The 72,089-nt window shown below is 42.8% G+C and overlaps 2 protein-coding genes across 3 annotated transcripts in view; one reads left to right on the top strand and one right to left on the bottom strand.

Annotated features, from left to right (window-relative positions):
• Nucleotides 1-6,215, top strand: part of SAMD13 (sterile alpha motif domain containing 13) — a 25,473-nt gene extending 19,258 nt beyond the window's left edge. The window contains exon 4 of one of the 2 annotated variants that reach the window (XM_007068729.4): nt 5,065-6,215. In XM_007068729.4, coding sequence (XP_007068791.2) covers nt 5,065-5,208 — 144 coding nt within the window. In that variant the 3' untranslated portion in view covers nt 5,209-6,215. The remainder of the gene's footprint in view (nt 1-5,064) is intronic. The other variant, XM_027830899.3, reaches the window with a different exon arrangement.
• Nucleotides 6,216-19,546: 13,331 nt separating this feature from the next.
• LOC102932244 (uricase) lies at nt 19,547-57,367 on the bottom strand. The gene is made up of 8 exons (XM_007068767.4): nt 57,286-57,367; nt 37,560-37,778; nt 36,202-36,318; nt 34,337-34,415; nt 24,201-24,387; nt 23,461-23,584; nt 22,972-23,055; nt 19,547-21,469 (listed from the first exon to the last, which is right to left on the bottom strand). The coding sequence occupies exons 1-8, from the start codon at nt 57,313-57,315 to the stop codon at nt 21,389-21,391; spliced, it is 921 nt and encodes a 306-aa protein (XP_007068829.2). The 5' UTR covers nt 57,316-57,367; the 3' UTR covers nt 19,547-21,388.
• Nucleotides 57,368-72,089: the final 14,722 nt, after the last annotated feature.

Here is a 72,089-nt window from a genome sequence, read left to right as displayed (position 1 = left end):
GAGATGGCTCTAAACTTCTGTCTCCCACCCCATCCATCCATCCATCACCTCCATAAAGCATTTCAAACGTTGCAGCTCTAAACTCTTCCTCTCGCAGACAAGAAGCCTATCAGAATTCTGTTCTAGCCTTCTTTATTTGGCATAGAGCCACCCAGTGCTAAAATGAAATGCAGGCTTTCCAAAAAAAAAAAAAAAAAAAAAAGTGGCATTCAAAAAGGAATAAAATTAGCTTCTTGCTACTGAGTTAATCTAGCTGACCTTAAAGCCTGAGAAATGAAATCCCAACTGATTATGATTTATGAGTGCAGCCGGTGGCTAAATTTAGTCTCATTCTTGGGGGGGGAAAAAAGCCTTGTTTTGGGTAATTCTCTGGAAGGGCTCGAGGAGCCTCTTTCTACAGCTGCAGCTAACTGTTCAGCATATTTTACATTTAAAGATGAGTAACCAGACAGACAACAGATTTGACTGAGTCTATTACTTCTCTAACACCATCAAGAACATCACCTGGGACTCCTTTCCACCACCCCAGGAAGGTTGGTTTTACAATTAAGAAAGAGACAGTCTGAGAAGTCAGGGGCTCTGGCTTTTCTTCCTCTGAAAGACGTGCCTGGGTGAGTTCAGTCAAGAATCTTACTCTCTCTCTGCCTTAGTTGCCTTGTCAATAATGCAGCAGTAATAACTGCCAACTTTCCTGCACTCTTGTGAGGCCAACTCTCACTAATATCTGCAGAGCTTCTGAGATCACCTGATGGAAGGCAGCATAGAAGTGCTAAGTGCTATTTTTGTTATGATGAAGGTAGGACCGCTGTGGTGCTTTTGGGAGGAAAGCTGCTAGTTCATAAGGTTCCATTTGTCTGTGTGTGTTTCTGTTAATTGTTGGATCTCTAAGGCTCCTCAGATCTTTATCATCAGGAACCCAGCTATGGCAACACAGAGGGATCACTAACTCTGCTGGCATTGGCTGCTGCCCCCTGGCTATCCTCTGTGAGATTGCACCAGGAGTGAATGCTATTTCAGCACTTTCCACCCTTACTTATGTACTCGCCTGAGGGCAGGAATGGGCAGGCATGCATACGGTGACCAGATATCCCTATTTTATAGGGACAGTCCCAATATTTGGGGCTTTGTATTATATAGGCACCTATTACCCACCACCGCCAGTCCCGATTTTTCACACTTGCTATCTGGTCACCCTAGGCATGCATATAATGCGTCTCTCTCCCTTCATCCCGAGCCACACACATTTGAAGGGGGAAAGTGACTGTGTGTGTGGAGGGAAGTGTCCCACATAACCCCTTGCCTTACCTTTGCCATGGAAGATGGTTCTCCACTGAACTGCTTCCATTAAGTAGAGGGAACACATGGGCCATTCTTTTGTATACTGGTTAGCTACAACATATGTATTAGGGAATTGTTGGAAAATATGATCGCTTTCTTTGTTCTCAAATCCCACCTTTTGCATAATTGTAACTGAGTCCACACTTTTTTGTAATGAGATGTATAATACATCTCATCCATAAAATACACTGATAAATGGCTCCAAGCTGCTTTAAAACCTGAACATGTCTTACAGATGAGGAAAAAGATCTGAGGAAGAGCTCTGTGAAGCTCAAACGCCTGTCCCTTCCACCAACAGAAGTTGGTCCAATAAAAGATATTACCTCACCCCCCTTGTCTTTCTCAGATGAGGAAAAAGACATTTTTAAAAAACTGTATATTGTGAATGCTAGTGTAAGTGGTTGATTATAAGGTGATTATACTTCTGCTGATATTATTAAATCTTAATATCTCTCTGATTTCAGTGGATGTAAGTCGATTTCAGTGGAAGAAATTACTATTAAAACAGTGAAAATAGCAAATTAGCAGGGAAAGGGTTACTGTAACTATGAGGGAGTTGGAGATAGAGGGGAATTAGAGAAGTAGGAAGATGCAAAATACCAAGACAGAAAATATGAGCCATAAACATTCTGAACAATTGGCTCAAAGAGCAAGACACTAAAATAGACTGAAACACATCGCAAGGCGGAATTCGAAGAGCTTTGCTAGGATGCCTGCGTTGCTTCAGCAGATGAAAACACAAGTCCTGACAATGCAACTGGTGTGTATGGGTGACTTGATGCATGTAACCCTTTGCCATGTGTTATGACTTTGTATATTTAACAGATAAAGCAAAACTTTCAGTGCCAGCTACCAAAAACAATAATAATATTCATGGCTGTCATGTAGCCAGAGGATTATATTTCAATAATGCTAAATTTGGCCTTTCATAACCACTATCACAGCACCTTAAGCAATGAGATTGCAGTATGCAAATGAACTAAAGTCCTCAGCATGGTGGTTAGCTGATTTATCCCTGATGTCACAATCCCCCCTCCAACAAAGGCCTCTTCATAGCTATCTTGAAAGCAGACTGTTGGTTGGAAAATAGCTAGTTTTCCATGTCTCTCTCTAATGAAGATACCTTAACAAAAACATGGAGGAGCACAGAGAGACATTTTGTAAATCATTTTAATATAAACATGTTTTCCTTTTAAAAATTTGTGATATTACTCAACCATATTAAACTTGAAGGACAGAGAGAGTGCCAAGAGGAATTTCACTGGATTGCCAATGGTTGCTGAAGACAGAGACTGAATTTTGCTGCTAAGAACATCTTGACAAGATGGTGAATTATTATGACATTCTAGGTATTCAAAGAAATGCCTCTGCAGATGACATTAAAAAGGCATACCGAAAACTGGCATTGAAGGTGCACCCTGATAAAAACCCAGAGAACAGAGAGGCAGCAGAGAGGAAATTCATAGAAGTCTCTAAGGCATATGAGGTTTTATCTGATGCCAAAAAACGGGATGTCTATGACATGTCTAGTGAAGAAGGTATAAGTGGAAAAGACAGAAGAGGTAGAGGTGAAGGTGGAGAAAAGGTTAGAGGTAGAGAGAAAGGCAGGGGTGGGAGTCACTTTCATTCTCAATTCCCATTCAGTAGCCCACACACAGATGTGTTGAAAGGAATGGACTCCTTTACAGTGAAACTCTGGGATGATCTACTTGATGGAATTTCTGGCATTCGGCGAGGACTCCATGGAAGACGAAGCAGAAGTGGTGAAGGATACTCTGTCTCTATTGCTGGAGTGTCTCCTATTTCAGGGACTGGATTTACTTCATTTGGTTCCCAGCGAGTTGGGGGCTGCTCTTCATCCTCCATCACATCACTGAACAACAGTGGGAAAGGCAACTTCAAATCAGTCATAACGACCAGCAAAATAGTTAACGGCATCAAAATCACTACAAAGAGGATTGTGGTGAATGGAGAAGAAAGAGTAGAAACCATTATTGACCATTAAAATTCTCAACAATTGGTAAGAGGCAGCTACTGTACTTGGATAATGAGTTGTTGAAAACACACATTTGTCAGAAATATTAAATTATGATGAACTTCATTTGAGGGATTAACCAGAGTAGTGAGGGTGCGGGGGAAGTTTCAACCAAAATCTATTTTTGGTTTGCTGCGTCCTAATTGAAAATATTTATAAACAGTTCTTCCAAAGTTATGTGTGGGTGCCATAGACTTGTCGGTTAATTCTCGGGCTATCATTAATGCATATATTTTGTCTATAAAATTGTTGTGAATTCTCTGTGCACTTTGCATTTAATAATAGTTATCCAAAGTGAAGAATGATCAGAGTTCAGGTCAATCAATACTTCCACTAGCATGAATCTTATGTTTTTCCTTTTTGTTTGAATTGTGAACCCAATGGTTAATTTGCTCTGAAGTTAACATTCTCAGGACAAACTTCGTTCATTTCAATTAGTAAGGAAAAATGTAGCACTGGAAGATGTAAATGCAAAACAACATTGCATTTCTGGATTGTTTTCTTGCTTCACCTAAATGCTGGCAGCTTAGTACATTTTGATAACTAGCTATGTATATTATAGGCAAATAGCAATGATTAGGGGGAGCGAACTGGGTCTAAGTTATTTCCTAACACATTCTAAATCAGTAAATGCTGTTGTTTTTGTGGAAAAAAGAACATAAAACAGTGTAGGCAAACTGTGTAAAGCTATAAACTTCTCTGGGACTTGCTGACCTCAGAAAGCACTCCAGCTACACCATGTGATGCGAGAAAAGTATTGCTCATTACGCTGCTTTGATGCATGTATAGAGCCTTATAACTGTAGTTTGCATTCTGTGGATGTACCATTGCAGTCAGTGCTTAATTGTAATGAAAGAGGTGCTAGGGCTCAAGCAATTTATTTATATTCATAACTGATGCAGCAAGCCCAGAGGTGCTGGGCCTATGAACTGCAACGCCAAGAGGTTCCACGGCTCAGCCCTGGCAAGACCTGGCACAAATTAAGCCCTGACTGCAGTACTGTGAGGGGAGGGATGGTCTTGTGATGAAAGCACAGGACGGGGACTCAAGGGATGTGGATTCCATTCCTGCCTCTGACCTTAGAGAAGTCACTTAGAGGCACATTTTTAAAAGTGGCCTCAGATTTTGGGGTGGGATTTTCAAAAGCACCAGAGTGACATACACTCTAAATAGACAGGGCAGCCAAATCAAGGGAGAAAGGAAATATTATTACCGTCTTTTAAAAGGCAGGGAAGATCAAGAGACTTGCCAAAGATCACACAAAACAATCTATGGCAGAGCTGAGACTTGAACTCAGATCTTCTGCACCGCAGGTCACTGTGTTAGCCACAAGACCACCCTTCCTGCTGTACCTAATAATTAAAACATTTTCCTGCATCTGTGAATTTGAAACAAATAACTGGGAAAAATTTCAAATGCGGATGCTTCTAGTTAGACACCTGAATAAATAGCGTGATTTCTAGAGGTGCTGAAGTCAATAGCTGCTGCAGGGGGTGAGCACTTTTGAAAATCAGCCCATTGGCAGATGTCATCATTTGTTTACAGATGTTTACAGTTTATGAAAAAATAGAGCATAGTATTTCTGTTTTTCATGAATGATCCTCTTTAGTATACTCCTGTCTGTTGAGAATAGTTTTGTAATCTTTTAGATGTGTACGTTACCCTTAATTACGCATTAATTCTTTTTCTAGGAAATTGACGGCAAATCATTGCTACTGATGACAAGAAATGATGTATTGACTGGACTTGCGTTAAAACTGGGGCCAGCTCTGAAAATCTATGAATATCACGTAAAACCTCTACAGACACAACATCTAAAGAACAATTCTTTATAGCGAATGGTCTAATTGGGGTCCTGTTGTGCCTCGAATAACAATAAATAAACAATTTGGTTTCATATGATGGAACTTTGTAAAGAGAGAATATATGTCTTAAGAATTTAAACCAAATGGAAAATGATATATATCCTATTGGATAGATTTGGCAATATACTGTACTATGACTGAAGTGAGAGGGATGCTGTGGATTTTCACATGGTACATAATGATTTTCTCTTGCAGCTCCCTAAACAGAATACATTGAGATGATTAAATCAGATTCTGAACAAAAAGTGAAGAAAGGGAGTTCTTCGTTTCTAAGCCAAACAACAGGTTAATCTTCAAGAATTACTTAAAGTACTATTAAAAGTTTACATATATTTGGGGAGAGGAAGCAGAAGTAGATTCTGATTTATGTCAAATATCTACTGAAGTTACTGCTCCTTGTAACTTGTGTGATTGGATTGGGATTTGCCAACTCACCCCTTTCTGCAAAGGGTCCTATTTTTGACCTTATTAAGGTTTATTTGTGGTATATTGCAATGTTTAAAGCTGTATGTACAATTAACATAGCACCTTTTATAGCAGAAGGCCTTCCTAAGAGGTGAAGCTTGGTTGTGTATTTTGGTGGTGGTCATATTTTCAGCTTGTTTTCACCCAGTTTTATTCGCAGTTCTAAGTAAGGTATACTTGTTTTTAAACAGCGTGTGTTGCTTTGTAAAACAAAAACAAAAGTTCATTTTATTATTTTAATTTATAAAAATTTCTTACAAATTTTGAAGAACATTGTATAGAGTAGATTTTTGCAGTTTTTTTTAAAAAAAATATTGTATTTAATGGTGTTGCAATGAATAATTTTGATGTTTTACTTGATTTATGGTTTAAATATTTGTTTCCAAAAATGTGAAAGAGGTTGTCTTGTTACCATAGATCTCTGTTAAAAGAGAGTCTCATTCAATCTGTTTGTACTAGTTCCCAATTTAATTGGCTACTGGCTACCCCAATAAAGCATTGCTTATGTTTTGATTCTGTTTATTTCAAAGCTATTATTCTCACTATGTTTTCTTAGTTGTGGTATAGGAGGGATCCTATTTCTTTTTCTCAATCCAGCCAACAGTGGAGGGGTCAGGAAACTTCTTACTGTTCAGTGTTGTTGTATTTATTTAACATTTAATGCTTTCTTATCTGTCCATCCATACTTCTGGATCAGATGTGCAGCTGGTGTAAACTGGCATAGCTCCATTGACATCTAAGTAATCAGACACAGAGATATTCCTTCTTACCGTCTGAGGATAAAATACTTACATAGGTAACCATTTCCTTCTGTTTTGATGTTCTCAGTGAGGATTTATGAAAAGTGGAGCTCAATACACAAGGGACGCTTAGGATCTTTTGCTTTTCCACATTGGGATTGTCTTTAAGAGGAAGGGAAAGTGAACTGAGATTAAGGGGGAAAGATGACGCATATGTACCACAGGTTTTTAAAATCACTTGCCTATGTATTAATGGATCTGATTCTCTTTCCTCTCACTGACATGATTATCTATTGATTAACGGTGTAGAGAGGTCAATTTCAAAGTTCTCACAAAGGTCCTTTTTTCCACTTAACTTCTCTTAAACCCAGTTTATGCAGTGCAAATACTTCATGCTGGCCTTCCGCAGAGGGTGAATTTCACCCTGAGCTCCCACGACCATTCTAAATGCCTTCCAAAACCATGAGACAGCTCCCATCCCTGCTACAAAGAGTTCTCGGAGCATCTCATAAAATCTAGGACACTCCCTAAACACACAGTGTGAGATACAGCACATACGAGGTGCAGTAGAGGGGGTAGAGCAAGGAGAAGACGCTAATGGCAGTGTGGTGGGAAACAAGTAGGAGTTATGTGGTGGGAGGAGATTGTGAGGAAGACATTGCATGGCTGGGAAGAAGGTGAGAGGGACTGGAGGAGGAAGGAGATACCTGTCAGCCAAGTTGGAGGAAGGCTGGGGCGCAGGAGAGAAGGGATAGAATTCAGTGAAAATCAGCAGGAAACAGATGTTCATAATTCAGCAAGGATGGTGCCCCAGACCTAGACCACTGGTAAGGCCAGGAAGAGGTGTGGAATGGTCACTGCTTTGACTCCTGGGGAGTTACTCCTGATTTACACCAATAAAAATGAAAGGGAAATCAGGCCCTGCATATTTAGTTATATCTGAGCTGTTGACTAAGCTCATATGATGATGTGCGTAACTGCGTGGCTTGCAACCCCTGACTGTATTACATTTATATTTGGATCTTGAGACTCTGTGAGAATGTATTGTATGAACCAAGCTTCTAAACTAACAGATCACTTTCTATCCCTCATCCTGTATTCACTGCAGAGACTGGGGTATGGAAGCAGGGAAGTACTTACTCCTGTTTGTGCATCACAATGTATATTCTGATTATTATTATGATTTGTATTCTGGTAGCACATAGAGACCCCAATCAGGATCAGGGTCCCATTTGGGAAGGCTTGGTACAAACAGATAAGGAGACATAGCCCCTGCCCTGAGGAGTTTACAGGCACAAATGAATCAGTTTGGTAAAAACTGTAGGTGGGGAAGGAAGGAGGGAAAGGATGACACATTAAGTTGTTAGGATAACAAGATATCTTAATTAATTCTGTGGTGATAGGCTTGCGTGGTGTGAAACTACACTGTCTTCAGTAGTGTACACTGGGGGCCCAATCCTGCCATGGACGATGCACCCAAACTCAATGAGACATTTGAGTTATATAGGTTGGAATATAGGAACTGGCATGCTGGATCAGAACAGCAGTCCATCTAGTTCCATGGTTCTCAACCTGTGGTCCGCGGACCACTGGGGGTCCATAGACTATGCCTAAGATTTTCCAAAGGAGTCCGCACCTCCATTTGAAAAAAATTTTAAGGGTCCATAAATGAGAAAAGGTTGAAAACCACTGACCTAGTCCAATATCCTGTGTCTGACAACAGCCATTGTCTTATGCTTTGTAAGAAAGAATAAAAACTGCCATAATGGACAACTGTGCACTAACATTTCCATGAGTTCATGTGAGGCTGGGCCCTAAGTCTTTTTAATTTGTGTTTTGTGATATTACTTTTTGGATCATTTACTAATCTACAGAATGTGCTTAAGTTGTTGTAAACTAGATTTGTCTGTTGAGAATCATTAATAGAATAGCAAATGTAATACTGTATGCTAAATGGATTAATTAATCATTGATTATAATTACATGTGCTGAATCGATTGGATACTCCACTCACTGCCATCAGGATTGGTTTGATGAGAACAACAAGGAAATCCTATCACTTATTCATCAGAAGAGAAGCACATTTTGCACTTAGCAAAATGAACCCTCTAATGAGCAAAAACAAGAGACTTATCGGCTTAAAGCTGTAGTTCAAAAGAGGCTGCATAACATCAAGAATCAGTGCTGGCAAGCAAAGGCCATGGAGATCCAGAGCTTTGCTGATGAACATGACATGAGAAGCTTTTTTCAAGCAAGGAAAGCCACCTACAGGCCAAGCTCAAGCAGCACAACCCCTCTGCAATCTCACGACAGCTCCACCCTTCTTAGGGACAATGTAGCCCTCAAGGAGCATCGGAAGGAGCACTTCAAGACTCTACTGAACTGTGAATCTGAAGTCTCAGCTGCCACCATCGAGACCATTCCTCAACACCCAGTAATAGGACCTCTTGCCAATCCCCCATCTTCTGAGGACGTTTAGCGTGCCGTCACTCAGACTAGAAATAACAAGGTGCCAGGCCCAGATGGCATCCCTGTGGAGGTCTTCAAAGCTGATGGAATAGCACTTGTTGAAAGACTTCATCAACAACTTCTTAGAATTTGGGTTAATGAGGAAATTCTACCCAACCTGAAGAATGCCAATATTGTGACCATTTTTAAGAAAGGGGACAAGTCAATGTGTGGGAATTACCAAGACATTGCCCTCCTCTTCATTGCCAGGAAGATCCTTGCTCACAGAGCAAGAAAACAACACCAGCCATTGTTTATTGCATTTATTGACCTAACTAGGGCCTTTGATTCCATCAGTAATGAAGAGTTATGGAAGGTGCTGTCTAGGTTTGGTTGTCCATTGAAGTTCATTCGCATTCTCAGGCTACTTCATGATGGGATGACTGCCACTGTCCTCTGTAATGGGTAAGAGATGGACCCATTCACCATCCGTACTGGTGTCAAGCAGGGCTGTGTTATTGCCCCAACCCTTTTTTCCATCTATCTTGCTGTGATCTTGATTCTTATTCATGACTGTGGCCAGCTCTTCAACCTGCAGCAACTTCATTCTAAAACTAAGGTAACCAGGACTGGTATTACCAACCTTCAGTATGTTGACGACTGTGCTATACTGACATGCACCAAGGATGACTTGCAATCCACCCTAGATCTTTTCTTAGGCACCAATCATAGCCTGGGACTTTCCCTCAACTTTGGGAATAGTAGGGTGCTCCACCAGCCTGCCCCAGCACAAGCTGCCCCCCTTCTCCCACAAATCATCATTGCTGATGAACTCCTGGAAAACGTTGAACATTTCCCTTGCCTTGGTAGCCACCTCTCCCAGAGAGCCAGTCTTGATGTGGAAATGGAACACAGGATCCCTTGTGCCACCGCATCCTTCAGAAAGTTGCTTCGTTGTGTCTTTATTGACAGAGATCTGCTGATGGAAACTAAGATCTTGGTCTATAATGCAGTAGATATCCCCACTCTTCTTTATGGGTGTGAGACGTGGGTGACGTACCAAAGCCATCTTAAGCATCTAGAGTGGTACCACCGGCACCGCCTTACCAAGGTTCTCCGTATCAGATGGGAAGATCATTGCACCAATGACAGCGCTCTCTCTGCAGCTAACATCACCAGTGTTGAGGCAAAGATTATGAAACATCAACTTCACTGGGCTGGCCATTGTGTACGGATGGCTGATATTCATCTTCCGAAGCAAGTCTTCTTTTCTCAACTTAGTCATGGTAAGAGGCCCCGCAGGGGACAGAGGAGACACTACAAGGATCCTGAAAGTATATCTTAAGAAGGGAAGCATTGACCCCATAAATTGGGAAGAGCTGGCTGACCATAAACTGCAGTGGCATTGCATAATACATCAAGCCTCAGCCCGTTTTGAAGAGGATTGCCTTGCTCAAGAGGCTGAGAAATGGCAGAGGAGAAAGGAAAGCGTATAGCATCCCAGCCAGAAGTTGTGCTCTCTCCAAGCAACCATCTATCACATACGTGGAAAAACTTGTGGAGCACAGATTGGACTCCTCAGCCATCTTAAGTCTCATCAATGACATTTTCCCCCCCAGCAGACATGATCCTCGTATCAAGGGATAGCCAGCGATGATATATAATTACATTAATCATGATTTTATATCTATATAAATCAGTGATTGATGTAATTCTGTTCTACACATATAAAAAGACTCATGCATGTTTGTTACTAAAATTAAGTGTTCACTCCAAAGTGTGAGGTGAAAATGTCCACAATGCAATGATGTTGGCCTGTTCAAAATTGCTTTGCAGTTGTCCTTGCCATGTTTTAGTGAGAAAATAACCCTTTGTCTTTGTCAGGCCTTTCAAGGGCCAGCTGAAATGACTTGGATTCAAAACCAGATGCATTTAATTTCTGTTCCTCTTTTAATAAGCGCTGCTAACTGTCTCATACAAGCCGGAGCCTAATGGAAAGCATGGGAGAAGATTTAGCGGGAGAATATACAGTATAGAAGCAAGTTTGCTACTGTCCATGGTTTTTACGGTGTTTGTCTCTTCCTGTTAGCGTTGGAGTTTTTTGTGCTATCACAGTTTTTACACAACAGTCCATTCTGTGTTTATTTTGTTAAATTCTTGTTAGTGCCTCTGAAAAAAATCTATTTAACAACAGATTGGGCGTGTTTTGAAAGAGGAAGCCAAAGCCAGATGTTTTTCAGCTAACCACCCCTCCTTTTCCCCTCACCAAACTGTAACTGATGTAACGTACAGGAAGATACTGTCAAATGGACAATTCACCTCTCTGTAGCTACAGACACACTTAGACCATTTAATCTTGGGGAAAGAGGGGTGTATGTACAGTACATACTCTGTGTGTATATGTAGATAGATGCTGTATAGTATACCACACAAATATTGACTGAAATTTAGATTCACGTTAGAAAACTATTGCCCCACAATTTAAAAAGGCAACCAGCAGTGGGATATAATGTGAAAAGCTGCCAGCTAATAACCCATTTGGGGTCACTCTATCAACCCAATCTGAATAATGGGAATGGATTGATTTGGTAAGTTGCTCTTCTTTCCTGTTGGGAATGGCTGCATTTTATTTAGTATGCTAATCGAAAATGTCATTTAAAAATGTTTTGCTTAAGCCCTTATAATTAGGAACATTGTGTGAGGGAAACTTTGCGCTATTCTTTAGGCTCCCAGCTGCATGTTCACACTTACCCCCAAAATAATGCTACCTCCTAAAAAGAAAAGGAGGACTTGTGGCACCTTTAGAGACTAACAGATTTATTTGAGCATAAGCTTTCGTGAGCTACAGCTCACTTCATCGCCACAACAGTGGTTCCTCCTAAAAAGAGTAAACCTTGTGGACGGGGACATGACTATAAACTCCAAGCATCTGCAAAGCCCAAGGGTAACATCACTAAGGCCTTAAGCAGCCCTTGATGTCTCTGTGTGACTTTCATTGCTACTGAAGAATGGGGCTAAGACCTCTAGTGAGTTTGTCTGTGAGCACCAGTAGGAATGCTTAGTGGAATTGTAGCACTGATATGCATAGTTATGATATGAACGAACCATCTGTTAGATCATAGAATTATAGGGTTAGAAAGGAACTGCAAGGGTCATCTAGTCTAAGCTCCAACCAAGATGCAGGATTTGTTGTGTCTAAACAGTCCAAGACAGATGGCTGTGCAGCCTCCTTCAGAAAACCTCCAGTGAAGGAGCTTCCACACCCTCCCGAGGCATCTGTTCCGTTGCCCTACTGTTCTTACAGTTAGGAATTTTTTCCTGAGATTTAATCTAAATCTGCTATGCTGTAGTTTGAAGCCATTGCCTCTTGTCCTGCCTGCTGTGGCAAGAGAGAACAACTTTTCTCCATCTTTTTTTATGGCAGCTATCATGTTGCCCCTTAATCTCCTCTTTTCCAAACTAAACATACCCTGTTCCTTCAGTCTGTGCTCATATGGCTCGCATTCCATCCTTTTGATCATCTTTGTCCCTCACCTCTGGATCCTTTCCAGTTTTTCTATATCTTTTCTATACATTGGTGACCAAAATTGGACACAGTACTACAGGTGAGGCCTAACCAACGCAGAGTAGAGCTGTACTATCACCTCCCATGACTTCCATACTATGCCTCTGTTAATGCAACCTAAAATTGCATTTACTTTTTTTTCCCAATAGCATCGCATTGCTGACTCATTTTGAGGCTGTGATCCACCACAACTCTCAGATCCTTCTCAGAAGTGCTGCTGCCAAGCCAGTTGTCCCCTATTCTGTAATTGTGCATTTGGTTTTTCTTCCCTAAATGTGTAGCACCTTACATTTGTCTTTGTAGAATTTATTTTGTTGTCTACAGCCCAGTACTCAAGGTTCCTCTGAATTTTAGCTCTATTCTCCAAAGTGTTGGCAACTCCCTCCCCCCCCAGCTTTGTGTCATCTGCAGATTTAATCAGTATGCTCTCTATTCCTACATCCAGGTCATGAACAACAATGTTGAACAACACCGGACCCAGAACAGATCCCCAGAACAGATCCCCACTTGAGACCTCCCTCCAATCTGACATCATTTCATTAATAAAAAGAATGAGGAGTACTTGTGGCACCTTAGAGACTGACAAATTTATTTGAGCATAAGCTTTCGTGGGCTAAAACCCACTTCATCGGATGCATGCAGTAGAAAATACAGTAGGAAGAGATATATACACAGAGAACATGAAAAAATGGGTGCTCTCTGTGTGTGTGTGTGTGTGTGTGTGTGTGTGTGTGTGTGTGTATCTTCCTACCTTATTTTCCACTGCATGCACCCGATGAAGTGGGTTTTAGCCCACGAAAGCTTGTGCTCACATAAATTTGTTAATCTCTAAGGTGCCACTAGTACTCCTTGTTCTTTTTGCTGACACAGACTAACACGGCTACCACTCTGAAACCATTCCATTAATAGTTACTCTGTGTTTGGGGTTGTTTAACCAATTATATATCCACTTAATGGTAGTTCTGTTGAGCCCGCATTTCTCCAGCCTACTTATCAGAATGTCATGTTGGGACTGTGTCAAAAGCCTTGCTGAAGTCCAGGTACATTATAAAATAAAATCTTACCTGCTAGCAAGGCAACCGCAAACATGCTGGCATTGGCATTCCTATATTCATCTCATTGCATCCCTCATTTCGAATGGCTTGCATCTAGTATTTGTATGTGGTTTTCTTCTATATTAACTCTATGTGCTATTCCCTAAGCTGAGGATGTCTGATTCTGTGCAATGGTTAAAGTGGATCAGAGTGGGAGGGAGAGCTGATCAATTTGGTGACTGTCATGATGGGTCTCAGAATCATGTGCTGATGCAGCGTTGTGTCCTCTCATGGTGCTGGATTCCCACAGGAGGAAGAGAATGGAGATGAGAGAAACGTATCTGAGTTAATGTCTCCAAGCAGAGCCAGAGTCAGTGAAAACAAAGGGTGCAGGGGTGAATGTGTGCATAGTGCCTGAGCTGCTCAGGGACACATCCCTGCTACTCGTGGTCCCCATTTCCATAAATATGCTGCCATTTAAACATGACCAAGGTTGGAAGTTGGTACTGATGTACAATCAATAGAAATGGGGCTCTGGGATTCCCTCACCTGGACATTCTGGAAATATCTGAAACAATTTCCTGTCGTTTAGAAGATTTTAAGACATTGCAGAAGCACCAAAGCAATTAAGGCCCAAACTCTCTAACATTTCCCATCAGACATGCACATTAAAACAGAGAAAACCATGCGAAGTGCCAGCATTTTGATGTGGGAAACTCCTCCCCTATATGTAAGAATACTGGGCTCATCTGCCACCCACGCTCAGCTTTCTGAAGCCCTTTTGAGTCCCTGAAATATAAATCAAACACTGGTATTCACTTTGGTAACAGCTCTACATTCCAAAAACGTTTCTCCCCTCACTGTGTCTCTTGGATTCTCTGTCCTTCTCTTTCCTTCCCTAATTCTCGTCCCTTTTTTCCTTTCCCGCCGCTTTCTTCTATAGTCTTTCACTTTTCTCTCTGGACTGGGGGAACTCACCAGAAGAGTTGGCCGAACTTGTATCAGTGCCCGTATTGGAGGGTGTAGAACTGCCAGGTGTGGCAAAGGTGCTGGCTGCTAGGGTGTTCTGTTAGCTCTGGGGCTGGTCATCCAAGTCGAAGTGGAAGCCAAGAGCACTTTTTTTCATCTGTGCTTGGTGGGGCAAATGTGAACATCTCTCACTGACCTTGCCATCTTTCCCATGCTTTTCTCACGTGATTATCTTGCTGCAATGCGCTCGACAAGGGGCTGCACGGTGAGTGACTCAGAAACAGAAGCAAGAGCAGCTGCATGCTTACAGTGCTGCCAGCTCTCATGATTTTTCACCTATGACATGATTTTGGCTGGGGCTGGAGCCAGTCTGGTGATAACAGATGCTCCAGCCCTCTAGTAAATTTGAGCCCTCTGATTGCCTGCCTGCCTGCCCGCCCACTGTGGGTGAGCAGCTACAGGAAGAGTTCTCTCTCCCCCAGCAACCCCAAGCGATCCTCACAGGAAGGGAGGAGGGAACTAGAGGGCCAGTAGCTCAGCCTGGCTCCACTCAATCCACCCCCTCTCCTCCTGTGAGCAATGGTAATGGGGTGGTGCCTCTGCTCCTCCTGTCTCCCTTCCTGCAGCGCCCAGCCTGGGATGGGCCAGAGGGGGTGAACAGCCCCTGGGGCTGACCCCCCCAGCCTGGGAAAAAGGAGAGGGAACCCCACTCAGCTCCTCCCAGCCTGGGAGGGGGGTAAGAACCCCCAGGGGGAACAAAGGGGAGCTGAATTTATGAGGGTGGGGACAGGGGATGAGTAGATGTGGCGGTGAGAACTCCTGAAGAAGGGATCATCTTACCCAATAAATTGGGGAGAGTGGGCAACAGTAATTATCTCACACACACACTGGGGATGGCCATGCGGATTTCAAAAATCAAAGGACAGACCAAAAAAACCACAGAATATCTTTTTTTCAATATCTGGTTATTTTGGGAGTCCAACTCATGAGTTTTGATCTCTGGAGGTTGTCAATGCTGAGCTTAGGAAGTGGTGTTTTACATTAAGAACATATGATGTTGGTGCAGCAGAGGGAAGTTGGAAACCTTTCCCTCGTTCTTTTTGTCTCTTAAAAATGTAAGATGGATTCCTGTGGATGAGAGTGAATGGGTTGTAAAAGGAGCTTGTACATTTCAGCAACTGTGGGGTTGGCAGAGTAAAGATGTGTGTGGATGGGGTGTACTCAGGCATTGCTGAAAGAGGGCAGAGTTAAGGATGCACGAGCAGCCTGAACTGTGCATTTCCTGGTTTTCAGACATTTGAGTTTTGCTCAGCTTATGGGATGACAGAACACCAAACAATCTTAACTCTGTTAACCTATTTTTTTGCCATTGAATTATACCCGTGCTCTGGCTGCCAATGAGCTTCCAAATGGAATCCTTGTTTACTTTAACCTATAAGGCCCTAAATGGTTTGGGAGCTGGTTACCTGGTGAGAGATCACTTCCCTCCCCATGCTATCCTCCTGCATTTGAGATCAACAGAGGCACTTGAGGTGGAGCTCCCTCAATATTAAAGAATGGAAGCAGCTGACAGCATGTTCTCCATGAGAGGTCCTTGACTTAGGAACTTGTCCCTGGTCCACCACAGCCTGGATTAGTTAATGTCCAGGCCAGCTGCAGGCTCACCTTTGCTTGCAATGCCCCTGGTCTGGAGTAGATGGGGTTTACGACATCACAATTCCTTCCCTGGCTTTGCCTCTAGACTTGTACCAGATTATGACCTCCTCCATTCCAGTATATGCTTTGAGGGTGGTCGGAGTTAACATGTCACCCCTTTGCCCACCCCTGCCTGCCCACTCACCACCTGCCTGCAGGGGAAGGGAAGAAGTGGCCTCCTGGAGTCTACTCCCTTCTCTGTGTTGTGACTCATGATGGAGGCAGCCTGTAAAGGGGAGTAAAAGGGCCTTTCTTCCCCTCCCTTACACAGGTGCATAAGGCAAACCACAATCTTGTCCAATATAAACTCAGCCTCCCAAAATTGTCTTAAAAATGTACCAGCCCTGTCTCAAAATCTACTTACTCACCCTTTGCTATGATGATTGATAATAAAGGTAAAAATAATGAGATTTTACTCACCTGTCCAAACAAACAAAAACACCAAACAGCAAACCTCACCCCATGTTAGCAGGCAAGGAGAATTTTGCAAAGCTGTAGGAATCCTGCACATAAAAGTCCTTCCTAACACCACTGCTATTTGTACCTTGCCTGTTTCACATAAGTTAGTGCCCAGCTGAGAGAGAGAATGATTTTCCTTCCTTTCTAGGCATGTTCTGAACTGCGAGGTGTTCATTCTGAGATACAGTTCACATTCTGATTATTACTGAGTTCTGTGTAATATTTTTACTCCTATAGCTAGATACAACTAACAATTTTTCCTCTTGTATACAGCTATCTACTTCCCATGAGAGAGCTGGCTGGTTATTTGACGTGCCCCAAACAGCAGATAGTTTTATCTTAACAAATCTTTCTTACTGATATTTACAGTCAACCATTTTATTGGTAACTGGAAATCTCAGAGCAGTTCACTTCATTTTAGGATTATGCTTCTAGCATTTAGAAAAAAATATGAGGGCACAATATTGCTTGGATTTTACTTTTATTGGCTTCATGTGGAAGTGGTATTCTAATGTCCAAAAATAAAAAGGAGGGTGGAAGTGAACTGTGTTTTTTCTTTAAAGATTGACGCAGCTGCAATAGACTTGCCCGATGATATTTAAAAGATAAGAGATTTTATATTATTTTAGAAAATTTTCTTCGTATCATACTTAGCTATGCACAATATACAATTCTGCACTGTGGTGTGGTCAATTTATAGAGAGTAATTGTACTGACTTTGAAAATGGAATTTCATCTCTATGTTCTTAGCCCATTTAACAATGTCTTTGCACACGTCTTATATAAAATTGGTTGCATTTGGAGCTTAATCAGTAGTTGATGGGGACTGTAGTGAAACCTTCCTGGCCAGCTACCAGGATTGACCACATGTTGGATGGTATAGGAATGGAAATCAAATGATAGGAACTTATGTGCATATCTGAGACTACCAGTTCAGTTTTAATTGTAGGTTATGGAGTCTAGTCTGCAAGCCTCCACAGGGAGGTCCCTACCAAATTCCCAGCCATGAAAAATGCATCCCAGACCGTGAAATCTGGTCTTTTGTGTGCTTTTACCATTCTCAAATTGGGTTCCTGACCCAAAAGGGAGCTGTGGGGGGGTCACAGTATTGCCACCCTTACTTCTGTGCTGCCTTCAGAGCTGGGTGGCTGGAGAGCAATGGCTGTTGGCTGGCTGCTCAGCTCTGAAGGCAGTGCCCCACCAGCAGCAGCGCAGAATTAAGGGTGAAAACCCCATACCATGCCACCCTTCTGCATTGCTGCCTTCAGAGCTGGGGGGCCAGAGGGTGGCAGCTACTGACTGAGGGCGCAGCTCTGCAGGCAGCAGTGCAGAAGTAAGGGTGGCAATACCATACCATGCCAGCCTGACTTCTGTGCTGCTGCCGGTGGCGGATCTGCCTTCAGAGCTGGGCTCCCGGCCAGCAGCCGCCGCTCTCCAGCTGCCCAGCTCTGAAGGCAGCACCACCGCCAGCAACAGTGCAGAAGTAAGGATAGCAGCACCACAACCCCCCCGCCACTACAATAACCTTGTGACCCCCCCCCCCATAACTTTTTTTGGGTCAGGACCCCCAAAATAACACTGTGAAATTTCAGATTTAAATAGCTGAAATCATGAAATTTACTATTTTTAAAATCCTATGACTGTGAAATTGACCAAAATGGACCATGAATTTGGTAGGGACCTATCCATAGGCCACTAGTGAACTATGTGGGAGGATGGACCAAAGATGCAAGGTCCAGCCCCCAGCCAATTTGCAGGGGTGCTGGAACAATTTGTACAGTGGGGGTACTGAGAGCCATTGAACCAAACTCTAACCACTGTGTATGATGGAAACCACTTCAAGCCAGGGGGTGCAGTAGCACCCCCAGCACCCTTAGTTCCAATACATATGCAGCCAGGGAAATTATTTTGGAGGGCGTTTTGGTGGAAGACTCCACATCCACATGTTTTTGTAATGGGCAGCAGGGAGCATCTGTTTTTAATGGTAGTGATTTACATTTACCTTACATTGTGCCTTTCGTCTCAAAGGTTTCAAAAAGTGTTACAAACTATGGGACTGCTCCTGTGCACTTTACTCAGGTGAAACACCTGTTGACATCAGGCCACATACATATCGAAGTCATTTCACCCACCACAGAAATACAGCCAAGAGCCAACTCTGAGTGAAACCTGTGCAGTCAACCTCTGCAGCCCTTTAGGACTGGGGAGGAAGAATTATTCTGACAGATAAAACTTCAGGGAGTCTGTGTAGGTAGAAAGTAATGATCCAGATTGGAGTTTGGTCAGGACCTCAGGTATAACACCTCTTCTTGCATGAGTTCTTGTTGGATGTTTGGCACTTTTCTACTCATCAGTCTATTTAGCCTGCCTAAGAGTCACACACGCAGGCCAGATTTGTAACGGTTTTCAGGTGTTGCTCTGCTCAGCATTGCAAAGTCTAAGCAATTTAGATGGCTAAATCCTAGTTTGACTTTTAATGAGACTTATGCTCCCAAGTCCCTCAGTCACTTTTGAAAATGGGACTTAGCCATCTAAGTCACCTAGACATAGATTTTTAAAGATATTTAGGGGCCTAACTTTTATTGAAATCCATGAAAGTTAGGCACCTAAATACCTTTAAAAATCCAGCTCTTAGGCATTGCAATTGCAAGCAGAGCACTTTTTAAATATCTTTTCAAAGCTGGGCTGAAATGCCTGCACAGCTACAGAGCTCTAGAGAGACTGCCTGGCATGAGCAGTGATGTGTGTTCAGAACCAATGGGAAGTCTGAACAGGGTTTTGTTGTCTTCTTTCTGTGTTATTGCTTCCGTTAAGTTTGTCATACCACAATGAGCGGGCTGTCCACACACAATAAACTACCTGCTTAACCTAGGAAGAGGTGGGTAATGCAATGTTCAGGGGAATCCTTTTTTTAGTTTAAATCGAAGAGGTGGAACATTTTTGGGGGAGACTGATCTGAAATTAATATTAGTAATGTTATCTGGCATATATTCATTTTAATGAAATCGATATGGGCTCTTCCCTAATTCAATATAATAATCAAGAAGCAGTTTTCTTTTAAACTTTGCTTTTTATTTTTCTATTAAAAGAGGCATAGATAATCTACAAGACCATGCAGTCATTTAAATAATAATGCAGCAGAAATAGAAAAGAGATGAGACCCTCAACTTCACACAAGGAAGGAAGTAATGTTCAGCACAGAGTTAAAAGAACTACAGACCAATTAGTTGGGTCAACTAGTCATCGGTTCAGGCAAATAAAAGCACATCTGGAACAAATCCATTCTTTGATATAAGTTGTTCTATTGTCTTTAAGAAGATGTCACATTTTGATGAGCAATAGCTGCCTTCAAATTTTATGCGGCATTTAAGACAAGCAGATGAATCCTTTTGTGCAAAAGAGAGGAAGAGATGCTCCTATGTTGCAAGCAACCTCAGTTTCCTAAATTCCCATTCAGGATGTGTTCCTTAATTTTTAGTGCTTCCCAAAGCACGTGATCAGATCCAGTAGGGCAAAATAAGTCTAAATATATTGAGTGAGGATTTTAATGCCCAAAGCATTTTGGGGTGAGATTTTCAAAAGTGCCTAAGTGATTTGGGCACAAGTCACATTGGATTTAAGCTCCTATGTCATTTAGTAGCTTTTAAAATCCTGCCCTTGGAAACTAAAGGCAGCAGTTTCAAGCTGATGGGATTTGAGCAGGTTTTATATTGTGGATGTGTCAGCTGCAGGTTGTGAACACATAGGAGTAAGATGTGCTGATTTTGCTATTTAATATCTGTGCTCAAAGCTATGTCCTGGAGTAACTAAATATTTTAAATGAGTTGTAAATAAAGTGGAATTTGTCTACCCATTTTTCTCCCCAGAAAGCCATAGCTCACTTCTTGGGTTGATTCCTGCCTGCTCAAAAGTCATGATAGTATTGTTAAATTAAAGAACAAGACGTAAATAACCCCAAAGAAATACCTTAAGCATTTCAATGATTAACATAGAAGCAATTCTATAGCTGCATAATCCCCATAACTGTTTGTTTGATGAGCAATAATGCAGCAGCCATCTAACTAGAACCCTTAAATGGACATTAGTCAACATCTGTACTATTAATATTGTAAAGAAGATATAATATATAAGTAGGTAGAGTGTGGTTTTATTTCTTCATTTGCTTCATGAAGAAATCAGGATCTAATTGAATTTACATCGGTAATATAAGTAATAATTCTCTAATTTAAATATATTGGACCAGATCCTCAGCTGCATAAATCATTATAATCCATTGAAGTCATACCAGTTTACACCACCTAAAAATTTGATCTCATGCCAGTAAATTAATTTTAGTGTTAATAGGAAGAATGAATTAATGCATGAACATTAATAAATAATTTATATAACCGATTTAGGATTTTAAATGTGCAAAGCACGTTACAGACATTAACTAATTAACTGGAACTTTCATAATAAGCCTAAACATAGTTGTCTTCTAATGAACTGATTTTAATGTTTCTGGCTGGGATTTCCAAAGGAACCCAAGGGAATTAGGTGCAAAAATCCTATTGAGATTCGTTGGGGTTTGGATAGCTGAATTCCTTAGGCTCCTTTCAAAATCCCAATCTCTGTAATTTGTAGAGGGAAAAGTCAGGTCAATGAATGGAATGGATACATTCTGAAAAGAAAACCACATGGTAAGTGTGTCCTGTACGTGTGAATGGATCCCATATGTTCAGTTGGTCCCTGGTCAAAACATCCATCCAATTGACTTGCTGCTCATCTCTTGCATTTTAGGCTTGCTCTCTTAAGCACTTCTTCCTACTGAGAGTGCATGTATAAGAAGCATAGGGAATCTCCACTGGCACCAGAACCTGCACATAAATGACATATACATAGATTCATAGATACTAAGGTCAGAAGGGACCATTATGATCATAGAATATCAGGGTTGGAAGGGACCTCAGAAGGTCATCTAGTCCAACCTCCTGCACAACGCAGGCCACAGAATCTCACCCACCCAGTCCTGCGAAAAACCTCTCACCTATGTTTGAGCTATTGAAGTCCTCAAATCGTGGTTTAAAGACTTCAAGGAGCAGAGAATCCTCCAGCAAGTGACCCATGCCCCATGCTACAGAGGAAGGCGAAAAACCTCCAGGGCCTCTTCCAATCTGCCCTGGAGGAAAATTCCCTCCTGACTCCAAATATGATGATCAGCTAAACCCTGAGCATATGGACAAGGTTCACCAGCCAGATACCCAGGAAAGAATTTTCTGTAGTAACTCAGATCCCACCCCATCTAACATCCCATCAGGCCTATTTACCATGAATATTTAAGGATCAATTGATTACCAAAATCATATTATCCCATCATACCATCTCCTCCATAAACTTATCGAGTTTAATCTTAAAGCCAGATAGATCTTTTGCCCCCACTGCTTCCCTTGGAAGGCTATTCCAAAACTTCACTCCTCTGATGGTTAGAAACCTTCATCTAATTTCAAGTCTAAACTTCCCAATGACCAGTTTATATCCATTTGTTCTTGTGTCCACATTGGTACTGAACTTAAATAATTCCTCTCCCTCTCTGGTATTTATCCCTCTGATATATTTATAGACAGCAATCATACATGAGTAGCTCTTCTCCAGTTGGAGTACCCATCAACCTCCGTGGTATCATTGAACTAAAATCAATATTCCATAGAACCTGAGGGCACTCAACACCTCAAAAGATCCATCCCACAGGGAACATTCCTGCCCTTATTGAAGTCAATGGGATTTTTGCTATGAACTTTAATGGGAGCAGGAGCAGACCTATACTGGCTGTTTAAAAGGGGCCAGGATAAGAGTAGTGAGGGAAGGGGACCCAGATCCAGGGGAAAGAAAACAGAGAATAGGGGAAGACTAATTCATCTGTCAAAAGTGGCAATCGTAAAATCAAATATCCTGATTTTCCTCTCACTTATACCAGGTTTATACTAGTGTAACTTCATCAGGCCAGCTCCTCAGCTGGACCTGGGCACCACTCTGAGCAGCTGACGGGGAGGGAGACAAATGCTACAGCTTCCACCCTTGTCCCCCTCCCATCCCAGAGTTGTGCCCAGGTCTAAATTATACCCAGCTGCAACAAAACAGCAAGAGGCTGTTCTAGCAGCTGGGGATTTCTGGAGCACAGCAGGGGTCTGACCACATCCCCTTTCCTTCACCACACCCTCAACACGCTGGCCTACATCACAAGAGGGAATCCCTAGGAACCCGCTTAAACTAGCTTTTGTGGCCAATTTGCACAACCAGAGCAGTGCAAAGGAAACACATCTCTAGTGGGCTGGGTTTTTTAGATGACTCCATGCATTTAATATTTTAAAAGTTCCCTCACCTCCTTGTCATTGGTCAATCCAAATTTCTTCAGGTCTATGACGTCATAATAGATGTTGTTCAAGGTGACTTCAATCTCCTGTATCTGAAACGATAAAAATCTGAAACTGTCACAGTTTGTCACCACACTTTCCCGCATGACAATCTGATAAAGTATTTAAACAACTGAAAGGTCACAAAAGGAAGGAGAGCAAAGAGGACAAAATGGGCCCATTTTAGAAACACTTGAATGTTATTCTGTAGCATTCTTCCCTTTCATTTCTGAGTCTGCTCCTGTGAAGTGCTGAGTTCCCTTCACTCCCTTTATCTTCACAGGAAGTGCTCTGCGTTTTCTCTGCATTCTCACTTTTCCAAAACAGCTGCCTCTTCAGGCAGTTTTCATATTTTACTTAGGTTATCTAGACAAATGGGCTCAGCCTGAACTTCTCAGTGGATCCCACGACTGTATTTTCATTATGAGCTAAATATTATTAAATGGTGAAAAAGATACCTGTGGAACTCTCGCCAGGGTGAGCATCTGAATATTGTTGACAGTCTTCTGGTGAGAGGGTGAGTATTCCCCACAGTCAGGTGGCCCAGAAAATGCCTCAAGGACACACTCATGAACAGTGCCCCTTAAAAATATTGTATGAAAGTAAAGTTCTAAAATTACTGATGAAACATTTTATTAATTGTCGTTATGCTTGACTTTTATCTGTAATAGTTCAATTTCATTTCCTCTGTCTCTCTTTCTAGCAACAATATAACACACGGTTTGTACTAAGCCCTCTCCTTACCAATTCCCCACTCCCACTCTAATCCCCCTAACCCTGTAATATTGCAAATCAGCATTTTATTTAAGCTATTTAGCTTATTTTGCCGAGGTGCGCTGTGTTCAAATATGAACTACCCAGTCCAGATCATCAACTGGTGTAAATCAGCAGAACTCTGAATCGGAGCTACACCAGTTTACACCACCTGACCATCTAGCACTCAGAGGCTTATTTCCAGAAGTACTGAACACTCATAACTTCAGCTGAAGTCAATGGGAGCTGTGGGTGCTCAGCAACTGAAAATCAGGCCTAGAGAATTTAAATAAGGCAGTTTTAATGGTAACAAAAAGCAAGCTGGGGTTGCTTTTAGGGCACAGTCTGTGCAGTCCCTACTGCATGTGGAGTGTTGATTTGTTTGTTTTTGAGGGAGTCTAGAATAATAAATTTGCCAGAAGACATGATTCAATTCAGTACGTACCATATGCAGTCAAAGTCAATATCTTGACACTCGCCATAGGACCACTTGCAGAATAGTTCTGCACTTAAAACCCTGTCAGTCCGTTCAGGAATTGTGGTATATTTGTCCCTGTGGAAGCCTTGAAATCCAGACTGTGTTGTTTTCTTAAGTTTCAGCTCTTTAATTCCAGAGATAACAAGTGGACGACCTGTGATCCAAAAATATTAGAGGGAAAAGATCAGCTCCTATTCATGCAGGGAGATGGGAACTCTGTGCTGGGGTGATGTACTGCCATACAGCATTCACCCAAAGGTGTAATTTTATGCATTTGTGTGATACGTAGATATTGTTAAACATCATTTTCTTCACACAGACATACGGAGCTGAGAGCCAACTTCTATACATTAGAAGTTAGAGTGTGATCTTGAAAGGTGCTGTAGGTCCTTTCCCTAAGGAGTGGCACACTCCCAATCCAATTCCCATTAAAATCAATGGGAGTTAGTCATTCCACACCTCACCTTTTTGATCAGCCCCTTAGCCATGTCTGTGCCACAGACTTTATTTCACACAATGTACATCAGTATACAGCCGTCAAACTTAGTATATCACTCATGTGTGTGCATACTTGGCTGCTTGCACCAGCACTGCACATACTCACCAGGACTGCTTGTGTCAATGCAAAGGGCAGTGTGCCATGCACAGTTGTCTGGCACAATGCCTGTTGGGAAATTTTTGCAGGACAGAAATGACTTGTCCATGGATCACTGAGAGCTAGGGGCCAAGTTCCCAGCATGCAAGTGTCTCCACCCCATAATGCCAGGCATATCCCATAATTTTTGCTCCTTATTTTTAAAACCCCACAATCCTGCATGGCACTTTTCGGTTTCCACCATCTCTGACAGAAGCATGGAGCCCACAGAGCTCTGCACTATTCTCATAAACACAAGACACATGATTCTCCTGTATTTGCAGATGTGCAGAAGTACCACACTTTAGGAGTCAGCCATAAGTGTGTTCTGTGCTGGACTGTTCTCTGTGCCTTGAGTTTTGGTTGCTGGTAGTACATGTTTGGTGTTTGCTGCCTAGTTACAGCTCTGACTGTTTCCCTCAGCCTCTGAGTTATGTGGTGCTTGCTGTACATTACAAGTACTGTGTGCTTTGAGTACTGTAATGCATTCTGCAATGTTTGTTGTGTACTATTAACGATAATTTTATTCTCCAAAAATAGAAAATTGAGTGGCAAAAACAGTGCAGAAAAACCATGAGCAAAAAACAGCAGGCTATGCAATACAAATTTTAAACATATATTAACAGAATGGGACTTTGAAATTGGCAGGGCAGCTAACATTTCTGTCCATTTCAGTGTACAAATATAATCCTTTGTGCCTACAGATATGCTAGCTGTGGCTCTCAGAGGTCAGTGTACGTGAAGCTGTGATTTTCCTTGCCGGCACCCCACGTGGAGTGGTAGGAATACAGATGTGACTGTTATGCCACATGGAATGTAGGATGGTGCATGCAGCTGCTAGAATGGAGTTCTCTCAGGACTGCAAAGGGTTGGGAGTCCAGGATTTTTGGACCTGTACATCAACCAGGGTCTGCAAAAGCATTTCTGTTTGCTGCCTCAGAAGACCCATTACGTCTTGGTGCATCTCCCACTACTTTTCCTGGGCCTTTCTCCTGCTCACTCTCTCTTGCTTCATGCCGTCTGCCATGTTGGCCCTCCAGACCCTTTGTTCATGGTCTGATGCAACACCAGCTTTCAGGAATTTACTGAACATGTCCTTCCTAGTCGTCTTCTTTCTCCTCCTCCTCCTCAGGATCTGGCATTCTGTGGGTGAGAAAGGTGTGCCCCTCAAGGTAGCAACAGCAGCAAATGCTGATAAAAACAGACACATGTATCGTGGATTTACAGTCCACTACATGTTTCAGAGTCGCAGCCGTGTTAGTCTGTATTCGCAAAAAGAAAAGGAGTACTTGTGGCACCTTAGAGACTAACAAATTTATTTGAGCATAAGCTTTCGTGAGCTACAGCTCACTTCATTGGATGCATACACTACATGTATCCGATGAAGTGGGTATTCACCCACGAAAGCTTATGCTCCAATATGTCTGTTAGTCTATAAGGTGCCACAGGACTCTTTGCCACTTTTACAGTCAGAATGGAAAGGGAAAGATAAGTTTCAAAACTCCCTCCCTTATTCCGATAAAAACTTTTCAGCTTTGGAGCGCCTCTGCACAGCACTGTTCTCCAGCCCCAGTGATGGTGAGTATGGCCTGCCAGAGGTGAGGAGGGGTGGGTGGGAAGGAGTTTTGGTTGCATGAAACAATAGAATTTCTGTCCCTATTCCATGGGTATGAGCATAGGGCAACAGCACTGAATATTGGCACTATTTTTCTCAAGTGGTCGTGATTTTAGCTGATATCTCGCTCCTGGGGGTAACAAAGGCACAGAGAGCACAGCTGCTACTGGTGTCCCAAAGTCACCTGAGCCGATATGCTGCTAGCATGTATACTGCAATGGTGCCAGCCAAACTTGTCATGGAATGGTGTCAGAAAAGGAAGAAAAAATAAGGCAGCCATCCCTAGAAACCTTTGGGAGAGGAGTGTAGAGCAACCTTCATGAAAGTTTCATAGAGATCTCTCAGGAGGGTACATTAAAAAAAAACTGCTTTGCCTGCCCCCTGCCAATGAAAGCATGTACCAACTCCTACCTTTGTTGTACCTTTTGCTTCTTCTTCTACAAGTAAAACAATGAAAAGATGATATCTGCGCCTTATTAGCTTGGGGATGGATGGGCTTGGTACCATCTTTAAACTTAAACATTGTAAAGAAAATGCATGAACATGCTTACCCAAGATCCCTTCCCCTTCTTCAGTTCATCCGTGCTTAGCTGATGGGACTGACTAGACTGTGCCAGAATCTCAAACAGGTCCTGGCTTGGGGCATGGCTGAAGCCGCCCTGCTGCATCTCCCCACTTCTTCTCCACCTGCTCACAGTTCAAGGCTGGGATCTCTGTCTCAGGCTCCTCCCAGGTATCCATGGTGGTCTGCAGCACGCTGGTAGGGTCTTGGCCAAGTATGACGTACATCTCATTATAAAAGTAGCAGCTCAGCACCAGATCAATTGTTGCACTCCCTGACCTTGTGGTATACCAGGTGCTGTTACTTTGCTTTCATGCAGTGTTGCTCCTGGTCCCCATCATACCTCTTTGCCTGCATCCCCTACAATGTACTAGCAGATATCCATGTTTCTGTGGCTGGTCCATGGCTGTGCTTGCATAGCCTCTTCTCCCCACACCCAGGAGATCCAGTATCTCCTGTCTACTCCAGGCAGGACCGTGTCTAATGTGTAGACCCAACATGGTCAGCTGGGTAATAAGGAAAAGGCATTTCAAAAATACATGAAGTGGGGGCGGCTTCCAGTCTCTATGATACATAGGCAGTGGAGTTCACAACTGTGACCAAAGTAGTCTGTGTCGCAGGGAATAAGGCGTTGTGGGACAGCTGCTGGAGAATTGTTAGGGTTGACCCAGGTCACATAGTGTCTACACTCACACTGCATGACCATGGTTCATGCTGCTCAGGGAGATGGTTTTACTGCATTGCTGTAATGGAATGCTTATGTCAATGGGAGACAAATTTTAGTGTAGACACATGAACAAATAGGTTGATGTAAGGGGGCTAATGTTGACCTAACTTTGTAATGTAAACAAAGACTTAGACAGAGCTAGGACTTGTTTCAGCGCTTATTGAAGGCAATGGAAGGACTCCCATTGACTTCAGTGGGAACTGAATTGAGCCATAAGTGATGTGGCCTAAGAGAACGATGAGGTCAGTTTTTTCCTATGTAATAACAGGGAGTATTGTAGGAAATCTGCTATATATAGACTGGAACCCTTTCACATCTATCTCCGTGTGAGTTCTGCATGTGGTAGATTTGTGGGCAAGCAGCCACTGTGAACTCTTGCAGTTTGGATAACTTGCAGACACTGTTTTTTGTACCCGCAGCTTCAAGTTGACAGTAGGTACTTTCAGTTTTGACCGCTACATCTAAAACTTACTACTGCAGGTCCCTGTAGCATTGTGAGGATCACAGCTTTCTTCTGAATAACAACCAGAAGAATTCTTGACTTTTTATTTGAGACGCTCTTTTGGATTATCACACTGGGAAATGTCATGTGTCTAATCCTTTGGGTTACACTGATAACTGAAAATTTAACTTTTGTTTCTCTATGCAATGAAGAATTCTTCTGAGCAAGAGAAGCTAGTTTTTTGGTTTGGTCCCAGGTAACAATCAAACCTGTTTCATGTGTGTGAATAGTTGATGTGTCACAAATCTTTCTATTAGGATACTTGAGAGTTATCACTAGTGATGGTTGAGAAGTATTTCATTTTTTTAAGCATTGGAAAAACACATGCCCCACATACATAGCAATATCACGTCTGTATGGCATGTGAAACCAGCCTTATGACTACACCAAGATTTCTCCAAAACTGAGACTGTACAGGTCCAAAAGGGAGTCTATTCATCTACATCAGATAAAGATAAACTTCCTTCTGCTGGCTCAGGAGATTGTCCAGGAAATATAGTCTTTCAAGGTGCTTATGCTCTGAAAAGTGATTGTATAAAAATGGCATCATGAGTAGGGATGGTTGAAAGTTTTCCATCAACACTGTTTTTTGACAGAAGATTGAGGTTTTGTCAAAACAAAATTTTTCATGAAAAGTATCTGCTTTCCATACAAAATTTTTTGTTTTTGTTGAAAACTTTTTGCTGAAAACAAACAAAAAAATTTTTTACTAAAATTTGATATTTTAATTAGGAAAAAGAATCTTCTGATACTGAATTTTCATACTTATTCTCTGTCAGTGATTTTGACACTACATTTGGTCAGTTGAAAAAGAGCATTTCCTAGCTGCCAGCTTTGTGTGGAATCTGAAAGGCAAGCTGTGTTCTTTCTGACTGTGAATTTTTTAATAACGTAGATTCTGCAGCTGGGTCTTAGTTAACAATTCTGATGATAATGTGCAAGCCAGAATAGGGTCCGATTCACTCTTCCTTACTTGTATGAGCTCTTGCCATTATAAGACAATATTTAAAGAATAGCCTGTAATAGGATTTCTTAATTTTAAAAAATTGGCCACTTGATACAGGAGATACTTAAAATGGATTGCCCCATCTGAAATAATAGTCACATTTTATTTTGCAGATACAGATTTCCTCTCATTTTTATTCTTTGCATTATTTTTGTTGTTGTTTTAAACTTGTCTAAGGAGTTGTATCTCTAATTTCCAGGGGATTCCCCTCTATTTCTTACCAGGACATTGGAGCAATTAAAGAAAAGACTGCCCTCAGTAATACTTCCCAGGTTTCATACAGAGCCTTATGCATGCTGGGACAGGACTTGAGGAGTTTAGTCAGTGCTGTGTAAGTCGTCATACACTGGAGGCATGAGCAATGAAACTCCTAATGTATGTATCTTACTGTCAAGTATCACTGCCTCAGTTTAAGGAGCTCCCCTGTAACCTGGTATATAGATATATTTTATATATCTATTGTCTTAAGCCAGAGGACCCCAAACTGTGGGGTGTGCCCCCCAAAGGGGCATGTTGGAATGTTGGGGGGCACCCAGCGGGGCCCAGACCAGTTCCCACAAGGGGTGGGGAGGGAGCGCCACCCAGTCCCTCCCCACTTCCACCTCTCCTCTGGTCCTGCCCCCAATTGCATCCCCCTCTCCCAGCCCTGCACCTGACCCTGTCCCCAGCCTTAGTGCAGCTCTGCTCCCGGCCCTGCACCAGCCTCAGCCGCTGGCCGCAGCTCTGTTCCAGGTCTGGGGCCAAGACCAGGATGCCCACGGGCCTGGATGCCAGACCCCAGCTGCGGCTCCGCTCCTGCCTCCACCCCTGGCGCCATGGCCCGGCCCCAGCCTCAGACCCCGTACTCCTGTCCGTGGTCCCCCCCCGGCCTGGCTCCGGAGGGGTCAGGGTGGGGGGCACTAATAGGATAAGGGGGGTGCAACCCTCAAAAGTTTAGGGACCACTGTCTTAAGCTCATTACAATGCGTGACCGAGCACCTATGCGATGTTTATCGAAAGATAAAATACCTTATTTTATGCTATCAGTATATATAATTTTTATGTTTTCTTTTCAGTTGCCAGATATTGAATCAATTAAATTAACCAAGACCTTTATTGACTCACAGTAGCTCTGTGCTTGTTAACATTCGATAAGTTGATAATGAAATATGCTTATGATGATTATATTAATTCTCACAGAGCTCTTTTTACTAGCAGAGTGAAAGGGTGAAATGTAAGGGTTGCCTGAGAGGTAAATTTCAAAGTCTAGTTAATAGGTGTGTAGGAGGAACATTAAAGTTAGAGACAATTATCTTGCAAGAAAGTAAAAAGGAAATGGTTGAAAATCATCTCTGATGTTACTCTTCTCCTATGCAGGAAATCCAGAGAAAATTATTAAAGGGCTGCATGATAGCGAGACTGAAAATTGAAGGTAAGTCATTTTGGTGAGTTCTGGTACATGCTTTTTGTTTGCAAACTCTCATCGGGTGTTCCCTTCAGCATGACCTTTTGTGGCCCTGCAGGTGCAATGCACTCAGCACCCCTTCAGGTTCTTTCAATCAATTATACAAACCTGGGTTGGTTCAAAACATGTACCCCCATCCTGGGATCTAATTTATTAAGTCTTTCTACAGACTGTAACTTACTTCACTAGTCACCATAAGTCATCCCACTCTGGGTTCATGTAAGAGTCCTGGTCAGATCTTGTCCTTGTTCAAGAGTCCCTCCCCCCCCCCCCACCCCCTTTGAGGACCTGGGGTTGTGCTTCAGACGGTTACTTTCTCAAAACAGGAATCCTCCGCTCTCCTGCTTGGAGCTGGCTTGTAAATGTAACCCTTCTGCCAGGCAACAGCAACAAGGGCCAGGTTCAATATCTAGGGGTTCCTGTTAACATTACAAAACAGAACTGTCTCGAGCACTCACCCAGAAATCTGGGAAAACTAAACGCCATACCTGGGTTCTTCTAAGAGATAATACTTCCCCACTCGCAAGTACTATGTCTGCGTATAACAAAAGGAAACTTTTATTAAAAGGAACAGGGAACGTAGTATTAATTTGGGGAAAAACAACAACAAAGATTCAGAAGTATGCACGCCGTATGTAAATTGTGTTGTGTATGTATTTAAACAGTATTGTGGGCAGTGTCCTTTGCCTCAGTTTCAGACCTTGCTTTGTGAAATTCTGACAACTGTCCCTTTAACACACTACTCCCCTTTCCCTCTGCTGCACGCTGCTCATGGCTGGTCATCCAAAATCAGTAACATCCCCAAATTCAGGGGTGCATTCACCAGGATTCACCTCCCACCCCAGAAAGGCAGTGGGTGTCAAGCAATGCCTCTGCTGCTGCCACTGCTCACCATTGCTGCTCCTGATGGCCACCACATTTACTGCTGCACACCACAGTCCCTGCTTCTGCTTGCTGCTCGCATCTCTTCCACTAGCTGCGATGTAGTGTTCTGAGGTTACACTGCTTAGCCCAGTTCTTAGTGGTATCAGTGTGTGGTGGGGAACCTCACTTCTGCTGCATCCTCTGTGTTATCTTTAATTACAACACTATCCCCACACCAGGTCTAAGGCTCGGCCCCCAAAACTGATCAGTGATTTCAATTCTAGTGATCATTGAACAGAAACACAGACTCTAATTTGAGTTTGATCAGCTCTGTCTTTAAACACCAGAGGGAAAGGATCAAATGGTATCTAGGACTCTTTAAACAAAGTCTGCACCACCACCAGTTATCCCATCACCCGCTCACTTTCACTTGGATTTGGCATCACTACCTCCTGCTTGTGAGTGAAGTGCAAGTAAGGGGTCCCCTCAACTGAGGCATGTTGAGTTCAGTTCTGCTGCCCTTTAGTCGTACAATAAGGATAACATTTCATTACCCCTTCACTCAAGACTACAGTGAATTTTAACCCAGAACAGCCAAAACTGATCACTTTGGCAAAGCCAGTATGTCTGCTGATCACCTAGACACAATAGGTGTATCTATGCAAGTGCCATCTGCTTCTGAAGTACTTTCCCCAGTTCATTAATAGATGACGGGGAAGAGCTCATTCAGGCCCTGGCTCACATGAGGTAGCCAGTCCCTCCATCTCTCCTTAAACATGAGTTCCCACTCTCCTCCTTGGGGCTTGGTTGTACTTTAGCCAGCTGTAGAGCCCTAGCCAGGTTCTTCATCAGCTGGCCTCTTTTTCCCCCAATTAGTCCTCAGGCTCAGTGTGTTCAGCAGGTCAGCCTTCTCCATCTGCTATCTGCCCTCCTATGAGGGAGGAGGCAGAATTTATGCTGGTTCCTTTCTCCCAGTTCATCCCCAATTGGTTGTGTGAAATGATTTGCCCCACCCACTCTGCAAGGCTCTTGCACCCCTAAAAGCAGCATGATGGCATTTCCTCCCAAGCACTATTTATTCCTGGCACTGTTTCTGCTCTATCAATGTCTCCTAGGTCCTTATATATACTTTGGACCATTCAAAATCTTAAAAGGCAATGCCACGTAACAGAGATGGACTGACCCCGTAGGCACCACGATCCTTAAGGGACAGACTGCTCCCTCACACAAACATTCACAGCTTTTATGCATGTGGTGTACAAGATTTGGTGATGAGTCTTTAGACACTGAAAAATATGAGATACTATCAGTGTATTAAAAGCAGGAGCTTTTCCAGAAAATGGTATAAACTCTTTAATTTCATTCAGGTTTCTTTTTTAATTTCCTTGTAAAAGTTAAGAAAGGATGTGGAAACCCAAGTCCGAGTTGCTCATGCTGCCAAAAATGTGGTTTTGGTTAAATGTCTTGGGATCATAAAACATCTCTACCTATAGAAAACTCAGGCCAAAATTCACTGGAAATTTGTGTCTGATGCTGCCTGTTCTACTGGTAGAAATATTAGAAAAAACACTCAGAATGATCCTTTCAGAGCTTTTTGCTGTTCACAAAGGAAATGAGTTGTGCCAAGATACCAGGAGACATGCTAGATAACCCATAGAAGTGCCTTCCAATTCTAACAACCCTGTGAACCAGAAAGGGGACTGGAAGGGTCATAAGACTGGTTATGAGCTACAGAACCTTTCATCTCTAGATTATGAATTTGAATACAGCCTCAGTCAGTAGCAATTAAAAGTTGTTACTATCTGATGATTGTTCAGTACCAAGGAGCCTATTGTTACTATTTCTATCTCAGCAGTGCCTAGAAACTCTAGTCCCATTGTGCTTAACACTGTAGTGATCTCAGTCCAGTTCCTGGCATTACATCCTCATGTTACATAAAACAAAATTTGGATCTAACTGGCATTCTTGCTGGCAGTCAGAGCAATGAGGTGGAATTTGTAGATTCAAATTGGTAGCTAGACATCTAACATGCTAGTTTACATATGTAGGTGCAGCTTTAAATCCTACAGTACTTGAACACTCCTAAACTCTCACTGAACTCAGTGGGAGTTTTGGTTATGCAAGGAATTCAGAATTTGCACACACACACTTTAGTGTTTAGACATGAAAAATTGCTTGCACAGAGATGTGAGTGCAATTTTAGAGGTTAGGCTGAGGTCCTCTAACAGCTTGGCCTAATTTGTAATGCAGAAATTCAATCTTTTTAGAAGCAAAGCCAAAGCATATTCTAGGGGTTTTGCAGTGTTACTGTAAATTAGGCAGTTGGACTAAAATACTATGTCTTTAGGAGTGTACTGACTGCTAGAGTAACATTAATATTCAGACTATAGGCTATACTACAATGTATTAGTTGAAGCAGGGCATTTTCAGAAGCCAGTTCAGTCCTGTGAGTTTATGTAATAGTAATGCTTTGTGAACAACTGTAATTATTACGTGTTTAGGAGAACTCTATAAATATAAGGCTGGATTCTGCTCACCCATGATTCAATGAGCAAGGACAAAGGATCAAACCCATTTTAAAAACTTTAAGGGTGCCCCTTTCTTTGTTTTAGCAGTGTGGAGAATCTTTGATAATGTTCCAAGCCTTTAACTCCTGCAGCTATCTCTAAACCTGTGTTTGTCTTTAATCAATAGAGACATTAAGGAAGGAGTAATGATGCTGAAGGAAAATTAGCAATTATTTTCTCACCATTCTGACACTGTTCAGCTTCACAAAAGCGAATTCCTTCAGGAACACAGATAAAGGAATGGACATGGGGAATTCCATTCTACAGATTTAAAACACAGTTGTAAGTAAAACTGTAATGCATTGTAATATAACTTTTAAAAAATGAACTGAGAAAGAAACATCCAGAAAAACACACTAGTAATGTTTAGGGATGTCGATTAGTCACAGTTAAATCACACGATTAACTCAAAAAAATTAATCATGATTAAAAAAATTAATCTCAATTAATTGCAGTTTTAATTGCACTTTTAAACAATAGAATACCAATTGAAATGTATTAAATATTTTGGATGTTCTTCTACATTTTTATATATATTGTATTCTGTGTTGCAATTGAAATCAAAGTGCATATTATTTTTTATTACAAATATCTGCACTGTAAAAAATGATAAACAAAAGAAATAGTATATTTCAATTCACCTCATACAAGTAGTGTAGTGCAATCTCTTTGTCATGAAAGTGCAACGTAAAAAGTAGATTTTTTTTCTTTCTCTTTTTTGGCTACATAACTGCACTCAAAAATAAAACAATGTAAAACTTCGGAGCCTGCAAATCCATTCAGTCCTACTTCTTGTTCAGCCAATCACTCAGACAAACAAGTTTGTTTACATTTGCAGGAGATAATGCTGCCCACTTCTTGTTTACAATGTCACCTGAAAGTGAGAACAGGCATTTGCATGGCACTTTTATAGCCGGCATTGCAAGGTATTTACATGCCAGATATGCTAAGCATTCTTATGCCCCTTCATGCTTTGGCCACCATTCCAGAAGACATGCTTCCATGCTGATGACGCTCATTAAAAAAAATAATGCGTTAATTAAATTTGTGACTGAACTCCTTGGGGGAGAATTGTATGTCCCCTGCTCTGTTTTACCTGCATTCTGCCATATATTTCATGTTACAGCAGTTTTGGATTCTGACCCAGCATATATTGTTCATTTTAAAAACACTTTCACTGCAGATTTGACAAAAACGCAAAGATGGTACCAATGTGAGATTTCTAAAGATAGCTACAGCACTCCACCCAAGGTTTAAGAATCTGAAGTGCCTTCCAAAATCTGAGAGGGACGAGGTGTGGAGCACGGTTTCAGAAGTCTTAAAAGAGCAACACTCCAATGCAGAAACTACAGAACCCGAACAACCAAAAAAGAAAATCAACCTTCTGCTGGTGGCATCTGACTCAGATAATGAAAATGAACGTGAGTCGGTCCACACTGCTTTGGATTGTTATTGAGCAGAACCTGTCATCAGCATGGACGCATATCCCCTAGAATGGTGGTTGAGGCATGAAGGGACACATGAATCTTTAGCGCATCTGACACGTAAATATCTTGTGACGCCAGGTACAACAGTACCATGAGAACGCCTGCCCTCACTTTCAGGTGACATTGTAAAAAAAAAGCGGGCAGCATTATCTCCTCCAAATGTAAACAAACTTGTTTGTCTGAGCGATTGGCTGAACAAGAAGTAGGACTGAGTGGACTTGCAGGCTCTAAAATTTTACATTGTTTTATTTTTAATGCAGTTTTTTTAACATAATTCTATGTTTGTAACTTCAACTTTCATTATAAAGAGATTGCACTTCAGTACTTGTATTAGGTGAATTGAAAAATACTTTTTTTTTCTTTTTTTACAGTGCAAATACTTGTAATAAAAAATAAATATAAAGTGAGCACTGTACACTTTGTATTCTGTGTTGTAATCGAAGTTAATATATTTTAAAATGTAGAAAACATCCAAAAACATTTAAATAAATGGTATTCTATTATTGTTTAACATGATTCATTTTTTTTAATCGTTTGACAGTCCTCGTATTTTTATATACCTTTTCTAGACGCCGCCATGGTACCTCTTGAACATAGGCCTTGACGTACACCACATGACAGTATGATGAAAGGAAGTGATTGCAGATATCCAGGGCAAATTGTTCTATAGTTTGGATCTAAGAAAACAAATAACACATTAGGGAGCACCAATTATCTAATGTATATTGGCATACAGAATATAACATGCACAGTTTGTCTGGATCACTGTAAATATTTTGAGTGAAAATAGATGTTGTGGCTGATATGGATGCCATTCAATTCTGAGTTTATAAAGACTGTCTTTCTAACCACCTGGTCAGCATGCACTGTAAACTACAATAGGAGCTAAAGAGTCACATTCATCAGAGATCCCTTTTTCCTTAGGTATAGTATCACCCACACAAAGGAAAGGAGAGGGCAGAGTAGAATGACTGGATTGAGAGAATCCACCACTGGTACCTGATCCTTAGAAAATGTAATATCAGAACCTTCCTGGTAGGTGGTCTCATTGAACAATAAAAACTGAAGAACACTGAAGGGTAAAGATGGGATTTCATAATGAGACTGAGAATTTGGTCCATAGTGTGGTATAATTAGGCTATATGGAATTAGCAGATTAAAAGAACAGCTGAAGCCACTGAACTGGGGGTAATGATACTTATTTTCTTTGTAAAGCTTTTTAAGATCTGCTTATGGAAAGCATTATATAAGAGCTAGGTATTATTATTATTTATTTATTATTAAAGAGTGAACAGCTGTCCTACTACAAAAGGTACCTGAAGACAGGTGTGAGAACAGTGCTGGCTTTGTCAGACAAAAGACTGCACCAGAAAACTGAAGAGGGACCCAAATTCCAAGTTTAAGATTCAGAATTGGATTCATACTTTTCCAAAGTTCAGGGGTATCAGATCTAAGGGGTCCAAATGCAAAAAAGATTCATGATGGGGGAGAGGGTATCAACCAAACCTAAAAATGTCTTCCACGTATAAAATAAAAATTATCCACACTTGTGTACCACATACCACATGACAAAGTCAATGTTGTATATGAAAAATTAGTACTGGAAAAAGGAAAGATCCAGTTCAAAATCTTGAAGGGAGCTTCAGTGCCAAACTGGAAAGCAGAAAGCAAGAAAAACATATGAAAGGGAGTAGGAATTTTGCATTCAGCCAACCTCTCTTCAATTTTTGCCTGGAAAAGAGCTTCTCGACCTGGGTGAGCTTTGGAAGGGGATAGAATAGGCAATGAAAGAGGAGAGAGGATCTTTTGAAATATGTTGACAATAGAAAAGTAAGTACAATGACCACTTCCAAATAAATCTTGGACAGCATCATAAATACCAGTCAGTACAATACTAAATAAAATCATTTAAAAATACCCCTTTGCATTTTGCCAAAGCTAAGACGATGTTCTTTATGGTGTCAGTAGGGATAACAGCAGAATTGTCTCCATGCAAGTACTCATTGACAGAATTCAGTCTAATATGTACGCAAGCTTCCACTTCTTTAATGAAGTGTTTCTTGCCATCTCTTCTAATGCGAAGGAGTTTAATCACGTTCTTTCCATACACAGAATTCAGGACTTCCACATCTTCATTCTGCAGTGAAAACACAAGCATTTCTTACTCAATGGAAATCACAATTATAAAGGAAGCCAGAGCCAGGCTCAGCTGGATCAAATACCTGTTTCTTTATCAATGGCGATCATTTTATTTTTGTGTTTATCCTGGAATGCTACAGTAAGTAAGGTAACACCCAGGAGAAGGTGTGAGGTTCTGGCAAGAAGAAAGAAACCATTTTAAGGAGATACTGTTATTAATAGTAGCCGTGGTATTTAACGTTTTTATTGTAGAAGCCTCAACTGTTATAGGCCCTGTTGCACTGGACACTGTACAAATACTCCATGTAATCTGTCCATTGTCTGGAACAAACGTTCCGTTTGACAAAGGAGAGATATAATGTGCCACTATGGCTATTAGACTTGATTCACTACTGTGTTACTTTTGGTTTATATTCATTGTTATGCCATTGAGATCAATGGAGTATCACATGTTAGGCTGAAATCCATGGAGTTACACCATCTTAAAATAGAAATTATACACTGCTGAATCAGGCCCATTATGATGATGATTATTGTTTATTATTTGTATTGTGGTAGTACCCAGGGACCCTAATCATGAAACAGGACCCCACTGTGCTACACACTATGCAAACACATAAAAACAGACAGTCCCTGCCCCAAGAAGTGTACAATCTAAGTATAAGACAAGAGACAATCAATGAATACAACAAATAGGAGAGGAAAAGAAAACAATGAGACAAGATATTATGTCTCTCTCAGCACATTGCTCAGATGTTTGAGTAACAAACACTCCAGGCTGTAAATCTAAGTGACTACAAAGTGTTTGATGGAGTGACTCTGGATTTATCTCCCTGTAGCTGAGATCATCCCACACTCTGGAGAATCAAGCCATGCCATTAGCTCAGATCTACGCTCTCATTTTCTGGCTTGCTCCTGGAAATAATTAATGCAACCAGCCAAAAGGTGTCAAAATCCTTTTAAACCTCTCCCCAAATTTGTAACAGCAACAAAATATAAGCAGAAGCAGTAGGGTCTTGCATTATTTCAAAGCTACTAACTCCCTAGAACACACTTATTTCTCAGACCAGGGTTTTCTTTCTACATATTAACTTGGCTTATTTTTCTGGTTGGCATTTTTTCCCTGTTACCTTTAAAAATATATTTATGGTTTTCAGTTACTGCTGAGGTTTCTAGTAACAACCCAAGTAAGTATTTAAAAGAACATATTATAATTATTATTAGTTATTATTTCAAAGCGTCCACAGTGAGCTCAGAACTTCACAGAAAAGGTGTAAATGACAAGTCTTTACTCCAAAGACCTTGCTGTGTAAGTGGTAGATCTGTCACACAAATGAGACTATAACATACACCAGGAAAAGAGGTGGTCAGAAAAGACTCATGTTACCAATATATGAGGATATAGTTACTCAAGTTAGGCACACAAATATGTACTAGTCCAAAAAAGGTGGGTTGGGTGGGTGGGATTATGGGAGATGGTAGAGTCTTAAGTATTGATTTGAATGGATCAAGGATGGAGGTTTGACAAATGGATTTCAAAAAGGTATGCCAAGCATATGGGGCAGGATGGAGGGAGGGATGGAAGCGCTGTTGAAAAACAGACAAAAGGGGTATCAGATGGGCAAAGCAGAGGGTACAGGCAAGAAATCAGAGGAAGATCAGGTGAGATATTTAGGCAGGTTTGTGACACACTGTGCCCCACGGGATACTCTATTCTCCATGTTCACCACTTTTATATGGTTTTGATATATCTTGTACAAAGTATGCCTTGTGTGTACAAAGTATACCTCATGTGGTATCATTTGAAAACTCATAAACTGCTGAACATTATTATCTTGGTAAAATGTGTGTGGCAACTTTGTATGTAAAGTTATGAGACTACTGTATAGCAATGATTTTACAGTAACATGTTACAAAGTTAGAAAAGCAGGCTCAAACTCATTTTTCAGAGACAAAGACACATTTTCACGTCAGCAGGATGCTAAAGAGTCATTACTAAGATCCTACTTGAATCACGGGATGATTGTCAAATAATTGCAGCTGAGTTGCGGACAAGATATGGAAAATTGAAGAAAAGTAATAATTGACCTTTATTAATTGTGGTAATTTGGAAAAGCCAGAGAAGACTTATTTGTTTAAGAAAAGTTTTCTGGAACAATATAAACACTCAAGTATTATGTTATGCCTGCTAATTTTTTTAATAACCAGACATTTTTCTGCAACTATATTGTAGTCATCAATGCCCAGGGCTGACAGTCCAAGCACTGCATGCACGGGGCTGGCAGCCTGAGCCCCAGCTGCTGTCAGCTCAGATAAATGAGGTTCTACTGCACTAATGGGGAAAAAAGTGTGCGTTGCAATTGTCAAAATGTATGCAAAATTGTGGACTGTGCAAAGTAAGCTAATCAAAATCAAAATTGCGGTGGAACCCTAATACTGGAGGATCTGCAATTTCCGCATTATTGGAAATTAAGTTTGGCCTTCATCACTAACTGTTTAATTGGAGATTCACCAGCAGGGGAGTTGTAAACAAAGTATTTACAATTCATCTGAAGGACAGCTGGCAATGGAACTGCTGACCCTATGACCCAGCAAAGACTTTTCCAGTACAAAGGGTCAGAGTATTAAAAAGAGAGACAGTGACCACCTCGTCACCTCTCCTCCCCCATCTCTACTTACAGCAGTGAGATAACTTGAAAGACAATAGGACCATCATTGGATTGAGGGGAGTGGTCCTCATCGGTAGTCTTTCCAGTTAGTATAGACTGCTGAAAGTTTTTGGGTGAGAGAAACCTTTTTGATTTCAAATCTTATTTAGCTTGGTAAAGTTTAGGAATTAGTTTGCGGTTTTATCCCCTGTGTAACCAGTTCTGACTTTTATGCCTTTATCACTTATAATCACTTCAAATACATTTTTCTATAGTTACTAAACTTTTTATTCTTTTACCTAATCCAGTGAATATTTGTATTGAAGTGCTTCAGGACTCCACTTGAACCAACAAGGCTGGTGCATCTAAACATTACCGTTTGGAATGTCAGACCAATATGAGCTTATGCTGCACAGGGGTCTACTGAGCAGTATAAGATGCACATTCCTGGGATGCAAAGCCAGGATTGGGGAATTTGCAGGTGTTGCCCTGTATGTAGTTCAGGAGTGGCTGGGAGAGCATTAATGTAACTTTGCTAGGAATGACTTTAAATGCTAATGGCTGTGTGTGGGCAGAGCATTGAGAGGCTGCTTGTCGTTAGCAAAGCAGTGTGAAAGGCACCCTGGGCTGGAGGGTTAAAGGGACACAACGGTTCAACAGTCCAGATTGTACCCTGAGGGATGTCACAAGGGGCTATATGCTGTAAGAGCTTGAAAGTAAGGACAAAAAGTTTGAGCCTGATGATCAGCAGCACAATGGGGATCTGTAGGTGGTGAGGTTAGGAGGAGGAGATTGCAGTCGTCAACAGGTGGGAGTTGATAAGGGTGTGGGAGCGTGGTTAGAGCATCATGAAAGAAAGCAAAAGATGGATTTTTTTCAATAATATCCAGAAAGAAGCAACAGTAGTTGATGTCGTGGTGGGAGTCTACTATCGACCACCAGACCAGGGGGATGAGGTGGACGAGGCTTTCTTCCGGCAACTCTCAGAAGTTACTAGATCGCAGGCCCTGGTTCTCATGGGAGACTTCAATCACCCTGATATCTGCTGAGAGAGCAATACAGCAGTGCACAGGCAATCCAGGAAGTTTTTGGAAAATGTAGGGGACAATTTCCTGGTGCAAGTGCTGGAGGAACCAACTAGGGGCAGAGCTCTTCTTGACCTGCTGCTCACAAACCGGGAAGAATTAGTAGGGGAAGCAAAAGTGGATGGGAACCTGGGAGGCAGTGACCATGAGATGGTCAAGTTCAGGATCCTGACACAAGGAAGAAAGGAGAGCAGCAGAATACAGACCCTGGGAGAAAGCAGACTTTGACTCCCTCAGGGAACTGATGGGCAAGATCCCCTGGGAGAATAACATGAGGGGGAAAGGAGTCCAGGAGAGCTGGCTGTATTTTAAAGAATCCTTATTGAGGTTACAGGGACAAACCATCCCAATGTGTAGAAAGAATAGTAAATATGGCAGGCGACCAGCTTGGCTTAACAGTGAAATCCTTGCTGCTCTTAAATACAAAAAAGAAGCTTAAAAGAAGTGGAAGATTGGACAAATGACCAGGGATGAGTATAAAAATATTGCTCGGGCTTGCAGGAGTGAAATCAGGAAGGCCAAATCACATCTGGAGTTGCAGCTAGCAAGCGATGTTAAGAGTAACAAGAAGGGTTTCTTCAGGTATGTTAGCAACAAGGAGAAAGTCAAGGAAAGTGTGGGCCCCTTACTGAATGAGGGAGGCAACCTAGTGACAGAGGATGTGGAAAAAGCTAATGTACTCAATGCTTTTTTTGTCTCTGTCTTCACGAACAAGGTCAGCTCCCAGACTACTGCACTGGGCAGCACAGCATGGGGAGAAGGTGACCAGCCCTCAGTGGAGAAAGAAGTGGTTTGGGACTATTTAGACAAGCTGGATGAACACAAGTCCATGGGGCCGGATGCGTTGCATCCGAGAGTGCTAAAGGAGTTGGCGGATGTGATTGCAGAGCCATTGGCCATTATCTTTGAAAACTCATGGCGACTGGGCAAGGTCCCGGATGAATGGAAAAAGGCTAATGTAGTGCCCATCTTTAAAAAAGGGAAGAAGGAGGATCCTGGGAACTACAGGCCAGTCAGCCTCACCTCAGTCCCCGGAAAAATCATGGAGCAGGTCCTCAAGGAATCAATTCTGAAGCACTTAGAGGAGAGGAAAGTGATCAGGAACAGTCAGCATGGATTCACCAAGGGCAAGTCATGCCTGACTAATCTAATTGCCTTCTATGACGAGATAACTGGTTCTGGGATGAAGGGAAAGCAGTGGACGTGTTGTTCCTTGACTTTAGCAAAGCTTTTGACACGGTCTCCCACAGTATTCTTTCCAGCAAGTTAAAGAAGTATGGGCTGGATGAATGGACTAAAAGGTGGATAGAAAGCTGGCTAGATTGTCGGGCTCAACGGGTAGTGATCAATGGCTCCATGTCTAGTTGGCAGCCGGTATCAAGTGGAGTGCCCCAGGGGTCGGTCCTGGGGCTGGTTTTGTTCAATATCTTCATAAATGATCTGGAGGATGACATGGATTGCACCCTCAGCAAGTTTGCAGATGACACTAAACTGGGAGGAGTGGTAGATACGCTGGAGGGTAGGGATAGGATACAGAGGGACCTAGACAAATTGGATAATTGGGCCAAAAGAAATCTGATGAGGTTCAACAAGGACAAGTGCAGAGTCCTGCACTTAGGACGGAAGAATCCAATGCACCGCTACACACTAGGGACCGAATGGCTCGGCAGCAGTTCTGCAGAAAAGGACCTAGGGGTTACAGTGGACGAGAAGTTGGATATGAGTCAACAGTGTGCCCTTGTTGCCAAGAAGGCCAATGGCATTTTGGGATGTATAAGTAGGGGCATTGCCAGCAGATCGAGGTATGTGATCATTCCCCTCTATTCGACATTGGTGAGGCCTCATCTGGAGTACTGTGTCCAGTTTTGGGCCCCACACTACAAGAAGGATGTGGAAAAATTGGAAAGAGTCCAGTGGAGGGCCACAAAAATGATTAGGGGACTGGAACACATGACTTATGAGGAGAGGCTGAGGGAACTGGGGATGTTTAGTCTTCAGAAGAGAAGAATGAGGGGGGATTTGATAGCTGCTTTCAACTACCTGAAAGGGGGTTCCAAAGAGGATGGCTCTAGACTGTTCTCAGTGGTAGCAGAAGACAGAACAAGGAGTAATGGTCTCAAGTTGCAGTGGGGGAGATTTAGGTTGAATATTACGAAAAACTTTTTCACTATGAGGGTGGTGAAACACTGGAATGCGTTACCTAGGGAGGTGGTGGAATCTCCTTCCCTAGAAGTTTTTAAGGTCAGGCTTCACAAAGCCCTGGCTGGGATGATTTAGTCGGGGATCGGTCCTGCTTTGAGCAGGGGGTTGGACTAGATGACCTCCTGAGGTCACTTCCAACCCTGATATTCTATGATTCTATGATCAGAAGCACTGGATATGGGGAGTGAAGGAGAAGGAGGTTTCAAAGATAACAATCAGATTACTGGCCTGAGTGATAGGGAGGCTAATGGTGGTATCAGTCTTGCCGGAGAGGAGAGGTAGTGAAAATAGCATGGGAGGAAAATACTCTATTTATAAAAGTCTACAGCAGGTTCACTCTGTATTACATTGCTTTCTTTGTGCTATAGCATAAGATGTAAGTGCTATATTGTAGTGTATTCAGTAAGAAGTACAAGATGATGAAGAAATGCTAAGGATACATATTCAGTGTCCTTGAGGTAGCATGGTATAGAACAATGATACCACTACAAGAGACTACCTCAAACAGGCAACTTCCTGCCTCAATAAATTACCCTAAAATACTGCCAACTGTTTGCAGTACAATTCTGCCCCACCTTTAATAAAAAGGAAACCTCTAATAATGAGACAATATTTGTTGCTTTCTTTAAAACAGTTTTGACTGTAAATGCTTTATCTGTATGTCAATGTGAACAAAAAAGGTTCCAAGCTCCAATATAAGGTTGCAATTTTTTCTGTATTACTGATCATGCTGCTCATACGATACACTTTACATGGTATATTAATCCTATTCCTTCAATATAGAATACAATATGATAATGAGAAAATAGGTTATTTCCATAGATTTTGCAACAGATGCATTACATTAAGTGTAATATTGAGAACACAGCTGCTACTAATTTTATATTTTAAAACCTATCAATCAAATTGTTTTATTATTGAGATTAATTACCAAGAATAATGTGAACTTGAGGATGAAGTTCAAACTTCCAGTTGTCACAGTGCTGTTTTCTTTCCTACATATTCTTTGTATGGTGAGTTATTGCAAAGAGGGAGGAGTGACGTGGTGTGAACAACTGCCGGAAGTGGGCGTCTGACTTGAATGGAGCTAATCCCCAGATGAAGCCACCAGGAGGTGCCCAAACTGCAAGTGAACCCTGTTACAGGAGCTGAGGGTGTTTAACACCTCATGAGGAACGTTCATCAGTTTGCTGGATTAGACCCAAAGGTAGTTGAAGCTCCTTAGCACTAGAGCTGGTCAGGCAATGTGTTTTTATTTCTGCAAGTAAATTCAACAAACATGAAATTTTTTTGGTGGTGTCAGCACTTGTCATGGAGTCCTTCAGGTTTCTGTCAGAAAACTGAAGTTCCCAGTGGTCAAAAGCAAACAGAAACAATCAGAATGTATATATAAATAAAAATCTAGCTTTCAGGGGTCGATTGTCTTTGTTGGTTTTGTTTATTAATGAAAACCAGAAAAAAATGATAACTGAAATTTTCCCACAAAAATTTCCCTTTTGTCAAAAGTAAATTCTTTTGTTGCAAAAAAAATTAATTAAAATAATTCAAGCAACTCTGTTCAGCACACTGAGCTCTCATAGACGCAACTGGCAATCAGCACCTTACAGCCTGGGGCTTTGAGTCTATATGAAACATTCCTCATTCCATCAACAATTTGGTTGAACAATTTCAGTTTTATCTGTTCAAATTGTGCAGCTCTGTCACAATTACTTTGACTTGCTCTGTGGTATCACAGACAGTTATAGCCGACTCACTGCATTGTGGTGATAGCTGACGGGAATGAAACTGAATCAAGCAAGAGAAATGCACTTCAGAAAACAACTCCTTTAAAATCTGGTATTTGCTCATTTTGTGCAGCCGACTCTTTAGAAAGTCACTTTGCTTTGCTGTTACTTAGTTCCTCCATTGTCCCTGTGGGCAGCTGAAATTTCCTGCAGAAGTGAAGATGGCGACCAGGATGATGGTAAGTAAAGAACATATGCAGAGAAGTTTGGGAATGTGAAATTATTAAATAGATGGATTACAGAACTGTAATGCACATCAATCAGTGTTTTCATCTTTTCCACTTTGGAGTTAAGCCTTTGAGCTATATGTCTGAAGAGTGAAATGTAGATTACTGCTAAATTCAACCAATGGACTGGGAATTGAATTTGTACCACTCAGCCTAAATGATTGGTGGAACAAAAGCAACATCTTTCAGTGGGGAGCAGCATGGTACACCAACAACCCTCGCACTGACTCAGGGGAGGTGGGACAATGGCATCGCACTGTTTGGGGACAGCCTGTGGAATATGTAACGGGATCATCTAAAGAAGTATACCCTATTTGTTTTGAAACTCAGGGTGACATACAAATGGGTAGTCTAGATAAGCAGCAATGTGCCCATACAATTGTATTTGATAAAAGAAGTGGGGATTGGACTACCTACCCACCCATGAACGACAAAAGGACTTTAAAATGTTGGAAAGGTCCCATCAACGGCACACTTGAACACAGACCCCTTTTTAGAATATATAATGCCACAATTGTTCCCCTGAATATGAGTAGATACCCTGAAAGCAGAGATTGGTATGACCAATCACTGTTCTTTATTCCCAGTTCCGGACACATTTATAACCCATTACTAATCAAATCTATTAATTCCTTATTAGATCAGTGTAATGAAAATGGACTTTTTCGCTCAGATCAAATTTTAGAAGATTTGTTAATAGTTTTGCTCTGTACTAACATTAAGATGGGATATTGTGTTCCATATCACCAACCCATACCTAAACCTGAGGGGGGCAGGTGGCACAGAGGACCTTATTCACCTATTCTTAGTAAAGAACCTGGCTTGTTCTTTATTTGTGGGGACAAGGCATATAAATATCTGCCTGTAGGTTGGACTGAAAGGTGTTCACTGGGATATGCAGTACCCGAGGGACTAACAGTACACCCTCATGTTGATGCCCCCAGAATAACAAATCTGGGAAGTTTTATACACCGATCCAAACGAAAGTTCACCTACAACCCCCTGATTGAATGGCCCTCTGGTTTTCACCGATTTACACGTGCACTTATACCTTGGTTAGATATAACTGAGCTCGAGATGGCAATAGCAAACGTTTCTGGACAATTGGAAATTGCTCTTAATCATACTGCTGATGCATTACGGCTTTTAAATGAACAACTTCAGTCTGTGGCCAGATATGCTCTGCAGAACAGAATAGCACTAGATGCTACCCTAGCCCAGCAAGGAGGAGTGTGTGCTGTCATCAGCCAATCTTGTTGTTTTTATGTAAATCATTCAGGGCAAATAGAGCAAGATGTGGTTGCTATTAAAGGTGCAGTTAAAATTTTACATGCAGTGGCTGAGAATGGACAAACCTCATGGATGCAATGGTTAGCTCAACACTTGGGATTTTCCCTCTCCCCGTTTTTACATTCGATTGTAAATACTGTTTTAACCATTTTAATTATTGTAATTGTTTTTTGTGTAACTTTATGTATTATGAAGAGTTTGATTCAAACTGCTCTTTCCTCCACACAAATCAGATACCTAGAGCTAAAAAGGGATCCTAACCAATTCCGCGAACCCTCATCCTCTAATTTGGTTGTTGGGTATTTCTAGATTTCCCCAAGGAGGGCAAGAGGTGCTGGCATCACCGCCACCTTGCAATCTGGGATGTAGTGTGGTGCATCAGGGGGTGGAATGTAGCCAGACAGCCAGCCCCCCCTCTCAGACCAGCATTGCTGGGAACACACGGGAGCCAAAAAACAAAACAAAAAAAAAAAAAACAGGGCACTTAACATAAATTCCAGCACAGCCTTTGAAGCTGTGAGAAGCACAGGTGTGCTGCTACAATGTGCCTCTGGGAACATATACAACGATTAGGCTCACAGCAGGCAGAGGCGCTGTGACAGACATGGCTCTTAGCCCCTACTAAATAGCATGATGCACACACACCAACATCCTAGGTGGGAAAATATTTACCCTAATAAAAGGAATGTCCAGTAGTCGAAACTTATTGTTTCTCTCCCTTGCAAGTGTGAACTACTCTTGCGAGAGCTGGCGTCGCCCAGACAGACCAGCCCCAATTTGGCATAAGAAAGGAGAAAGAGAATAAAGGAGTACAGAGGTATAAGTAGGGGACCTACAGCACCATGATTTTTGAGTGCTTTTCACTATCTATCTGCTGGTCAGATAAGTGACAGCCTCCCAAGGCTTCTGCAGCTAAGAGGGTCCCTAAGCCTTGTCCCTTATTCATCTTTCCGCGGAATTGAGTGACCGATCCTGGCTTGGCACCGCTGGAATCGAGAGATGCAAGGAGGGTAAGAAGCACCCACACCTGATCTCCTATCTTTAGTGTACACATATTTTGAAATAGAGCTCTATACTTTGTTTTCTTTCTTTGGGATTGTGGCTTCAGTTTTGTAACTTGTTTGTGTGTGTGTAACATCTCTACATTTAAATAAGTAGGCACTAGCAATTTTGTAACCACATGATTAGAATCTAGTTTAATAAATTTTGGTAACCATTTGTGCATAAGCCTGACTTGTTTCTCTGATTTACTGTAAAGCAGCCAACACAATTAAAGAACCTCAGCCGTTTTGGCTATAAAGCCTGGCCATTAGGTGAGAATACTAACAGCCTAGCGTTGAGTTGTGCTGCCTCCACTGGGCAAACTCTTGGGGCGCCTGTCAGTCAATCCTGCCTGCCCGCTGCGAAGGAGCTCTGAGCTCTAGCAGTTAAAGTCACGGGTGTGGAGAGGCTCTTAGTGCTGCCATTGGGGCACCTGTCAGTCAGTGTTGACTGCCCGCTGCGAAGGAGCTCTGAGCTCTAGCAGTTAAAGTCACGGGTGTTTAGGACCTTGGGGCATCCGTCAGCCTAGCCCGGGCTGCCCGCCGCGAAGGGACAGTGCGTCCTAGCGGTTAAAGTCACGGATGGTATAAACGGGCATAGCTGGCACCTCACCAAACGTCCTTGAATTTCATTGTAAATAACCCATCATTGTATTATGACTAACTGCAAAATTATCATTGATTTACAAAGTATTAATTTCTTATGTCCACAGAGCATCTAGGATCTGAAAAGTTCCTCTGAAGGTTCAGTTTTACAAAGTATCCTTTTTTTTTTTGTCCTTGCGATTCAGCAAAGATTTTTTTTTTTTTTTTTTACTCATGCACCGAACCTTTTGTGAATCACTCAGACCATGCTTAGTTCTGTTTCATGTTTGCTTGCAGGCACTCCTATCTCTACCTCTTCTGGCCACTGTACCTCAGCAGTTCACATGTTCTCCAGCAGAAGCCTGGGTCTCTGTACTGTCATGGACCGATACAGGAAGAATTGTTTCGGTGAAGAACTTACAGTTGACATTCTGGACAGGGCCAACAAGCAGGTGCAATACCACAGAGAGAAGGATTCAGAGCAAGTGGAAAGGCACAGGCAGGCTGCGGAGTGCAGGCTCCTGCTATGCCTGCACCAGGGCCTGAATCCCCTCCATGTTACCCATGCGCTGCATACCAGTAACACTATGGACAATTCCGTGGTTGGGTGGCCCATGCAACCAGTACTTAGCAGCAGCTGGACAGGGCAAATCTAGGCCCAGCATACTTCCAGCCTTGTGCTGACCCCCTCTTCACTGCATGCATCCCCCTCTACACACACACACTCCTGCAGGTCTCCACAGCTGTGCAGTTGTGGCAGGTGCATGCTAAACACACAAGGAAGGGAAAGGAGAATATGCCAGGGGGACACACAATTAGGGGTTTTTTTTATGGCACTGTTTGCACTGTTCAATGTTTGGTTTATACAGTTTGCTTTATCGCTGGTTGTGGTAGTAGTTTATTATTGTTGTTTTGGTGCTCTAGGGAAGCTGGTTTGCTTGGCAGTGCTGTGATAGTGATTTTGTAATACAAGTAAAGGCTTTTATTTTATTAAGAAAGTTTTATTACCATCACTGTATCACATCTTCTAGTGTGTGTTTTGAATAATACACATAAACACAGGCTAAAGCACTACAGGCAAGCTGTATCCAAATACAAATTCTCATTATATCTATGTACATCAACCAGTTGAGTAAATGCACAGTCCCTCCCACTCTCCCACCCCGCATTACACCCAACCTGAGTCTGGGTGGCACAATTGAGCCTTATGTGTACAGCTGTTTTTTGCAATCCATATAGTCGAGTATGCAAGGTTCCCTCCTTATTTTTCTGAGCATAATTGTTCTTAGCCCCTACATTTCTAAGCAACTTCAAAACTGTCCATAATCTACAGAATGTACTGTCACTTCCTTCCCTCCCCACAACTCTAACCATAAAGAAGTGAGTTAGAGACTGTTAATTTATGCTGTGTCTTGGCATTTTTCCTGTGGGTTCAAGTTAGAACTGTAACTTTTTACATATGTGTTTACTGTATTGAACATGTGTGATTTCAAGAAACCAATCAAATACTGGCAATCTGTTCATCTCTTCTATTTGCATTATCCTTGTGCTCTATAACTGGAAGATGCTGTTTACAGTCTCACACTGTAGCCAAGTAGCAGGCAGAAATGTTCTGTATATGCTAGAGAAAAAAATGGGGAAATGCAAAAATAGATATCTATTTAAAGGCAAGTGTTAGTTCGTTTGCAATTTCAGTAGAGATTGTCTTAGCCCACACAGTTTGGATCTGGGTTTTCAGCACTTCAAACTTAGGGGTTATTTGGATCAGAAGTTTTGGGATCATTTACAAAATTTTGATACAGATTTGGATTCCGATTTCAGAAATCCAGCATTCTTTAGACCTTAGGTTTAGGTGCAGGCTGATATCTTAGTTGTAGGGTTATACACTGTCTGAGTTGTCACTATCAGTTACTGATATAGGGGCTGTCACCACTGCTAATGTTTCTGTGCCTTCATATGGGTCCACTCAGCCTGAACCACTGATTCCCCCATGAAAATGTCTGCAAAGGAAGCTGATATGGCAAACACCAATGCCCACCAACCGTAACTAGGTATAGATTTCCTTCCCTTTTCCTCCTCAGAAATAAGAACCAAACTATTACACAGCACTTAAAAATGCACAAAGTGCTTCACTGAAGAAGTGTATGCTTGGTTTAGGAATCACACATTTGGGGGGTTAGAAACAGGTGTAGCTGCAATGCTGGTTCTCTTTGATTTTAAACAGCTTTGACTATTTTTGCTTTCATTGTGTATATTTGCATGATAAATGGAAGGTATCTAGTATCAAAATACACAAATATTAAGAAAGAACAGAACTCTGTGAAGAATTCTAGGATCAATGAGATAAACTGTATGGATCTTTTAAAGGGATGGGATCTCAGGCAACCTGAGTGAAGCTCAGATTGTACTTCACTGATTAAGAAGGCAGGTACACGTTACATTCAGTCATCTAGACTGAATACATCTGAATACATCTAAACTTGAATACATATGTGTACATTTTTCTTTTTAAATCTGCCACTCTGTTATCAAGCAGTTAAACACTGAACACAAAAACATCTTCTGTTCTGGTGATTTAAAAAATATCCCAACTTTTGTTCTCCCCCCTGCTGCCCTCCTCATCCTCTGCCCTGGAGTTGAAGGTTCTGCTACTGGAGGAGAAACCCAGTAGCGTCCTCTTTCGGCTGCCTCTGAGAGGAGCCTGTTGAGATGAGGCCAATGCCTCAGACCAATGGCCTGGAGATGGGGGAGAACTGGTTGCCTGTACCCTTTTCTAGGAACCCTGAAGTCCACTTCTCCTCAGTGCCCAGGTGAACGTGGCTGTTCTGGAAGTGGAGCGCTGTACCACTCAGACAAAATGAGAACATTAAAACAAACTAAAGCTGGCAGTGTCAAAATCAGACACAAGAGGGGAGATCCTTTAGTTGGAATAAACAGTGCTGTGACAAAAAGAACAGGAGTACTTGTGGCACCTGTTCTTTTTGCGGATACAGACTAACATGGCTGCTACACTGAAACCTGTCATCATGAGTGCTATGACAATTTACACTGGTTGAGAATCTGTCCCAACATCCATCCCAAACTTCACAAAAAGCAAGGAAATGTAAAGTTAAGCCACCTCACAGTACAAACCTTCTACTTGTCTTCCCATAAGCACGTACCTTACCCACACCACAACTAATAGACACCACTGATCACACACCACAACCTGAGTGCTACCCTCCCCCCCCCCCCCCCCCACCTTTGCCTTTCTGCACACACATCTTTACCAGATTATTTTCCCCCAGCACTGGTGGTTGTGGATGTTCAGTGTAGTAGTTAATTGTGTTGGGAGAGGATAGTTTGGTAAAGGGCAGTTAAAGGGGGTGATGGAAGGTTGCCATCCTTTGCTCGGGAAGGGAGGGGGAACGGAGTTAAGAAAATTCAAAGGGCAGAAAAACTAAAAGTGCGTGAAATTTCACACCCATTGGCCACCTACTTTTAAAGAGAAGCAGGAATTTATTTCCCCTTTTAAACTCATTTTAAAATGTAATCCTAACTCCTGATTTGCTACTAGATGCCTCCAGAATAACACAAACCATACTGCAGCTTTAACAATGGAAGCATTCAGCGATGAGCTGGAGGGCTCAGAGGGGCTTCTTGCTAAAATTCTGCCACCAAATGGAAAGGAGTTGTAAGGAAATTTCCCCTGCTTTAGATGGGAGTCAAACCCTCTCCAGCTGATGATTGTACCAACTTTCAGGCATTTAAAAAGCAAAAAATCCAGGGAAGGATGGTGTGGGTCCCCCTACAGGCTCCCTCCCCCATTTCAAACTACATGAGCTGAACACTCCACTTCACTATCAGTTTTCAGGACCAAAGCAGAAAAATTTCCAGTGAACTGTATGTGACATAAGCTTGTTTGCTAAGCAGTGATTCTGCTCTGGCTGTGGTTACAATGACAGAGGATTATTCCTGAAGTGACCAATGAATGTATTCTTTGGCCTATCTATTCTCTCCAAGCATAGACACCTGTGGCTCCCATTCAGCCAGACAGAAGGAAGAACAACTTAGTAGGAGCCCCTTGTTTGAATATTAGCAACACATTCCTGGAGACATTACCATGCTCCATAATTATCCCCAGAAACAACTACACCTATATATTAATTTATATTAACTGTTGTGTGGCTCTGATTATACCTTTCCTTCTGAGAAAAATGCCTCACTGGATTACTCAGCCCCTAATTCTATTAAAAGGCATGAAGCTATCAGTGCCCAGGACCTGGTGGTACAGCATTGTCAGCAGTCTGCCTTAGTCTGTGTGATTTCTCACCACAGGAGATCAAGGCCAGCCCAAGCCTAACTGTGTACAGCACGTGATCCCAGTCTTGCTTTTTCACAACATCCTTCCTACAATGACAAGGCTAAAGAAAGATCAGACTCCATAGATACAGATAGAAAATGACTGAAAGAAGGAAAAAAAGAAATTAAAAACACAAGAAAAAGTGTGGGGAAAAAAATCTAGCAATAGAAAGTGGGGGGCAGTGGGGAAGGTTTAGGCTGGATATTAGGAAACATTAGGTTGGATATTAGGAAAAACTTTTTCACTAGGAGGGTGGTGAAACACTGGAATGCGTTACCTAGGGAGGTGGTGGAATCTCCTTCCTTAGATATTTTTAAGGTCAGGCTTGAAAAAGCCCTGGCTGGGATGATTTAGTTGGGGATTGGTCCTGCTTTGAGCAGGGGGTTGGACTAGATGACCTCCTAAGGTCCCTTCCAACCCTGATAGTCTATGATTCTATGAAAGTAGAGACCATTCAATATACTATGATCCCAAACTGGAACTTCATACCTTGATTAGGTATGAAGTTATTAGGTACTTTATAAATATCAGTTTAGATTAGATAGTTTTATACTGAGTTATTGGACAAAGAAACCTGTATCTTCAAGGTCAGAATGGATTAAAAAACTAGTCCTTCAAGGCTCTGAGCAGGAAGTCCTCAGAACCTTTCTGGCCTTTGCCTGAGGTCATGTATACTTGTATCCTATAGAGCATACTACTTATCAGCTCTGGGATCCACCAAAGACATTTAAGACTTGGGATCTATATATGAGCTACATTTGATATCATTTCTATTTTAAGTAGGTTAAATTGTTGACTATATATTTTTTCATAGGGTTTTTAATCTATTTACCTAAGTGTAAAGCACCTTCTAAATTTATATTCTATACATCAGATATATTTTATAAGGTATATTTGATATTAATTATTTTTTAAAAAATGAAATTGTAAAATATTAAAAATGAGCGTAAGGAAAAAATTATCCAGCTTGTTATTGACAAAAGGTTAATGTACAGTGTAAGTGATGTCAGTGACTCCTGTTGATTTTAGTATTACTTCATTGTTTTTACAATTTTGCTGATCTTAGATTTGCACATGAGATGTTTGGGGACAATTATGAGTTTCTTGAAAGATAAGTAATAGGAACAAATGTGCTCCCATCCAACTGGCCAGTTTGCAGTGCTGGAACAAAGTTAAAACAGTGCAGGCTTATAAGAGCAGAATATTATCGTCACTGCTAACCAGGACCATTCAAAGCTGTGTGTGAAAGGAGGTAACTGTAATTCAGATTCCTACCCATTGTGCGTTGGAGAAGTGAACAGAGATGTGAGGCGGGGGAGGGTGTTGTGTGTGTTTTAAGTTGTGTAGGAGACATTTTACAGTATTGAAACTTCGGTGGAGTGTGATGCAACTCATAGAATCATAGAATATCAGGGTTGGAAGGGACCCCAGAAGGTCATCTAGTCCAACCCCCTGCTGGGTTGGGATTGGATCTAGTCCAATCCCAACCCAGTAGGGGAGGGATAGCTCAGTGGTTTGAGCATTGGCCTGCTAAACCCAGGGTTGTGAGTTCAATCCTTGAGAAGGCCACTTAAGCATCTGGGGCAGAAAGTGGGGATTGGCCCTGCTTTGAATAGGGGGTTGGACTAGATGACCAGGTCCTTTCTAAGGGTGGGAGGGATAGCTTAGTGGTTTGAGCATTTGCCTGCTAAACCCAGGGTTGTGAGTTCAGTTCCTGAGGGGGCCACTTAGGGATCTGGGGCAAATATTGGGGATTGGTCCTGATTTGAGCAGGCGGTTGGACTAGATGATCTCCAACTCATTAGAAGGGATGTCCCTCTCTGAAAACACAGATTGGCCTCCATCTCAGACTGATTCTGTGAAAACTTGCTTTCTATAATTTGGTGGCATCACAAAAGTTGACTCATGACACTGGAGTGATAGACAATGTTATTTATATATATTTTTAAAGTCTTTCAATGTTTAAAGATTCTTGTATTCCTTTGATTCTCACATCTCTTGTTTTGGGTCATTGTCCTGCAATGTGTCCCAGATTTGGGCTTTGGAGACTGAGAATACTGATGTTGAATACTCTGTGAACTGTCTGTGATGTGCTCTAAAAATCAAAGGGCAGCAGCTTAAGAACATCCCCATTATAAAACAGTCCTAGAGAATATAATAGAGATGAAACCAGCTCGGTTCTATAGAAATGTAATACAGTTCTATAAAACATATAGATTTAATACTTAAGGAATTATATCTCTTCCATTGGTGCTGCAACATTATCTGCTCCCCCACCTCTGAAGGAGGCAGGTCATTCTCATTCTTGATACTGACTTCGCAGCCCTGAATCAGGAAGGATTTCCTTCTCCCTGCTTTCCTCTCTGTCTTTTAAGGGTAGCCCGGCAGAATCAGGATCAGGAAACCATTAACTTCCGTTTCAGGGAAGGAAGGCAAAATAGCGGTTGGATAAAGGTGCCACCTGAAAGATGGCAGGAAAATGGACATTATTGTGGAATTATAAAGGGCAAGCAGAAGCATATCGCATCTTCACCTGGGTGCATGATTCTATTATGGCCTAGCTTAAAAACAGAATTTGGACCTGGCCGTTTTGCTTTAGCACTTGCATAGTGAGGTGGAGGGCAGAGAAAGAGCAGGGCACAGAGCATAGAAGCAGTTCTGCCTCTGCCCCGGCTGGGGTCACTGTCTGCAGGGGATAGCAGTTACTACAATTGTTCCCAGTTGCCTGAGGGCCTGCCCCTCCGCTCTGCAATCACCTGTGCAAGAAGGCAAGGAACTGGGGAAATGGGAGCGAAGAGGAGAGTAGAATGAAGAGGAGAACTCAAGAGATGAGAACTGGAGGAGGAGAGAGCAAATCAGGGAAACAAAGGCAAGAGAGGCAAGAGACAACTGATGGAGAGAAAGAGAAACAAGAGGAAGGGGGTGAGGTTGCAGGAGGCAAGAGAGATGAAGGGCCAATAGCAGTGGAGGTGGGGAGTGAGGGTGAGAGAGAGACAGAGGATAAACGGACAATGTGGGAATAGAAAACCTAAGATGGGGGAAGAGAACAAGATAGGAAGGGGAGGCCTCCCTGAAGGGTAGGGAAAAAGTAAAAGAGAATCCAAGGAAGGAGTGAGGGAAAATGGATCTGGGGAGAGAAACTGCTCTAGGGCCTGGGGAGAGCAGACTCATAAGGGGAAATGAAAGAGATGTACAGACAACCCCCAATGTGGAAGGAATGGGAGAGGCGAGAGGACTTGCGGCAGGATAGCAAAAAACCAAGAGAAAGAGAAACATTTAGCACTTACTATTTATTGCACTTTCCTTCCCTATAACTCACTGCACTTAACAAAGATGGTTAAGCATCATTCGCCCCATTTTAATGGTGAGGAAACTCAGGCAGGGAAGAGATTACAATGAAAGACATAAACCAAAGTAACTTGTGCTGCTCACTGGCAGATGCAGGGGTAGAACCCAGATCGCTCCACATAAACATCTTGGAGAAAGAGAGAAAAGGTTTCACATGGAGAAATAAATACAGAAATAAACACCTGAAAAGAATATAAGATCAGAAAAAGCTAAATTTAGGGGGGGAAATGACATCAAGAAACTGAAAAAAATCAACTGAGGTATAGATAAAACTTTCTAGAACCCCAAATCCTCCTTTTTATATCTGAAAGCACCAGTGAAAAGTGAAATTAAAAGATTATTGAGTATGCTAAAAATGAGAGAAAAGTCCATGACTTAAACAGTGACACAAACCAGTTCATTAGAGTGAACTTAGATTGACCCAAAAGTAAAATCTTGTAAAAAGAAGCTTAAAACCAACAGACCAGTTTTATAAACATTCCAGTGACAGCAGTTGGTTTTAAAGAAATAAAGCACTCCCCTGCAGTGTTTGCAACTCAAACATTACAGCAGAGAATCTGAAAATGAAAATAACTTCATTCATTTTCATTGCACAAATTAAGTAAAGAGCACAAATAATGACAAGTTGGGTTCTTTACATTCTTTCATTTGGGTGTTGTTAGTAAATGCCTTTGTTTACAACAGGTGGCTTTTTAGCTTACAGATAAAAATCAAAGTTAGGTGATAAACACCTCTGTTTAGAAGTTTTACCTTATTTCATCTTACCTCCAAACACATTCTTTTCCACTCAATTTTAGATGCTAAATAGGTCAAGTTTAATTGCCAGTGAACTGTGTACTAAACTAATTTGACAGCTTTAAAATAAATATGTGAACACAAAAATATACGTTAACATTTAACATCACTGTTTCTCACTGCATTGAGATAAAATTTGTAAAACTTCTAAAAACTTACTGGCAGATGACACACTGCAGGCTGCTGCATTGTTATCTCTTGGATGGCTGAGAAGAGTAAGAGCAGCTACTGCACTATAAAAAGTGTCATCTTAATGTCAGAGGAGGAGCAATGATTGAGGAGTTGGCTTCACAAATGCAAATATTTCACAATTTATTCGGCCACACAGCATTTTTTCCTGCCCTGGGCAGAAACTTTAATGAAAGAAAATACCTATGACAAGAAAGAAAGCTAAAGCTAAATATAGAGACAAGGGGACTGATCTAATTTCATTAAAGTAAATGGGAGTTTACCCTCCATTTAAATGGAAGCAGCACTTCAAAGACAAAGCAATCACTATTAAAAATTCCCAGGCTTAAATCTTAAATCTGTTGTAGTCTCTGACGCAAGCTAAGGCACAAACAATATCTGTTGAACGCTAGTGTAATCCTGAAGTGGGGGATGTCCACTCATGGCATGTCTACACTACAAAGTAAAGTCAACTTAATGTAAATCGACATCCAGCCATTGCAGTGATTAAGTCAGTCGTGTGTGTCCACACCATGCTCATTGTGTTGGTGGATTGCATCCTCACAAGCAGCACTTACATCGATGCACAGAGGAGTGCACTGTGGGTAGCTATCCCACAATGCAATTAGCTGCAGGGGGTTCTGGGAAGGGCTTGCAATGCCTCATGGGACCAAAACATTGTCACACGGTGGAATGGGAACATGGCTTTGGCCACCCATGGTGCAATTTCCACCCCCTGCCCCACCCGCAAACAACCCATACTTTCTCGTACCTTTTTTCGAAAGCCTGGCTTAGCCGTGCATACACCACAGCCTGAGAAGCATGGATGCTGCTCAGCTGTGCACTATTCTTGTAGAAAGAAAAGGAGTACTTGTGGCACCTTAGAGACTCAGAAATTTATTTGAGCATAAGCTTTCGTGAGCTACAGCTCACTTCATCGGATGCATGCTGTGGAAAATACAATGGGGAGATTTTATATACACAGAGAACAAGAAACAATGGGTGTTAAATTTATTAATCTCTAAGGTGCCACAAGTACTCCTTTTCTTTTTGTGGATACAGACTAACACAGCTGCTACTCTGAAACCTGTCACTATTCTTGTGAGCATTACAAACACTTCCTGCCTTATCCTGCAACATTTCCAGAGCCGAGACATAAGCTGCTGCACAGAACATTGTGATGTCATCCAAGCAGCCCTGCTGTAAGCCATAGGACAAAACAATTCTATGTTGCTCCTGACAGTCGCGCAGCAGCTGAGCATGGTGAAGTGCTGTTTCTGGTCCTGGGAAACAAGCACTGACTGGTGGGATTGCATCATTATGCAGCTACGGGGTGACGAGCAGTGGCTGCAGAACTTTCAAATGCGGAAGGCCACTGTCCAGCAATTTTGTGCAGCGGTTTCCCCAGCCCTAAAGTGCAGCAATATGAAAATGAGACCCACTCTGAAGTGGAACAAGTGGCGAGCTCTCTATGGAAACTTGCAACTCCAGACTGCTACCAATCACCGGGGAATCAATTCGGAGTTCATAAATCCACTGTGGGAGCTGTTGTGATCCAAGTGTGCAGGGCCATTCGTGTTCTGCTAAGAAGCATAGTGTCTCTGGGCAATGTGCATGACATAGTGCATGGTTTTCCAGCAATGGCATTCCCTAACTGCTGTGGGGCAATAGACGGCATGCATATCCCTATCTTGGCACCAGACGACCTTGCCAAAAAGTACATAAACCTTACGGAATACTTTTCAATGGTGTTGCAAGCGCTGGTGAATCACAGGGGGTGTTTTACCGATATCAGCGTGGGATGGTCAGGAAAGGTTCATGACATGCACATCTTTACTAAAACAGATCTGTTCAGAAAGCTGCAATCAGGGACTTTCTTTCCAGACCCCAAAATAACTATTGATAATGTTGAAATGCCAAGTGCAATCCTGGGAGACCCAGTCTACCCCTTTTTCCCATGGCTCATGAAGCCATACACCACCCTTCTGGTCAGCAGTAAAGAGCAGTTCAACAATAGGGTGAGCAAGTGCAGAATGGTGGTAGAATTGCCTTTGGGCATTTAAAGGATTGCTGGCGCAGTTTGCTCACTAGGTTAGACCTCAGTGAAAGCAATATCTCCATTGTTATCACTGCCTGCTGTGTGCTCCACAATGTCTGTGAGGCAAAAGGAGAGAAATTTCTGCAGGGTTGGAGTGTGGAGGCAGATAGGCAGGCAGCTAATTTTGAACAGCCAGATACCAGGCTGGTATCAATAAGCCTGGTATCAATATTGACTCGTATCAAGGCAATAAGAAGAGCCCAGCAGGGAACTCTGCATCTCAGGGAGGCTTTGAAAACCCGTGTAACCCTTCTGCCCATCAGAGCTGGCAGCAACAAGGGCCGGGTTCAATATCTAGGGGATCCATTCCAATAACACAATGCAAACCGGCTCGAGCCCCCACCCAGTGACCTGGGACAAATATATACCACCCCCCTGGGCGCCTCCAAGAGGCAATACTTCCCCTCTCGCAAGCACGTAGTCTGAGTGTAGCAAAAAGCCTTTTAATAACAGAGAGAAACAATGTGGCATTATGTTGGGGAAACACCACCAACAGGATTCATAACACAACCCATGAGCAAAAAAAACCACCCCAAGCAAATTGGGGCATGCCCCTTTCCCTCGGGTTCTTGAGTCCCAGCACCCAAACGTCTCTTGAGTCCAGCAATCCACAAATCACCCAAAGTCCAAAAGGTCCAGCCCCAGAGTTCAAAAGTTCATCTGCATAGTGTTACTCCCCCAGTCTGGCTAAAATGTGCCTGTGTGTGGGGGAAAGGGGTAAGGGGCACCTTACGTGTCCTGAAGCTGACTGCCCCACAGGGCTCTGCTCTGCTACGCTGTCTCACGACCGGCTCCGCTTTGCACAGCTCGCCGTCTCACGAACACGCCGCTGTCTCACGAACGGCTCCGCTCCACCACGACCGGCTCCGCTCTGCACAGCTCGCCGTCTCACGAACAGCTCTGCTCAGCTCGCCGTCTCACGAACACGCCGCTGTCTCACGAACAGCTCCGCTCCACCACGACCGGCTCTGCTCTGCACAGCTTGCTGTCTCACGAACAGCTCTGCTCAGCTCGCTGTCTCACGAACGGCTCCGCTCTGCACAGCTCACCGTCTCACGAACAGCACCACTGCAGTCTAGCTCTTCCGGCTCCCCACTACTTGACACAGTGCTCAGTGATTTCAGCTCTTAGTGATTTCAGCTCATAGTAGTGGGGGCCTTAGTGCTGGTGCACCATAAGGCCAAAGTGAATGCAGCACAGTACCTGTAGCAAGACTCTTAATAGACCCAAAATTAGCTCTGACATTCCACAGTGGAGAGAGACAGAGGTGCAATTGGTGCTTCAGGCCCTCACAAAGGGGCCCACACCACCAGGTACTAATACCTGTCTCAAGTCTCTCTCAATTCACAGAGTTTTGGAACCCATGACCCTTGCCTAGCGAGTGCTACTTAGTTGATGGTGAGTCCCTCCATCATAGCAAAAGGCCAAGTACAGTTCCAAGCACAGTTCCCCTAATCAGGGTAATAACAATTTATTCTTCCTGCCCCAATAACAGAGACACTGGGGATCCCACAGCAGCCGAAGTGACCATTTGGGCAGCTATGGCCTCAGTCTAGGCGGGGTGGGTGTGCCTATGCAAATGAGATCAGCCCCTGAAGTTTTTTTTTTTTTCACAACTTGCCACACCTCACCACCAGATGTCAGGGTGGAGCTCATCCTGACACTGCTTACACCCATTTCAGTAATGAGCCACAGTAATGTGCACTGCTTATCTGCATTGCCTTCCCATACCATCCCCTCCATTGAATCAGGTTCCTTGTCCCCTTCCCGAAGCCCCCATGATTGGAATAAATAAAGAGTATTTCATTCTTGAAATGTTTACTTTTATTGCATACACATAAAGAAACTTAAAGAACAGTAAAATAATTTAACCTTGGGCAAACGGTGTGATAAAATTGGGAGGGGAGAAACCAAGTCAGCTTGTCTGTGAAAGCACAGTAGACTTGACCATCAAAGGTCTTTGAATGGCTACCTTTTGTTCCTGGTACATTCCCCCGATGTTGAGTGGAAGGGATAGTGAACTGCTCCCTCACCCTACCCCTTCTGGAACGTTTGGGGTAGGGGGATTGGGAACAGGGCGCTGCTTGCAGGCAGTTCTGAAGGGGCTGCAGAGGTAGTCTAGCCTGAGGCTGCATTTCTTGAAGCGCAACCAGACGCCTCAATATGTCTGATTGGTCCTTCATAATCCGCAGCATCTTGTCCTGCTTGGCACGCTCATGCTACTGGGACACTCTCCTGCTCTCAAAGTCCGTGTCCAGTTTTTCAGAAAATGAAATCCTCCAGGCTCTTAGCTCCATCTCAGCTGTGCCAGAGGCATTCATTATCTCGCTGAATATGTCATCACACACCCTCTTTTTCTGCCTTCTAATCTAAGAAAGCCTCTGTGCTGGTGTGGAGGATGCACTGAAGGACAAGCTTTCTGCTGTAAAGAATGCAAAGCACAAGGCAACCATTGTCAGCACATACCCTGGGTCTAGTGTAATGTCACTATATAAAAACACTCCCCTTATTACACTAAAGTGAAAGCAAGAACATAATCAGAATCCCTAGCTATTCAATGAACTGGTTTGCTGTTCCAGCTATGGTAGGTATGGCCCAGGGGCAACCTGTGGCAAACCCGTTACAGGAGCACAGGTGGACACTGCCGCCATCCCCCTAGCAATGTGGCTGCTGCTTTGAGACCAGGGACCAGCATTAAGCCTCCCAAATTGCTATCTTTGTCCCAGACAGCTCCAGAGGGTGGGTGTTTGCGGCCACAAGAGAACCCAGGAAGCTCACCCACCCCCTTCCCTTAATGCTGCTGGTGGTAGACACTCTGGACTTGCAGAATTTGAGGTCACCACCAATTCCTGCCAACCAAACCACCGGCATGTTAAGGAAAGCATGGTTGAGAAACACAGAAGTCACCAGGGGTGGTGGGTCACATGCTCTATTGTTTCTGGGTCGAGCATTTGTCGTGAAAACTTCCCCCATTTCTCCTAGGTGACCCTATGTGATCTCAGTCTCCTGAGGGTTACAGAGGCAGTAAGGGAGCAGATGCATAGCTAGAGCAGCCACTGGGAAGCAGATACCCACTGCACCTCACTTTTTCTTCAGATTATACATAAGCTAAAAGAGTATGTAACCCCTACAGTTTGACTGGAATTGCATACTCACCAGAGGTGTCTTCCCCGGCATTATGCTCGGCCACTGTGCTGTCCTGTGATCGGCTGGGCTCTGGGGTTAAAAACAGCTCCTGGCTCTCGGGGAGAATGGATCCACTGCTCGCCTGTCTCCCATTCCCCTGCTCCTCCTCTTCCATAATGTTTTCCTTGTTGTTGCCTGAGGTGACTCGGGACTCAGACTCCTGGGAGATGTTCATGCTGCATTTGGGGGTAGTGGTGGGGTCGCTGCCGAGAGTCGAATGCAGCTCATTGTAGAAGCAGCATGTCTGTGATGCAGAACCAGAATGACTGTTTGCCTCCTTTGACTTCCAGTGCACCTGCCAAAGTACTTTGATTTCACACAGCACTACTGCATGTCTCTGCTGTAGCCCTTCTCCTCCATGCCCCATATGATCTCTTCATAGATGTCTATGTTTCGTCTGCTGGATTGGAGCTGTGCTCCCCACAGACCAATAAAGTCCACCATCTCCTCTGCCCTCCAGACTGCACTGTGTTTGAGGCATTGAGTCACCATGATCAGCTAGGCTGGCAAGCTCTCCACACGGATCAAACAGAAAATGGGAATTCAAAGTTCCCCGGGCTTTAATTGGGGAGGAGCTGTTTCCTGTGTACCTGGCTGCTAAGCAGCAGAGTTGAAAACTATCTCCAGAGCAGTCACAGCAGAGCACTGAGAGACACCTCCTGGAGGCCAATTCAGTCAATTTCCACAAGGCTGCTTCTACACCACCTCTGTGAACTCGTCAACATCAAATTAAGTGTTCTGTCTCTCACAGAGGTGGAGTAATTAAGTTAACATTAGAGGCCAGTTAGGGCGGTCAAAGAGACCTAGCACTGTAGCCGCATATATTATTAGGTTGATGTAACGTGGCTTCCATTGACCTAATTTGTAGTGTAGATCAGGCCTCAGTGTCAACCATGTGGTGCCTATGGGTATGTCTAAATTGCAGTCACAGGGTGTGACTGTAGTGGCAGTAGACATACCCAAACTAGTTTAAATCTTGCTAGCTCAGGTCCCAGAACTGTGAAGCTGCAGCAATATGGGCTAGCCCTGCAAGTAATTACCCAGGGTTTCAGGTAGGTTTGTGCAGCCCACACTAAAATGGCTTCACTGCTTCAGGACTCAAGCTACCTCTACACAAGCTGCAATCAGCCCCTATGATTGCAATCTAGACATACCTTGTGTGGTTGCCAGACCTCAACCCTGGGAGCAGTCCATGACTCTGCCATGCTGGCTGCTAGGAATGACATCAGAGAGGCCCTATGCACATGCAGTTTCCTTGGCTCTGGAGAGGGGCAGGTTACCCTGATGCTTAGCCATGATGAAGCTCAGAGAGGTACATATCCCTTATTTGCCCCCATTACCATAGTATCTGAGCATCCCACATTATTTGTATTTACCCTCACAACACCCCAGGGAGGGATAGAGGAATTATTAACCCCATTTTGAAGATGGGGAATGGAGGCACAGAGCAGCTAAATGACTTGCCCAGGTCACACAGGAAGTCTGTGGCGGAGCAGGGACTTGACCCCTTGTTTCCCAAGTCCTAGGTTAGCGCCCTCCTGAGTTTTACTTAAGATGTCTTCTGTTCTTCCTTCAAGCTTGACCCTCAAGGGTGGTTATGATGCCTGAGCGTGGTCTGGATGGTCTGGCTATTACCTTAGTAGGTTGCCAGCCACTTTGTTTGAAATCTAACAGCCACTCTGATTTGGGAGTGATGTAACTGTCCTTCACAGTATTTCCTGTGTCCCCTAAGACATTTTAAATACCTGGCATTTAGTGGAGTCTATGCTGTTGTAATTCTTTTATTTCTATTATTATATTATACTATTTATTATATATAATATACATATAATAATGTATACAAGATATAATAATGTATACTATTATACTATTATATTCTATTATTTATTTATTTTACTGTTATCCTTTCAGTGCTGCATCTTGTACAGAAAGTATTCTAGCCTTGGGTTTAAAGATTTTCAATAAGAGATTCAGGACAGCAGTATAGGTAAATTTTATATCATACAGATATTATGGATACACCAGACAGCAACCCCACAGTTAGGGTTGCATTCTAAAACTTCCTTAAAATAATGAGAAATTCCTGGTTTTCTCTAAAAGTAGATGGCCTATCAGTGTAAAATGTTCTAGTTTTTATGCCAATTGAATTTCCCGTGGAGTTTTTGGTTGGTCTCGCTTCATAAATGTTAAAAACTAGTTTGAGCTCTCGCTGAATTTTTTTCCTTGGCAGTCCTGCTTTTGCATTATTGATTAATATCTTTTTAAAAAACATTGTCTGTCTACTCAAAACCTGGGAGAGAGGTAAAGCTTGAATAGATCTAGTGCAGCAGATCTTTTTTGTTTTTTTAATTTGAATTTGGTATCATTATTAGCTATTTTTTGTGTTATGACTAAAATTTTATGTTATGTGCACCTGAACTTGATTGGTTGAAGCCTGGTGCAGAGAAAGGTTGTTGATTGAGGTCACATGGGTGCACACAAACTAGATGAAAAAGCTAACTTGCAGCACACATTTTTTCCCCATTAGGAAAACTACGCTTTTCTTTCCAATTTTATTTTATGATGTAAGCAGTGTCAGGATGAGCTCCACCCTGACATCTGGTGGTGAGGTGTGGCAAGTTGTGGAAAAGAACTTCAGGGGCCAATCTCATTTGCATAGGCACACCCACCCCCACCAAGAATGAGGCCATAGCTGCCCAAATGGTCACTTTGGCTGCTGTGGGATCCCCAGTGTCTCTGTTATTGGGGCAGGAAGAATACATTGTTATTACCCTGATTATGGGAACTGTGCTTGGAACTGTACTTGGCCTTTTGTTATGATGGAGGGACTCACCATCAACTAAGTAGCACTCGCTAGGCAAGGGTCATGGGTTCCAAAACTCTGTGAATTGAGAGAGGCTGGGGACAAGTATTAATACTTGGTGGCATGGGCCCCTTGGTGAGGGCCTTACATGCTAATTGCACTTCCTCCTCTCTCCACTGTGGAATATCAGAGCTAATTTTGATTTCATTAGGAGTCTAGTTACAGACTGCTGAGCTCACTTTGGGCTAATGGTGTACCAGCACTGAGGCTCCCCTACTACAAGCTGAATTCACCGAAGAGCTGAACTGACTAAGAGCTGAAATCACTGAGCACTGTGTTAAGTAGTGGGGGAGCCTGAAGATATATTGTGGAGAAGTTTGCGGGACGGCTGGAGTGCCTTGTGGACAGGCTGGTGGAACAGTTCCTAGGACGGCGGGAGCTGCTGGTGGGACGAGGAGCGGAGCAGTTCGTGGACCGGCTGGTGGAGCAGTTCGTGGGACGGGGGAGTTGCTTGTGGGCCGCGGAGAGGAGCAGAGCTAAGCAGTTTGTGGGGCGGCTGGTGGAGTGGAGTGGAGTGGAGCGGAGCGGAGCGAAGGCCTATGGAGCTGTGGGGCGGTCAGCTTCAGATCATGTAAGGTGCCTTTTACCCCCGCCCCCATCTCCACCCAGGTTGGGAGGTAAAGCTCCTCAGATAAACTTTTGAACTCTGGGGCTGCCCTGACCAGGGACAGAGACTTTTGGGTCATTGGACTTTTGGGACTTTGGGTGATTTGGGATTGCTGTACTCAAGAACCAAAGGGAAAGGGCATGCCCCAATTTGCTTGGGGTGGGTTTTTTGCTCATGGGTTGTGTTATGAATCCTGTTGGTGGTGTTTCCCCAACATAATGCCACATTGTTTCTCTCTGTTATTAAAAGGCTTTTTGCTACACTCAGACTAGGTGCTTGCGAGAGGGGAAGTATTGCCTCTTGGAGGCGCCCAGCGGGGGTGGTATATATTTGTCCCAGGTCACTGGATGGGGGCTCGAGCTGGTTTGCATTGTGTTATTGGAATGGATCCCCTAGATATTGAACCCGGCATTTGTTGCTGCCAACTCTGACGGGCAGAAGGGTTACACAATGAACAGGGTATTTAAGGACTCGTGTGCAGCTGAAGCCACATAAGCGCTCATGCACAGCTGCTGATAGAAAAATATCCCCAATCAACTGCTTAACATCCAGCTTCCCCACAGGTCTCCCACTGTCCCCACCCCCCACCTATGCTTAAGTATTAAAAAAAATTAGCAAATTAATATGCCAGAACTTGTCTGAGAGATGGTTATGGTTGTGACACACACAACATTAGAGCTGTGCACAGAAAGGCAATTCCATTTAGCAGAAGGTTTTAATAATTTGAAATTTGGTACTATCCTATTCAGAATGAAAACCAAAAATTTCAAAATACCTGTGATAAGGAATAGAACCTCAACTCTGGGGCAGTGTGCCTGGTTGGCTGCTACAGAACCACGGACCCTGGAAGCCCAGGGGTCCACAACACTGAGGCAGTCTGCTTGGCAGCCTGCCCTAGAGCTGTAAACTCTGGAAGCCCTGGGATCATGGACTCCAAAGCAGTGCTGCAGATGGGCTGCCAAGCCAAGCAGGTGAGGTGGCAGAAAAACAGAAGGAACCCTGCCTGAATTCCACTGGAACTTTGTTGAAATCAAACTGTCTTCATGAAATGTTCCAACTTGGACAAATTGGCAAATCTGACAAAAAGTTTTATGGGAATTTTTCTGACCCAGATCTTCATAATATACTTGACACAAATCCACAAAAGGAAGGAAGTGAAAAGTTAAGCCCGGTCACAGTAGTCCGTCCTTCTCTCACAGGCACACACTTTACCATTACCACAACTACTATACAATACAGACTGTACAATGTTTTCTAAACCTGACCCCTTCAGGTAGCCAGCCTATCATCACCCCCTTCAACATCCCTTCTGCTACACCCCTTTGCCAAACTACCCTCTCCTAACACAACCAATCACTATACCAAATTTCCACAGCTCCCGTTGTTAGGAAAAAATAATCTAGTAACAAAGAATGCATACAGAAGGTCCAAAACTGGGAAGGGTTGAGGTTGCAGTATGTAGTCTGTGGTATACAGTAGTTGTGGTGATGGTAAGATGTGTGCCTGTGGGTGGAGGAGTAGAGGGCATGTACTTTTAAAAGGTGCATCTGAAGAAGTGGTGTTTTACCCATGAAAGCTTATGCCCAAATAAATCTGTTAGTCTTTAAGGTGCCACCGGAATTCTTGTTGTTTTTGTGGATACAGACTAACGACTACCCCCTGATACCTGGTATTTATAGGAACTCTAACTGCTCCTAAACACAGATTTTTTGTGTATTATTTTATTAGTATGTCACCCCTTCCCCTTAGGAGTGGCTCAAGTTTCCTCCCTGGTGCTTGCTAATTGGAGCGGCTTCTCTTCCCTCCTTGCATGGGGGAGATAGGGGAGTCCTGGGTTCTTTGTTGTGATGCCTGGTGTCACCACCTACGGCAATTCCTCTCTGTGCTTGGGACACATGGAGTTCTGTTCCTTGGGGAAATTAATACAGTTACTATTCTTAACAAGGAGTATGACCCCACACACAAGAAACAAAATACAGTAATAGAAACCTCAACAAATGAAATGCCACACCCCACAATAATAATGTAACAAAGGGGGACTTTACTGCGGACAGAAAACAGAGGCTGTAGGGAACCAAAGGGTTAGGGCTAACCACTAAATGCTAAAACAAATGCAATAAATTCCCCATCTCCCATCATTCACAACTGTACCACAACTCCCAGCTCCCTGGCTGGGCAGATGCATTGCCTAGGATAAGTTTGGAGATGGGTGTAGCAGTGCTGCAAACACTTGACAGATTAAAGAAAAGAAAAGGGGCCCTCTTACAGTATTTTCACCCCTGAGTGGGGCAGGCTCCTCTCCGGGCTCCCTAGTCCAGAGTTGTGTGCCAGTCCCGGCTGGTTCTCGGTAGGCAGGACTGGGTCAGATCTCTGCCTCTTTGGACGCTGGTCTGGCACTATCTGACCATATGCTAGATACCACTGGAGTTCAAAGACCCCCTTTGTGGGGAGGGGAGTTAATCAGAAACCCCCTGAGCTGTTCTGCTTCTCCCTCAGCTCAGCATCAAACTCGCCCAGCCAAAACTGAAATAATACTTGTCTCAGTCGCTGTGCCCTTCCACTGCGGGGTTGAGCTGTCCTCTTCTGCACTGGCCAAGCAAACTGCCTTTATAAATCGTCCCATTAGAAGCCTCCCCATTGGCTTTTGCTGGAGTTTCTATCCAATTCTGTCCCCACTCCAGATTCTAGGCAAGCTGGGAATTGATGACTGGAGGCTCTGGTCTCTAGAGCCATTATTGTTGTAATCCATATGGTGGGACCTCCCTGGAGACTCAGTCCATAGGTGCTGATGGAACTAAGGATGCTGGGGATGTGGCAGCACGCCCTGGCTTGAAGTGGTTTCCATCATATCCAGGGTTTACAGTTTGGCTCAATGGTTCTCAGCTCCCCTAGTATACAAATTGTTCCAGCACCCCTGGCTCAGTCCAGCATTCCAGGAGCTGACAAACTCCAAAGAGGGTTATAATAAATTCACAGAATTATTGAGAGCTTCATTCTTCATCTGGGTGCAATTCAGCCCAGTGCAGAGAGCCCATACCAGGCCTCTGTGCTCCATTTAAGCCCCACTTAAACCACTCTGGCTTGATTTTCACCCTCAGGACGTAACTCCTTCCAGTTTCTGCCAGGGTGTGTCACGTAGGTAAATGTTGGAACATTGGCTTGAGAATGTTCTGGAAAGTTCCATGGCAGTTGACTTCCATCTGGCAGTTCTTAGAATGTTGGGATGCTGAACCCAGAGCTCCTGGAGCAAGAGGAGATCAACTGGCCGTGAGGGGGACAGGAGCCCCCTGTGCCTCATAATGGCATAGAGGAAGGAAACGTCCTGAACCAAGCAGAACATTTTTGTCTCATGAGAAGACCAGACTGGCTGCTCCCTGGAGGGATGGGAGAGTGACAGGCAGTTCTCCGGGTGGGACAGAAGGATGGACGGGCAGGAAGACGGGAGTGGACAAGATCGCTCTCTGTGGCATAGGAGAGGAGAGGCTGCTCCGTGGCAGCATGGAAGTGTTAGTGCTGCCCCTTGTCAGGATGGCAGAGCGGAGTGGCTGATCCCAGGAGGAACTACAGAGCAGCAGGTGAATAGATGGTCTGCTTCCAGCAGAACAGAAGAGTGAACATGCTGCTCCTGGCAGGAGGGGAAGAAGAAGGAAAGAGAAGGAAAAAAATGGGGAAAAGAGAATAAAATTGCAAATATCAGGGCTCAGAGCAAGAGAACAAAAAGGCAGCATGGAGAATTGTGAATTTATTTGTAACAAAATATAGGGAGGAGGTGAGAAGAATATTGAGCGAGAACAGGAGAAAAGCCTTTAAATTGCTATATAACAATGTGAAACCTACGCAAGGGCTAACAGCGCATAACTTGGGAAAATATCTGGGTTTCCTGGAGGGTAGGTGTGGTTTTATATGTGGGAGGTAAATGCCAGTAACTTTCTGTTAGTAGTAATTAGATATAGCTTGAGCTTTATTAATAAATACATGTGCATTACATGTTGTCACTACACGTTTTATGCTGTTTACTACCTTTTGTTATTTCAATATTAGTATTATTTACACCATGTCCAAAAGTGTACCTGGGACTTTACAGACACATAAGAAAGGTTCCTGCCACAATGAGATTATAAAGCTCTTCATAGAGAGAATTTGTGGGTCAAATCCTGCTGTCCTTAATCAGGACAGACACTAAGTAAGAGAAAATTTTGGTTGGTCCAAAGAGGTAGAACAGTGATGTGGGCCATATAAGTACCAGATAAGAAACTGTTTAGGAATATATGCGATCAGGGAGGTCCTGGAAGACTGGAAAAAGGCTAATGTAATGCCTATCTTTTAAAAAGGGAAGAAGGAGGATCCCGGGAACAACAGGCCAATCAGCCTCACCTCAGTCTCTGGAAAAATCATGAAGCCTTTTTCTTGTCAGTTTATTTGTAACCGTTTCTAAAAATTGATATTTACTTCACCCCCATCCCTTGTCCCCCTGCCTCCCACAATCAGCCTGATGCAAACACCCAGCAGGGAAAATTTCAACCTGAACAGTTACAATTTGGCAAAGTTATAAGCAGCTGGAAACAAGATCTTATAATGGGAAATGTAGACAACCTTAACTATAGGAGGCACTGTCACCTTCACCTATAATTCCCCCACAGAAAACTTTTAACATAGTTAAAGAAACTCTGTTAAGTTGAAATTTTTTAAATATTATATGAGACTTATTTTAAAATTGTTTAAAAAATATTTTACAAGTTATTTTCTGCTCCCCTGTTGGTGTTTCATAGCGTCATAGACTTTATGACCAGAAGATGTGGGATGTGCTCAGCCCAGGCCCCCAGGTGTTAGGACAGGGAACAGCCCAGAGAGGGAAGGGGGAGGTACTATGCAGCTCCTCAGGCCCCTTGTACACCTGTTCCCTGTAGAAAGTGACAAGTCCTGGAATATGGGCTGCAGCCCCACCTCTGCTTCTCTGCCCAGAGCAAGGGGCTCAGGAAAGTACCTGGGCCTCCCATCCCAGCCTATAGTGCTGGAACACCGATAGGGGCTCCCCTATTGGGCAGAGATGTGGGCACCCTAACCGATTACCTCCTGCGTGGGCAGAAGGTACCTCTCAGTGGGCCACCCTATGCTGCTGTGTCAGGCATGACTGGGAGGGGAGGCAATGGCTGATGCGTTTCCACTCAGAGCCAGCTGTGGTGAGGGGCTGGGCTCCTTGGTCCCCCACTCTCCCCTTCATTGCACCTCTGTCAGAAGTACCAGAATGCTATTCCAGCTCTGGAAAAAAGTGCAAGAACACCATTGTGTTCTGGCATCACTCGCGTGCTGCTGCAGGCTTTGAAACTATGATCCAGGAAGCTGCCTGCTGTTGTTTGTTTCTACTGTGTTCAGGGAAACAGGACTTGGTCAACAATTTTTGTAAATAAGTGGGATTGCACCAAAGAAATAACTGGCTTCTACTGCAATTTCTCCTCCTCACCAAAACAGCCTAACAAGGCTCCAAATATTAGCTAACCATTCCACCCAAAGAGCAACAATACGGTTACTTTAGAACCTTATAAAGTGTATGAGGGTTTTTTTTCCCCCTCAAGTGTGCATTACTTTACATTTATTGACACTGGGCACCATTTGCCATCCTGCTGTCCATTTGCCTAGCGGGCTTAGGTCTCTGAAGTTCCTCACAGTCGTCTCTTGTCCTGGCTAACCTAAATAAGTTTGTGTCACTTGAGAATTTTGCTAGTTAACTACTCATTTCCCTTTACAAATCATCAATAAATATATTAAACAGCATAGGAACTAATATGGAATTTGAGGCATCCCTCTGTATTGTTTTTGCTATGATGAAAATTGACCTTTTAATCCTACCCATTGTTTTCTTTCTCCTAGCTGTTTTGTTTTTTTTTTATCCAGGACAATACTTAACTTCTCACCCCACCTCTACTTGACTTCTTTTGTAGCCTTTGTGAGGGACCTTGTCAAAGGCCTTTGGAAAATCTAAATAAGGTCGCTTGGTACTACTTAACTGACACATTCAAAGAAATGTAAGAGTTTAGTAAGAA

This window comes from Chelonia mydas, chromosome 8, assembly GCF_015237465.2.
Source record: "Chelonia mydas isolate rCheMyd1 chromosome 8, rCheMyd1.pri.v2, whole genome shotgun sequence".
Lineage (NCBI taxonomy): Eukaryota > Metazoa > Chordata > Testudines > Cheloniidae > Chelonia > Chelonia mydas.
This window is presented reverse-complemented; position numbering and strand designations above follow the sequence as displayed.

Excerpts from the sequence above, each read along its gene's own strand:
- LOC102932244 (XM_007068767.4), bottom strand. The coding sequence starts at position 57,315 with ATGCAGCAGCCTGCAGTGTGTCATCTGCCA. Across the intron at positions 36,319-37,559 it reads CTTTGGCAAAATGCAAAGGG|ATCCAAACTATAGAACAATT; the intron begins GTATTTTTAAAT and ends TTGTTTTCTTAG. Across the intron at positions 24,388-34,336 it reads AGCTGAACAGTGTCAGAATG|GTCGTCCACTTGTTATCTCT; the intron begins GTGAGAAAATAA and ends TTTGGATCACAG.